The 72,089-nt window shown below is 34.0% G+C and overlaps 1 protein-coding gene across 1 annotated transcript; it reads left to right on the top strand.

Moving 5' to 3' along the window:
* The first annotated feature begins 22,787 nt into the window (after window positions 1-22,787).
* On the top strand, window positions 22,788-24,407 carry LOC132598652 (glyoxylase I 4-like). The gene is made up of 3 exons (XM_060311646.1): window positions 22,788-23,111; window positions 23,218-23,558; window positions 24,234-24,407. The coding sequence occupies exons 1-3, from the start codon at window positions 22,873-22,875 to the stop codon at window positions 24,323-24,325; spliced, it is 672 nt and encodes a 223-aa protein (XP_060167629.1). The 5' UTR covers window positions 22,788-22,872; the 3' UTR covers window positions 24,326-24,407.
* Window positions 24,408-72,089: the final 47,682 nt, after the last annotated feature.

Raw genomic sequence — 72,089 nt, 5'->3', positions numbered from 1 at the left:
GAAGTTGGTGGGCTCGATGATGATGGTGATGCCCAGAATCATGTTCCAGATCAGCATGTTGATGATGATAACGATGCTGCTATTGATGAAGTAGATGCTCCTACTCATGAAGTCGTGGATGAGTCAGATATTCCACTTAGAAGGTCTACTAGACAGCATGTTCCTTCTTCCCGTTATTCACCTAATGAGTATGTATTACTCACTGATGGGGGAGAACCTGAATGTTATGAGGAGGCCATGGAAGATGAGCACAAGGATCAATGGATTGAAGCCATGCAAGATGAGATGAAATCTCTGCGTGAGAACCATACTTATGAGTTGGTGAAATTGCCTAAGGGCATGAGAGCTTTGAAGAACAAGTGGGTGTTCAAAGTTAAAGCCGAAGAACACAGCTTGAAGCCCAGATACAAAGCTAGATTGGTTGTTAAGGGATTTGGTCAAAGGAAAGGTATTGACTTTGACGAAATCTTTTCTCCTGTCGTGAAAATGTCCTCCATTCGAACAGTTCTTGGTTTGACTGCTAGTCTTGATTTGGAGATTGAGCAGATGGATGTGAAGACTGCTTTTCTTCACGGTGACTTAGAAGAGGAGATTTATATGGAACAACCTGAGGGCTTCAAGGCAAAAGGTAAAGAAAATCTTGTATGCAAACTCAAGAAGAGTCTATATGGATTGAAGCAAGCTCCCAGACAGTGGTACAAGAAGTTTGAGTCTGTTATGGAGGAGCAATGCTACAAGAAGACTTCTTCAGATCACTGTGTGTTTGTACAAAGATTTTCTGATGATGACTTTATCATCCTTCTGCTATATGTGGATGATATGTTGATTGTAGGCAAAAATGCTTCCAGGATTGACGAGTTGAAGAAACAATTGAGTAAGTTTTTTGCAATGAAAGACTTGGGTCATGCTAAGCAGATTTTGGGCATGAGAATTACTCGTTACATTGGATCTCACCCGAATCGCCCCATCTATCATATTTCTTTCGGTAAATATGCTCTTCAGGCACTTGAACCTGCTTGGATTACATCTAGACAAATAGAAGCAGGTCGACGAGCAATGACACGAAATGCACGTCGTGGTGGAAAAATATGGGTACGTATATTTCCAGACAAACCAGTTACACTAAGACCCGCAGAAACACGTATGGGTTCAGGAAAAGGATCCCCTGAATATTGGGTAGCTGTTGTTAAACCGGGTCGAATACTTTATGAAATGGGTGGAGTAACAGAAAATATAGCCAGAAGGGCTATTTCACTAGCAGCATCCAAAATGCCTATACGATGAAAAGAAGCTTTATTTGTCGCAGAAAAAGTACATAATACATGTACTAGAGCGCTTCAATATGAAGAGTGCTAAGTGGGTTAGCACACCTCTTCCTGGTCATCTGAAATTGAGCAAAAAGATGTGTCCTACAACAACAGAGGAAAAAGAGAGAATGGCCAAGATTCCTTATTCCTCTGCCGTCGGAAGTTTAATGTATGCAATGGTATGCACTCGACCAGATATTGCTCATGCAGTCGGTGTTGTTAGCAGATTTCTCGAAAATCCAGGGAAAGAGCATTGGGAAGATGTGAAGTGGATACTCAGGTATCTAAGAGGAAGCTCAGATGAATGCTTGTGTTTTGGAGGATTAAATCCAATTTTGAAGGGCTATACAGATTCTGATATGGCAGGTGACCTTGATAACAGAAAATCCACTACTGGATATTTGTTTACTTTTTCAAGGGGAGCTATATCATGGCAGTCGAAGTTGCAGAAGTGTGTCGCACTGTCTACAACGGAAGCGGAGTATATTGCGGCTACTGAAGCTGGCAAAGAGATGATATGGCTCAAGAGATTCCTTCAAGAACTCGGATTGCAGCAAATGGAGTATGTTGTCTATTGTGACAGTCAAAGTGCAATAGACTTGAGCAAGAACTCCATGTACCATGCGAGAACAAAACATATCGATGTCAGATATCATTGGATTCGTGAGCAATTGGAAAGCGAATTGTTCCAAGTCAAGAAGATTCACACAAATGAAAATCCTGCAGATATGCTGACCAAGGCGGTACCGAGAGACAAGTTCGAATCGTGCAAAGAACTTGTCGGCATGCACTCAAATTAGAAGCCAGTGTACCCTCCTTCAGGTGAATGGGACTGGAGGGGGAGATTTGTGGGGTCCAGACCCCTATCCCATATTTTAAGAAAGGAAGATTTTTCTTCCTTTGACAAATTATACATTGGCAACAATTGTGGACTTGGCTAACAAGCCAATTTCTTTGTTCACATTTTCATGATGTAAGCGCTTACCTCATCATAATCGTGATGTAAGCGCTTACCTCACCATAGGAAATTCATTCCTATAAATAGGCAGCTTATGGTTCATTTGTAACACACCAAAATCTCAGACAATACATCTGAGTGAGAGCAAAGTGAGGTATTCCATAGACTGTAAGAAAATAGTCTGTGAAGAAAAATAGAGTGTGAGTGATATTGTAGTGAGGTGGGAAAAATCAAAAGAGTGTTTTTCTTTTTGAGTGTGTAGTGGTCTTTGGAGTATTTATACTCGTGACTACACAGTGTAAAATTCCTTACTATAGTGATATCAGCTGCTCCTCTTGGCCGTGTTTTTTCCCTTATTCAGAAGGGTTTCCACGTAAAATCTTGGTGTCATTATTGCTGCATTTTATTCTTGCTGATTTAACCATAACTTAGTGTTCCGCATTTATCACTAATACCGTGAATATTATTTTTGCGGGTCTATTTTATTCCCAACAACTACTGCTAGCTGTAATATGATTTTCTATTTATTTAGCTTCAGTTCAAAGCTACTTGCAAAATTTCTGTTGTGTTTTGATGTGTAAATTAATATTAGAGATTATTAATGGTACCAAACATTGAATGGGGAAAGAACATCACTGTTGCTGGATATAAGATGTGAAGATTCAACCTTTGGGATTTCTCTACTTAAAAAAGATGCGTTAACACTTACTATGGGCTTAAAGGATGACCTTGCGGACTTAAGCACAAGTTGCACTTAAGCGTAATTTCCAGCAGTGGTTATCCGATTCCGAACTCGGAAGCCTAAAAGATGACCATGTAGGCGTAGAGGTGGAAGTCAATGACAAACATTTAGTTTAGTTGTTAAACACTGGTTGTATGATTTTGTTAATTGGACCATGTATTTTCCAGGTTCAGAGTATTGTCTTTTGGCTTATCAATTTTTGTTACTGTTATCTTCTTGCCGGATTTTTATCCTGTCATTTGGTTTTCCCAGGAAGTTTTTGAAGTAAAGTGAACCTCAGACTGCTAACTTTTTTGCCACCCCTGCACTGTCTTTTTTGAAAGCTGGGTCAAAGAAAAACGAGAATATATTCGACGCTTGATGCTTTAAAAAGGTATTCCTTCCGTCCCATGATAAGTATCACCTTAGCAAAAACAAACATATTAAAAAATCAATAATGCAATGTGAAGTTTATCAAATTACCCCTATATAATAAAAATTAATTACTTTTACCTTTTGATTAGAGCATGCACAGTAAGTAAACCTTTTGACATTGGGAATCCAACAATACCAAGTTATTATGTGGCTTTTCCAATCATCATTTAGATCTTACTTTATTGTCTAAGGGTGGAATTGGAAAAAACTAACCAATTTATATCTTGGTTTCCTAAGATAACACTTATTATGAGATAAAAAAAATTGGCTAAGGTGACACTTATTATGAGACAGAGGGAGTATGTCTCAAGACTAATCCAGCTCTATTGCTACTACTACTCTCTACATCCACCACACTTCTCCTACTTTAACAAGCAACCCATCATTAATAACCTTTACAGGTGTTTTGTCAACCACGGCGTCACACAGGTACAACGGAAACTTCGAAGAACAAGATGAGTGCCAACGGCATAGTAGCAAGCCGCGTTACCATTTTGCATTTTGCCAATGCTAGCTTCTGTCAATATGTAAATAATGTGCATATATGCATATACAGTGCAGTCATGAATGAATGTAAATATATCAACAATTTTAATAATATGCTCCAGCTAGCTTCCTTCTATCAATATATAAATGATGTTTTGTGCACAAATATGAACAGCACCACACAAATATATCTAGGTAAGTTTCAGCAACTTCTATATCTCCATTCCAAGACAATTTCACACAAATATATATAAGAATCCTTGAAACTTACGTTATGCGCATGAATTATCTGGTTGAAAAATTATGATCATATGGGTAGGGGTGCTTATTGGTTGGGTCGGTTCAGTTTTGTGTATTATTGGTTCGGTTTGTCGGTTTTCGATTTTTAAATATGCTAAACCAATAACCAAACCAATAAGATATTTGTTATTGGTTTCGGTTTATCGGTTTTTGGTCCTTAACGGTTTGATTTTCAATTTAACTGATAAGCAAATGCTCCTCTAATTTTCTTTTTTGCTTTCTCTTGTTTTCATTTGTTCATATATATATTATCTTCATACATAAAAGGTTAAAAGTCTACACAAATTACAAGCAGAACTAAATTCAAGTACGTTATTGCTATTTGCTAAAACAAACTTATTTTCTTTCACGTTAAGTAGCAAACTTGGATGTGATATCACTATAGCAATCTGTCAAAAAGAAAAAGAAACTAGCAACTTCAGATTACAGAAAGAAAATAGCAGTACTAAGACGACTATAAAAGTGAGGGAGAGAGGTAGAGAAGCATCGCAAGCGCTAGTTTCGTATGAGAATTAAGAGTCAGGGAATAGGCGTGCCTACGTTAAGAATTTAAAAATAGGAATTGTATTTAAAAATTAAAATTTAAAGTCACTTTTATATATAATTAGGGATTAAAAAAAAAATAATATAAGCTTATTGGGTTATCGGTTTAACCATTAACTAAAGGAAAAATTTCAGAAATATACAAGTTGGTCACTTACATTGCAAAAAAATAGTCCAAAACTTACATTACGAAAAATAGCCCAAAATATACAAACATATACAGACACTTATACCAACATATACAAACATATATACAAAGGCAGAGAGAGCAAGAGAGAGTGAGAGAGAGAAAAGTTTGGGTCATTTTTTGTAAGAAATAAAAAAATTGATCAATTTTGGTAGCATTGTTGCCCCAATGAACATACAGTGTAATTTTCTCTTAACTAAATCCTTAAAACCGAAACCGAACCGATAACCCAATAGAAAAATTTACAAAGCCGTTTATTAACCGTTAACCCAATATATAACCCGATACTGATAAACCAATAGCGTTTTTATTGGTTCGGTATTTCGGTTAAACCGGTTTTTGCACACCCCTATGGCCCCACATATGGGGTCATATGTCGTGTAATATGACATAACAATGAGAAATTAAATGAATGTATTGCTTGATTGATGTAATCGTGAAATATTAGTCCTAATAAAGTTTGGTGTTTCAAGGATACTAATGTGATTGCATGAACACCAATAGCAATTATTCCATCATTAAGAATTTTTAAAATTTTCTTTGTACGATAATATCTTGTTAGTTTGAAACTCGATGGAAAGACTAATTGTAGTAACAAACAACAAATATGTAGTCTTAAACAAACAATAAAAGGTTACCTCATATGTTTGATTCTGAATCAGATAGTGAATCATTGTTTGGTTGGAACCCAGATTTTAGTTACAGATCATTGAATTATTTTTTAAAAGAAAAAACATCAAAAGTATGGATTTTGCTGAAAACTATAGCTCAAATATTCTCCAAAGGTAATCCAAACCAAACACACCCTAAGTAAGAGTTCCTTCTTACCAAACACACCCTTAGTTTGATTGCTTCTAGAATTTGTCGAAATGCATACTAAGGGCTTACTTAGAAATCATGTTGTAATTACTAAATCGATATATTTATTTGTTATAACGTAATTACGGTGTGATTTTCAATGTTTTGTTTGGCAGCATAAGTGCAAATACGAAGTTTAATCTTCCTTTTAAAAAAAATAAAAGCTAATTATAAATGTTAAACAAATTTCCCATATGAACTAGGAAATTAGTTTTAATGTGTGGCAAATAGACATTATGTGTAATTCTAGAGAGAAAGATGCTAGATCTTGACCATGTTTGTTGTAGCAGTTTGATCACAACAATTGATGTTACACTTTAATCTCAATTTAGTTAGAGTCGACTATATATGAATCCTTATTATTCTCGTCGTTTCATTTAAATCCATCTCAATCCCTTTTAGAAGTTTGATCATATTTCAAAATTAAATTAGACAATGAGTATTATAAAATATTGAAATTAAGATTTAGATATACGAAAAACTGTAAAGAAAAGTACTATAAACTGTAAATTTTTCACATAAGATAATTAAGAATGTTAAAAAGTTCACTTAGTTTATATTGTGAGAAGTATAAGTCAAAAAACATCACTTTGATCTCTCTCTCACACACACACAAATAAAAGATACTTTATTTATTTTGACAAGTGTCTAATGAAGTGCAGCATGGTAAAAAAAGATTATGAAAAAAGGAAAACTTCTTGTGGGTTTCAAAAGTTCCATGTGAAAGCATTGATTCAAATGCTAAATTATTTAACCAACACATAACAATTTTGAAACAAAAAAGAAGAGAACAATAATCAAGCTGATTCATTGAAATTGAAACAATTTTAAACTATTTTAGTGCTTGAAGTTTGTAAGGGCACGACAATAATCTATCTTATGGTACAACAACTCATCCGTGTAACTAAGACATAGTGTCAGTTCAAAATTGAACAAATATGTATATAGGTCTTGATGGTGAGAGCTTCATAATTACTCAACATTAATTTTAACACCAATAAAATTCGTTAATAGTGAAACCGATAAACATGAAAAGAGAAAAAAGGGAACAACTTAAAACACTGCACATAGCTAGTCCGCCAAAAACTAAGAGGAGAGGATGCAAAATAGAGACGATATGGCTTTGAAGTATTGGGAATACATGCAATGTATTTAATCAAAACAAGTTGTTTTTTTCATCTAAAACAAAGAGTTATTAGCCCCACTGATAATAACAAATGTTGACTCATAGACACAAAGTCGGACTTGCAGGTTCGATAAAATTCGATGTTGTGAAGTCGAACATTGATTTATATGTTTGTGAAAAAACATATAGATCTATATATTTCAAAATTCAATTTCTCATTTTATAATTTACAATGTTTAAATTATGAATTCGCCCATAATTATAAATTTACAAAGATCAAATTTAAGGTTTGACTTTTCTTGCAATTAGGCGGGACTCGCGAGAATAGCTTCCCATCATCCCATGGATTCCTTATGTATATAGGAGTAGTTTTTTTTGGTAAATCCTTATGTATATAGTCTTCATACATAAATTGTCTTTATGCAAAGACAGTTTTATAGTGTGGAAACAGTGCAAATAAAAATTTGAAAGATGTTAAAAAGATGTGAATCATGGAAAATGAAAAGGCACCAAAAGCCAACATAACTCACATCAATCACTAACTTAATTCTACTCAGATGTTGATCGCGTGGGCTCTTCTTATTTAAATCTTTAAATTTATGTGGAATTGAATATGGTAATAATCAACATTTTAATCATATCGAAATTTTCAATACCATTTTTAAATTTTAAGATTTTACACTTCATTAATATTCAAGAAGCATCTTGCAAATTATGTCACAAAAACTCTTGAAAAGCTAGTGTTTTGAAAGAAAGAAAAAGTTACAATTATTCTAGTTCTTTGTGGACATTAATCTATGAAATCTTCCGAGATATTATATAAACTATAATTTTTACTAGCACACAACTGTTAAAATGCAACAACTTGGATACTTCACTTGCCCTTCTGCATTTTTTTTTTTTAAAAAAAATGTTGGCGAAAAAACTTTTTTTCAAAGTGCAGTTTCTTAATATTGAGGAAACAACGCGGATAAAGATCGAAGACTAATTGCTTTCACATTACAATTGTATATTTTCTCGTTGAGAAAATGATAAAAATAGTCCCTACATTTCCAATATTTTTCCCATGGTCATTAACCATTTTATTTTACGCTCTTTCTTGACCTTAATTTCAGGATTTTGATAATATTTGATTAAGTTTATAAGTTGATCATGGTATTTAACTTTTAGTTTCCATCAAATATTTTAATAAATTTTATATTAGATTTGAAGGGAACTGTAAAAAAAAAAATTATCAGAAAAAAGTCTCATCAAATTTTAGAGATTGCAGCACAAAAAGTTGCACTAGATAAAAAAAATAGTTGCATCTCAAAAAGTTGCACTAGACTTTAGAAAATAGAACAAAAATAGCAAATTTTTGCACTTCCAAGTATGAGTCCCCACTAATTTTACTTTTTGTCAAATCTAACTGACCAAATTTGTTAAATATTTGACGGAGACCAGCAATGCTCACGTTTGAAAAACTTAAAGGACCAAAACAGACCTGAAATATACTTAAGGAACTACTTTGACCTACCCGCAAATGTAAGGGGCTATTTTTATTATTTTCTCTTCTCTGTGAAGAATTAAATAAGGGTATCTACAAGTGAGTACTCATTCATTACACAAATATTTCTTGAATATGAGAGGTAGATTTAAGATTTATGAAGTTTATGGTTCTGATCAGCCCTCTCGCTTGCCACCAAACGGCAACCCATTCATACATTTGAGTTCACAATTTATTATGTGTATATTTAGTAGATTTTTCAAACACTTCTAAATCTACATCAAAACTACATCATTTTGTCGAATATATGGTATATATTATACATCTGCCTATATTCCAAAAGCGTTAATATGGGTCTAATCTTATATATACGTGTGTGAAATTAAGTGTAAACTCATTTTCTTAGTTTAGCACTCATAATATTAAATTTTAAATTAAATTTTGACTTACAGGTTAGATTTTATAAGGTTTTAATTATTCTTGCAGTTAGGCACGAGAATATTTTCCCATGCATTCCTTGATTAAGTGTAGTGTGAATTAACAACCTGCTTTTGACAGGTCTGTAGGGTATAAAAGAGACATAGTGTGGATATTTGAAGCTAATTCGAGAGGTACAACGCTGCTAATACTAATTAAAAAAACATATATGTAAAAATGTGTGACATGCAGTCTCTTGGAAACCACAAAATGATGTGCAGCTGGATTTAAAAAAAAAAATAAAAAATGGACAAATAACAAGAACAAATTGAGCTCTCATCAATCATTCACTCACTTTTATTCAGATGTCCACATATATGGGGTGCTCATATTAATTATTTTATCATGTGATCATTAGCTGGACAATCATCATTTAGACTCATAATCTTTAAATTTATGTGGAATTGGATAATATAATGTAATATATAATCGAATTTTTCAATATCGTTTTTAATATTTTAAGATTCTACAATTCATTTTGAATATCTTAACTTTGTACTCTTGCTTTCTTCTTCTTCCTACAAATTGAACATCAAAGAGCAATGGAAACACCTTTGTTAATTAATGTATTTTGAGAAAAAACGTGGACAAAGATTGAAGACTAATTAATCGCCTGTACAATGCTGACCTGCAATTGTATATAGTACTCTCTGAAGAATTAAAAAGGGTATATGCAAGTAAGTAGCTAGCGGGTAATTCATATTTCAAAATATTTCTTCAAATAAGCTGGCGATTCAATTGCTAACTAACCTAACCGTCCAAACTAATTAGAAGAAATACTGTTATATATATATCAGAGTCGTCATCTCATGTGTGAGAACCAAATAATTGGGCCTTGACCCTTGAGGGACTTTAACTTAGCTAGTTTATTCCCCCACCCTCCTTTTTTTTTTTTTTTTTTTTTAACAAGAGATCAAATATTAAAATAATCCAATTAATCCTGTAGTTTAGTGACATTATCCCACCAGTCAAATGCAAATCAGGCATTAAATAAAAGCCGCTCCATACCAATGCGTTTAAACGAAAATTTTCTATTCAGAAATAATAGACTCCTTGCGCGATGGTTCGGTTATGTATTTTTTCTTCAACTTTAGTTGGCAATTTCTACGGTTCCACCATTCTCTTTATCAAAACCAACCAATTTTCAAGCCCTTAATTCTTAAGGGTTAATTATGACTTAGAATTCATATTAAGAGATTTCTCCACCATTCTGTATTGTTATTGTTTTGTTATTAAGAATTAATCAAGCGAAAATAAAGAATCATCACACAAATAAAAATTAATAAGATTTGGTTAGGTTACGTACTTCCTCAACACCGTTATCTTTTTTTTTTTTTGGTTAATAAAAATTACAACATTTGTGGTTTTAATTAAGTCTCCTTAGATATTACTTTACATATCATAAAATTAATACAGCATTAAATAACTACACAAATATTGACCACAGAAGTAACATTGATTATTAATTTATAACAGCTGCTTGTTGAACTGCTAGAGTTTTAATATATGTAAGTCTTGATTTCTCACTGTCTCTTGTATAAAAAATGAAGAAAGCTTGCCATGCACCTTAGTGGCTTTAATTTAAGTTCTGTTGTAGCATAACAGATTAATAATGTATCACAAAATACAACATAAAATAATTAATCAGAAGATGTATTGACCAAATAAGTACTTCGACGTATAAAATCAAGAATGAACACGTAAAAATGACAGATGGAGTAATTAATTACTCCTGTAACCAGCGAACTACTTACTAGATTATTCTTGATGGAAAATTAACGGTGAGAGTCTGATGAGACAAAAGCAATTTTCAACACCTCGGGATTGCTACACAGATTTACTAATGATCTGCCGACCATGGTCCATGCACAAGAAAAAACCTCAAGTAATTATTGTTCACATATTATCATGTGATAACTTGTGAAGAAACACATGTTAAAGAGTTTGAAGATATTTTTTATCTCATACTTGAAGCTCGATTAATTTAAATTTATTTAGTTAACTTTGTATTTGTGGTGTTCAATACCGGCATTTAATATATATTTTCTCCGTTCACTTTTATCTATTTATTTTTTACTTTGTACGCACCTTAAAAATTAATGAATTAAATATATATTTTACCATTACACCCATATCAATTGGTAAATAATCTACACGTGAAAAATGCTTTGGAAACTAGTTATTAATGTTAAGGATAAAATAACAAAATAGAGTTTTTCTTTCTTTTGATATGTTAAAGTGGACAAGAAAAAGTAAAAATTTATTTTTAGTATAATGGACAAATAAAGTGAACAGAGGGAACAACTATTATATATATATATATATATGCTAAAGTGGACAAAAAAAGTGAAAATTTATTTTTAGTATAGTGAATAAGTAAAAGTGCATCAGAATAAGCATTTATTTGGACCCATCCTTCGATACATCTAACTAATTTTCTAATATAAACTCAAATCAGAAAGAGTCATATTATTGTTGGCAATTTTTAATCTTGCGTCTTCCTTATTCTAATCCATTATAATACTTTAACTTGCGCTTTCTTTTTCAAGAAAAAAAAGACAAAGAAGTACTAATTAAACGAGTAAAGGAAGAAATTGTAAAATGCACGACCCTTCAACCACTCTATCATTTTAATTAATTTTACGCAAAAGGGTCAAACATACCCGGTAATATCGTAAAAGAGTTAAATATACCCCTCGTTATACTTTGAATCTAAATATATATTTTCTGTTATATTTTGGGTTCAAATATACCCTTCTTTTACACTTCGAGTCCAAATATGCCATTCCTTCATTAAAATTATCCAAGGTAGACATAAGATATGATGTGGCACTGACAACTCGGTGAGATGGACACCACATAACATGCAACCTCACTAACCTAACCCATCTCTTCTCCTTCTTCTTCCACCACTATCATTTCCTACTCTCCACAACTTTTACAATCATTAGCACCATCACACCACTACTCTTTTAATGTACGAATTAGGAGAACTGATAAAACGTGATGAGCGTTGGCCTGTTGTATGTTAACCAAAACATTAAAGCCTAACCTTGTGAACAAAAGATTGCCTTTGTCTCTGCTTTTTTCTATTTGATTCTTTTTTCCCTTTTTATTTTTCACTTAAATCTGCAAAAGTTTATCAAGCAAATTCATGGGGCCATTTTATTTATTTCCATAGTCAAAAGTTTTACTGAGAAAATCCATTTGACAGCTTGGTGCAAAGAGAAAATTCACTTGTAATGATGCAACCAATTATCTCCTGCCATCAATAAAATTCTTAAGACAAAAAATTTATTTTGAAAAAAGAACAAGTAAAAGGTAGAAGTTCTATTAAATTTTAAATCATTGAATATGTTAGTAGATTAAACCAAAAAAGTTAAATTCAAGGATTGAGGCACTGCACGTTGGTTACTTTGTCTTATTGAGAAAAATTAATTGTTAATATTACGCTAATCAAAAGTTTTATCCTCCTCGCCACAGGTGGCAATTCATTGGTGGTTATCAAAATCCCACAGGAAGCTCATTAGATTAAGACCTAAACTCCCTCTCGAAGTATAATAAAATCATTTCATTGCTAATGGTTGCAAAAGTTGTAGAGGGAGGAGATGGTAGTGGTGGAAGAAGAAGGGGAAGAGATGGGTAAATGGGTTGAGGTAGTGAGGTGACATGCTATGTGATGTCCATCTCACTGAGTTATCAGTATCACGTCATATTTTATGTCCAGCTTAGACAATTTTAGCGGAGAAAGAATATATTTGGACTCAAAGTATAAAAGAAGAGTATATTTGAACTCAAAATATAACGAAAATGACATATTTGAACTCAAAATATAATGAGGGGGTATATTTAATCTTTTTTTTTATGGTACTGGGGTATATTTGACCTTTTTCCATTAATTTTATCGTTTGCTTCTGAAGGGACCCACACGTACGTAGATATTTCGAATGCAACATAAGATAGTTATTGCACATGCGGAAATAGTATGAAAGTTCCATGTCATCTAAAACTTACGGCAATAATTATGCAAATAATACACATGCCTATTAATTTGAGAGAAGGTCCAATGTTCCCACGCTCATGTACGTACTATATTCCGGAATTATTCGATACTATTAATTTTGTCTATTGTTACATTTTTTTTTTGTGCAATTTGTCGTTAGCAATTTATCTCATATTTGTCATTCTGAACATGAAATAGGTACTGACGTCACATGTCCAAATTCTGCAAGAAAAAAATAGTGTTTCTAAAGACGTTTTTGGGGCAAGCCCGGGACTAGTCGCGGGCCGAGACGTACCAAAAACGTCCAGAGGCGTACATGCGGGGTATAAGTATCATGAGGCGTACGCCCTAACCTGCCGGGCATTCGCCTAAGCGTAAACCCCGAAAACTTTATCAAATTTGAGCCAAAATTGCTTAATAAATATTTTTTTAAAAGTTAAATATCCAAAAGTTAATTAACTCATAGTAAATTCTCAAACTAAAAATCTCAAAAAGTAAAAAAAAAAAAAAAAAAACTAATTTTTATCCTAATTTCATAATCTTTTCTTTTTGTTATTTACGGGTTACAAATACACATTATACATTTGTATGCAAAGTGCAAACTACAAAGTAAAGAATTTTGTCCTTCAATTCTTACTATGCTTCCATGCTTGCATTTTCCTTCTCTATGCTTTATTTTGTTCAAAGCATTTTACCATTCTTCAATTTATCTTTTTCAAAATAGTTTTTAGTTTTAGAATTTCTTTTGGTATGGCTCTAGTTTAGATAATGTTTTGAGGAATCTATTCTGGCTTTTTGTATTATAATGAATATTAATTTGCTATCTAGTTTTAGGTTTTAAAACAATAACTTTAAATTATTGTCATTTTTGTCTCTAAATTATTAGGATAGAGTATCATTTGTACAATCTAATTATGTTTCATCATAGTCATGTTATTGGTGTAATGCATCTTTACGTTATTTACATTTTCAAGATTTTTTTTAATGATTCGTGCACATGTTAGCATATTAAAAATCGATGCATACTTCTTTTTATTAATATTTTTTAAATAATTTTAATGTATTTATTTATTTATATGTTTATTTTATTAATTTATAAAATGTTAAAAATTAAATACCATGAGGCTTACACCTTGCCGAGGCGTAAGTAAAATCGCCTTACGCTCACACCTTTTAGAACATTCCCCTCCAATTAACTTTTGATTAGGGTATAAATTATCTTCATATTGGTATTGCATTAGGAGCAAGGGAAAAATGAGACTTTTTCCGAATGGTAGGAAAAATGTTAGATGAAAAGTTTAATAGATGGCAAAATTACTCAAATCTGAATCGCACATGAACAAATTTGACTATTCTTGATTATATTTTTGTTTTACGACACGCTGTCTTATGTTACACTCAGTATCGGATTCAAAATTTTCACTCAGTGGGTTCGAAAAAAATAATAAAATCTAAATATAAAAAATAATTTTGTTGATGAGAATCGAACCTAGAATGCTAGAGACTATTTTGAACACCCTGGACCACTTAAGCTAACCATTTGCATTTATTCAGAGTGTTCAAAAGTTAATATATGTACATAAATACAAAAAGTCTACCCTACATCTACACTGTCATTTTTTGCCAAGGGTGTTCGGGCGAACACCCTCGGATACCTCTAAATCCGCCCCTTACTTACACTTCACATTGTGACCTTAACTCACTAAGTCATTACTAAACGGGTAAATGCTTTCTAATAATTGACAACCGCGAGACTTTAATTCAGACTTCTATCTATTTTAATATCATTTTAAAATGTGACATGCACCTATATCATTTTTTCTTATTTGCTTATTTTTGGTTCTGTAACAGAATAGTTTTTGGTATCATGGAGCAATATTATAAATTAACGTCACAGTTAGACCCTCAATCCATGGGAGATCACTCCTTAAAAGATTATGAAAAGAGAGGTTCTGAACAATTAACAACTAAAAAAAAAGTAAAAGATTCCTAAGTGAAACCAGTTAGAAAAATAAGTAAACATAATTGAAGAAGGTAATTGCTTTGAGGCGTGAAGAATCGACTTTCCTTAAAGAGATATTGTCTATATATAATTTAAGGAAAATACAAGTAATTCCCTTTAGAATACAACAAAGCCCGTGTTATACCTGCAGATTTTTCTTATGCTACTTCTGAAGTGTCCTTATATTTATAGATTTGAGAGATAGACTTTTCAGAATAGTCATGCCTTTTCATGAACAGATGTGTCTGTGCAATTTAAGACCTCCAAATATTTCAAACTATCTAACAATCCCCCACTAGCTAGTTTATAATATTTCTTATGATATTAGGCATACCGCAGAGTATCTTATAATAGATTTGAACTTTCCATTAGTGTAAATACTTTAAAGTTCTGACGAAGTTAGTGGTATCTTTAAAGATTTGAACCACAACTCCATGTGTCAAAGTCGAAAATATGACATACATAATATTATTTAATAGCATAGAAAACTAGTATTATGCTTTAGCACGTCTATGGCCATGCGCTCATCCTGATTTCATGAATACTTACAAGATCAACCCTTTAAGTCTTGCTTTGAAGTGGAACCACTTCAAAATTCATATAGGTGAAATTTAGCTACTATGTCCGTGTTACTGCAGACATTTACTAATTTCATTAAGAATTAATTCAACCTTTTCTCGTAACAGTTTGCACTATGGAGTTTGTCACTATGCCCCTGTTATTTCAAGCATTTAACATTTTCTTAACTCCTCACATAACAGTATACAGTACATTAGATTTAAGGCTCTAAACGAGGAGATTCGTGCTTTAGCAACACAAAGTAACTTGTTATTACCCGTTGAACTTGTATTGTTAGAGTGTATATTAACTCAAAATTGGGTTTCAATTACTTGTGTTTAGTTTAAGGGTTTTAGCCTTATTCCCTGACAATTTATTTGTACTGCATTTTCTTCTAAATAAATCCTGCAAGCTCAGTATAAATCATTGTCGCAACCGAAAGCAAATCTTTGACATATATATGATTTTCATATACCAACACGTCTAGACTTTTCATTACATATATGATTTTTGGATGATCTTAATGTAGCATCTTATAAAATAATATAAGAGTGATTGCACCATTTGTGGCCACAACTCTTAATAACACATGCATTTCTCAATCATTTCTCTTCTCTTCTAGCATATGTATGCTCAATATTTCATATATTGTGGAATAAAAGTCTGGCTTCACTCCCAAAAGTAACACTTCCATTCAAGGTACAAATCCATCTTCTTCTTTTTTTAATCATTTGATCAAATGACTCTTAAATTTATAGACCAAAAAGGCCTTTGTTCATGAACATCGTATCTCTATATACAAAGGGTTATCTAACAGACATATCTTTTCATGAGAAGTTAATACCTTTTAAGTGACACTATTTCATGAAAGAACACAATATTTATAGGAAGACTCATAACCTAACTATCAAATTAGTAGTTCCATCAACTAATCATCACCAAAATTGTGAAGTTGTAAATTCACTAACTACTATATGAAATATATATAACAAAAATATATTTTATGGGAGTTGAAGAAATAATTTTATATCTTAAACTTCTTCAAATAATATTGGCTATTAATCATAAGCCAAGCACCCCCCACACTTTAAATATTTTAAGTGTCATTTTCAAATAATACTAAACACTTGAAATCTTATTATAAAAGTTAAAACTTCTCAAGTGACATCTTTACACGAGATTCAAGCGACACCCTTTCATAAAAGAACGCATTTTTTCTGAAAAGACGTACGGTCAATCCTATTCGAATTTCTTTGATAACGGGCAATTGCTTCCTGATCACATCGACCATGTGTATGTTGCTCATGTATCATGGTCATTTTCTTCGTTCCGTTGTACGTATGGGACCATGTCAGTACATGAGAGAATATGTGGCGGGACTTGTTCGAAAAATCAAATCACTTCCTCGTCAATATTCATTTCGTATCCACAGACACGCCAACAAAGTCAGTGGGTTTACCGTTTGGTTTCACACCGTTTCACTTCTATCTGATGGATGCTTCCCCTCTCAAATCAGATTTATAGACCATTTTCATTACACGTAGGCTCGTTCATTTAATTTGGTGAATTAAAATTTCCACCAGCAAATTGTTTGTCCATGGATTTTATGAGCAGTAAACAATGACGCTTTCATTTCCAAGTACTGTATCACAGTAGACCATATTGATGTTCAGTACTTTACGTTGAATAATGAAATTGAATCCTGAGAATTCTCTTTTTCCCATAAATAATCCCATCTTCCGTGGAAAAATGAACCAACGTCCGGCAACCCAATTCATCTAGCGTCTGTCTTCTTTATCTATCCGTCAATCACTCGATCAGTTTTTTTTTTCGGAGTCTCCACCCTAGTAGAAATTGTATGTGCTTCTCAATTCAATATCTCTTTAAGATTGTTCGAACGTAATCGAAGAAGATAATTACTTTGAGGCGTGGAGAATCGATATATTACCCGTACACAATTTAGAGAATATCTCTTTAAGATTGTTAGAACATAATCGAAGATAATTACTTTGAGGCATGGAGAATCGATATTGCCCGTATACAGTTTGGAAAAAATACAAGCAATTTCCTTCAGAATACAATAAAGCCCATGTTCTACCTGCAGATTTTTCTTATATATGCTACTTCTGAAGTGTCGTTATATTTATAGATTTGAGAGATAAACTTTTCAGAATAATCATGTCTTTTCATGAACAGGTATCTATTCAATTTAAGAACTCTAAATATTAGAAAATATCTAACAAAACCGAGTAAGAGTGGGAGAAAGAAAATTAAAAAGCAAGTGAAACCGAGTAAGATTATGGGACTGACACGTCACACTGAATTGGATAGTCAAATAGACAACGGAAAAGGGCCAAAATTACCCCTGAATTTTGAGAAATAGTTCATCCATACCCTTTGTTATACTTTAGGATCAATTATACCCTTACCGTTATACTATGGGGTCAATTATACCCTTATGTCTAACAGTTGCCACGTGGCATCATCCTATCCCTTCAAAATTATTTTCCCCTCAAATAATTTTTTACCCACTAAAATAACCCAACCCGACCCGATTTTTTTTTCCAGCCAAGGGGTAATGGGTTGGGTCCGTATCACTTTGGCTGGAAAAAAAAATCGGGTCGGGTCAGGTTGGGTTATTTTAGTGGGTAAAAAATTATTTGAGGGGAAAATAATTTTGAAAGGCTGGGATGATGCCACGTGGCAGTGACAGCTGTTAGACATAAGGGTATAATTGACCCCATAGTATAACGGTAAGGGTATAATTGACCTTAAAGTATAACGAAGGGTATGGATGAACTATTTCCCAAAGTTCAGGGGTAATTTTGGCCCTTTTCCGAATAGACAAATACAAGATCCAACATTGTGCGCTCGTGATTTTGTTATCTGCATTTTACATTAGAAAGTTTAACTTTTTCCTTTTTGTGGTACTTGAATCCATGTTCATTTATTTTGTACACTCGTATACATACATGCATAATATTTAATGAAAATAAAGAATACGAAGATCAAAGAGTAATACAGTAACATTTATGACCGTACGAAGTTGCCAAAATATTCAATTCAACTATAGTTGGCTTGAGCATCTCTTCGATCATGCAAACAATTTTGTCCTCACTTTAGCTGCGGTGAAGATATTAGCACATTTAAAACCAGTTCAAGACACACCAAGATCAACCAAAAAAACAAGGAATCTCTTCTTTTTCTTCTATTGATATTTACCCCGCTGCTGATTGATCAGATTCTTTGTAGAGACATGGTCCAAGCTTCATATGATATTTATTGGCACTGAAGAAGATGTAAGGTTGGTCTCATCAGAAAGTAATACACATGGCTTGCTAATACGAACTGCAAAACACATGGTCAGATTGCCAATGACCCCAACTATTGCAACCCCTATATAGATTCCTATCTGATTATGAAGTTCAAAACACAATCAAGTGCTATCATAATGCTACATGCAACACATAAACGTGGCTTCTGTGTAAAGCAGCACATATTGAATCACCCCGTTTCTTTTTCAAACAAGTGTATGAGGAACTGTTTGCTCTAATTCAAGAAATGAGAAATAGCTCATTAGCCCATTCAATTTATGGGAAGAGGAAAATAGTTCATTCATTATTATTTAAAGCAGCACAAAATATATTGCAGACTAGATTTTTAGAAGAGCTGCAGATTCTAATACGACATACACTCAATAGTATATCTCTTACCTTCCCATCTTATATACTAATCATCTACTCATTCAGTAACCTCTAAATTCTCATAAGCAACTACTTTTCCTAACAGTTTAGAGTCTGTAAAAACATAAACTAAGTCAGTTCTCTCTCTAATTACATTTATCTAGTTTTATCTTTGCATGACCTTTTACTTGTTACTTGCATAGAAAGTCACTTGAATATGAACTTGTTTCCACATCATTAATTGAACAACTACATCATAGTGGTTTCCTGAAAAAGCTGGTCAATTTTTTTCAGAAGAATATCATTACACTTGTGATACAACTTCAACATCACTCTAGGAGAAATCTAGTCAATGGAGCTCTTTTTCTAGTCTTAAGAGGAAACAGTTACAGAATTGCAACTATGAATTAGGATCGAGGTTCATAACGATATGTATTGCTTCTTTCTTAAAGCTGCAAATGACTGAAAGAATAATAGAAAATCAGAGACATCTATTCTACCTATTAACCATAGAAGCAACTCAAGCCCTTCATCTATGGCAGTTCATAATGACAAATAAAGTTCTCAAGAAATAGCCTGCAACCACAGATAGTATCATCTCTGGTGGATGAATCTGAGTAAAATATCTTGGGTTAGTATGAATAAACTAATCACTTCGAAATAAATAAAGCTTCATAATTCCAAAATTAAAATGAGTTCTTCACCCACCCTGATCAAATGAAGAAAAAGAATAATCCGAAGTATCTGGAAGAATAAAGAGATACTTTGGATGATAATCTTACCATGATCAAATAAATCAAGAAAGCATTTGCAGAAGATAAACGACAGTTAAATCAAGAGCTCAGATTTTTCCTGTTCAAAAAAAGTCCATGTTTTTTCCTTGCTGAAGAAAAATTCACAGAAATAGAGCATGTTCATTTTTTAATTGAATAAAGAAAGCGGAGCAGACAAGGTGATTTTACATAAACAAAGAAACATCCAACAAAATTATGAAACGAAAATATTGCAAATCGCTCCGACTCCTCTAGTCTTGTGTTGTTCATAACTCAATCGATCACTCTTTTAAAGTTATTGAGGAAATCCATTTGACAGTCTAAATATTGTATTTTCTCTATTTAAATAATATATATTTGTTAGACTATACATTTTTTTTACGTGGCTCCGTTCAATATTAGTATAAGTAAACTACTATATTTGTTAATTTAATTTGCCTTAAGACAGAGTTTTACCTATCTTAAGCTAGAGTTTTGCAGACAAATAATTCTGCATTGCGAAACACAAATTCTGTCTTGCGATTTTTTAAAATTTTTGAGTAAGCGGAAGTTTGAGTCCAGAATCAAGGGGTTTGTGGCGTTTGTAGCGAAGGTCAAAAATTAAAGATCACCACCGAATAAGGGCAAATTGCCCTTGGTATATTGTATTAAGCCGCATAAATTCTGAGCAACCCTGCAATGCTATAACTCAGTGGTGCACCACATAAATCTGGCCGCATACAGCTTTCGGCAACTTGCAAACAAAGTATGATTAAGAAATGAAAAAACAATAAGATATAAGTATCCTTAAACTAAATTATCAACAGAGCAAAAGGCATGGGACTCTTTATACCATTAACCGTTCCAATCGTCTGAATATAGAAGACGCGTAAATTTTGAGAGAAAAAAAGACTGATGAGAAAGGAAAAATCTACCCAGCACAAAAACAACTGAAGAAAGACTCTCTGACCAGAAGAAGGACCAATTTGGGGCAAACAGAATGCATTAATTTTGCTGAGAGAATACAGTAACAGAGAAGATATTAAACACAAGTAAGAGAAAATTGAGAGACGATGAAAGAAGGAATAGTGTTTGGGAAGTAAAAGTAAAAATGGATGAGGAAACCAGGAGATAAACACGTGTACCCAAAAGAGGAAACGTGTAAGTGCTCATATTATAATGCATGCACGTGTTCGTACATCTTCTTGGTACAGTTCTATTTATATTTAATACAACACTTTACTGCAGTGTTCGTCCCTTAGCTTGTTCACTTCTAAATATGGTAGGTAAAGGTAAATATAAGCTGGGATAAGTCTTGAATCTTGAGTAACATGTGCTTCTTGTGAGAAATGAATTTCTGACAAAAGAATCAGTAGGAAACTTAGCTATTGCAACTTTGCAAGGTACAACTCATGTGTACAGTGTTGGGGGACATCAAACCATACTCGGTGGATTAGAAAAGAAAAAAAAAATCATTTATGGCAAATCAAATAATTTAATTTTAGCTTTCACAAATAAAAGTGAAATACAAGTTAAATAATCACAAATAAGTAGTAATTAATAATTAAAAATTACTAATATTAATAACATGTGTAATTTTATGTGTCTAATTTTATGTATCTTAGTGTCTAACTTGACATGAAGTTAAATATAAAAACAGAGATCTTTCCGCATACATAAAAGTACCCATAGAATTTGTGTTTATTAAAGATATACCATGACATCTTTACAGGAACAAGAGTATATTACGTACTATGGGAAAATAGTAATTAAAGTTAAATATTTTTAAAATAGAGAAATGTTTTATTCTTTATTTAGTTGATGATGTCTTCTACACGTCACCTCATGTGTAGTTCTGTCGTGTCGGGTATGGTTCGTTTTAAAAAAAAATCTCTGTGACTTTAAAAAAATAAGTCTACCCACTTTTTTAAACGAATCAGATCCGACCTACTAGAAAAAAAAAACTATGTCGCCTTAAAAAGTATGTCTGTTCAAAAAAATGGGTAGATTTGTTCTTTTAAAGTCACGTGGCATTTTTTTCAAAAAAAATAAAAATAAAAAACCTAAATGATTTTTTTTTTTAAATCTCGTTAGCGAAAAAGATATATTTGCACCATTTTGTAACAGCAAGGTATATTTGCATCATTTTGTAACGAGGGGTATATATGCTCTAATTAGCAAAGTTGAGGGGTATATTTGCACCTTTGCCCTATTTTTAATAATTGATGGTGGTGAAACTCGAATTCATGACCTCTTGTCTACTTTGATACCATATTAAAATGTTTTACTATCACATCTAAAAGTTTAAGCTGTTAGCTTTTATTAAGTTCTCAATAAGATGTACTCGACACTGATCGTGTAGATGGTATAAATCCTAGATATTAATTAATACTAGTCTACTAGTTACTAGTAAGTACTTTTGAGTGAAATTAAGGCCCCGTTTGTCCATTGATACCAAAAAAAAAAATCATTTTTTTTTGGAATTTTGAAGTTGGAGTTGGAGTTGTGTTTGACTATAGTTTTTGAAATTGTAGTTTTTGGTGAAATGTAGTTATAAAAAAGTGAAAAAAATTTGAAAAACAAGTTTTTTGAGTTTGGTATTCCGGAATACAACTTCAAGTTGTATTAGGAATTCTCATAGCCAAACGCTGATTCCGGAAAAAAGTGAAAAAAAATTCCTGAATAAAGTGAATAATTCTTATGGCCAAACGGGGGCTAAGTAGGGAGAAGATAGGTTATGTTTGGCCTTAGCTGGATAATTAAGGGCACAAATTAAACGCCCATCGTACGTTCTTACCTAACCCCACCCACCCTGACCCGGTCTCAGTACAACTGAAAGAGCTCATTCGTGCTTATATATGTGTGTGCACTTATATGTTAAGTTCCTCACACAACTAAAGGAGTATTCATTCATTTCAATCTACTTTATTATTCCAAATACATTATCTTAGCTATACACTTAAAAGTGTGAAAGAGTGGAGAAAGAAAGAATGGGAAAAGAGATAGTGAGAGCAGAATCAGGTGATGAGTCAACCTTCAACTGGTCATCAGATTCATCATCAATACCATCATCCGCATTTGACCAAGAGGAAAATAGGATGCCTTTGTTGGCATTGAACCATGTTTCCTATGCTTGCAAGTCTGTTCCCAAAAGTGTCCAATTCTATGTGGAAGTTCTTGGCTTTGGTCTCATTCAGAGGCCCTCTTCTTTCGAATTTGAAGGAGCTTGGTATGTTTATTAATTTGCCATTCTCCATGTGTATTCACAGTAAGTTGAGTGCTTACGAAAATATATAATTAATTTCCTTCTTTTTTAAAAAATAATAATTTTACAGGTTGTTCAACCACGGAATTGGAATACATTTGATAGGGGAAAAAAATGCACCGTCAAAGCAGGGGAAAATAAACCCAAAAGACAATCACATTTCATTCCAATGCTCAGATATGAACCTTATTATTCAGAGATTGCATGAGATGAAGATCGAGTATGTTACAGCTATTGTGAAGGATGGTGGAATCACAGTGGATCAACTCTTTTTTCACGACCCAGATGGCAATATGATTGAGATATGCAATTGCCAAAATATCCCAATTCTTCCAATTTCCTCTTGTCCTCTCAAGAAGCTCTCCAATCTTCCAACATTTAACCAAGCAACAATTCCAAATTCTTTCTACGGTATGCACGTCTCTTCTTGTTTCAGTATCCCACGGAGTATATTTTATTAAGAAAAAAAACCTTCAGGCGCACAAAGTAGTACCTCACGTTCACCCAAGATGGTAGGAATGATGAGGGGCCGCACGGCCAAGGGGTGTGACATAGTTGTCTACCCTATGCACGTATTAATGACTGGCTTCTCAACCCGAACCCAAGAGCAGAATTTAAGTTTTTAAATTTTGAATAAAATATTTATACGTATTAAGTAAATTTCTTATATCAATATAGATTTTTGCTAAAACTATCCGTAACTAAATCTAGCGTGGAGCCTACCGAATTATAGGTCACATGGAGTTCAATCCTTCTTATATTTAAAAAAGAAAATAATTAACTTCCATACACTATTAGTGTAAAAAAAATAAAAAAGTATATATACTGTTCGGTCGTCCAAAAAAAAAGTTGCAAGTAGCTGTGCATGATAAATTGGATAGTGTGAAATTTCTTTATATTGTCTATGCATATAAGTTGTGTCCTTTAAAAAAATAGTTTCAAAATGACGACAAGTTTTTTTTTTTCCAAACTATCTATAAGTTTGATTAATTCTCAACGGCGCTGGAAGGGGGAGAATTAGACGTGAACCTTTTATTTAGTACAGTATTATAGTACATGATCTAATTTGCGTGTTTGAAAATGCAGGGAAAGGAACCAGTAAGAAGAATTGCGTTGGAGAAATGGAATATGTTATGATGGAGAGCTTAGCCATGAATATGATGGACATTGCATTTTGAATTAATTATACATAGCTTGTACGAGACGAGTCTTTTTTTTTGTACTGTTGCCACTGCATATATTAATAAAACCACTTTTTTTAGAGGATACGAAGGTTCGAATTTTTTTAGTACTATTATTTATTTCGCAAACTGTTACATACATATATAATTTAAAATATACTATTGGAATGAAATGAAGTTAGTTAAAGAGAGCTGAATGTTATCCTATCAACGATCCCAACTTATTTGTGATGCGTGAAATTTGACAATTTGGAATTTGGAGTCCTGTTTGCCAAAATGAATCTTGACAATCTTTTGATTCCTAAGTTTAGCATTAGCGTTAACTAGAGTTAATACCTAAAAATTCGCCTAAACTATCCACGGTCTATTAGTTTAATACTTAATAAATTATGAGGTGTTACTGTTACCCTAAACTATAACATTTTTTATCTAAAAACCTTCACTGTCAAGTGGAAAGGAGAGTGGTCTCACTATCTTTATAGTGTGATAGGCCAGAAATAGGTCAAAAAGCATCCATATGGCATTTTACATTATTTAAAAAAAAAAAAAAACTTCTGGTAATCTCAATTAAAAAGTCATAACTCATAATGCGCACAACATTTATTTTAATTATGTTTTAATATTTAAAATTTTCAATTAGATTTATTCTTATTAAGTAAATTTTTGTTCTAATTTACAATTAGGTTTATTTTTATTGCTTAATTTTTATATTTTATCGTTATTTAAAATATGAGTTTAATTTTCAACTGAATACATTGTTATAAAAAGAACTATTGAATTTTGAAGAAGAAGCAAAAGAAATCCATAGACGTAAATAAGCCAAGATGAAAGAACAAATAAGAAAAAAAAAATGTTTTATGCTTTAATAATGTACAACGTTTTTTTGTTAATTTTTTAGTATTACTATTATTTTTTGAGTTATTTTTTAAGTTGAGCCTATTGTTATGATAAAATATTAAAATTCAGTCGTAATTGTTAACTAGATTTTTTTTTTTTTCAGACTATTTTATTTTTACGTTACGTACTTTAAGGTAGTGGGCTTCGATTAGTTATTTTAAGTATGGTGTGAATGAATGTAGGGTATAAAAAGAGACAAACTCATTATGCAGATTGTAGAGACAGATTCAAGAGATATCTTTCACTGCCAATAATAATTTTTTTAAAAAAGGAGATATGAAAAAATGTATGATATGTTGTTTGTGGAAACCATAAAATGATGTGCACATTGAATATTCTAAATTGAATAATTTAATAATTAAGTACACACAAAGCAACAAATTCAGCCTTCATCAATAGAGGCGAAATCTGGATATGAAGTTTATGAGTTTAGAATTCTAGTTCTTTTAAATTTATGTGGAATTGGATATGGTAATAATTGATCACATGTTATGTTGAAATTTTCAATATCTTCGTTAAATTGTACACTTCATTTCAAAAGTTTTTGCAAATTATGTCACAAAACTCTTGAAAGTATTAGATAAAGAAAAAATAACAATTATCGAAGTCGTGAATAAACAGCAAATTAAGAGTTGGCAAACCTAATAACATTGTAGTCTTGATTACTTCTTCTTACTCCATATTAAATATCAACGAACAGTGGGAACATCTTTGTTAATGTGTAAAGGAGGATACCTGAAGCTACAGTACTATATATTGAGAAAAAAACGTGGACATAGATTCAAGACGACTCGCTTTCACAGTGCTGACCTATAATTGTATATTCTCTCGAAGATTAACTAAGGGTATCTGCAAGTAATTAAGTACTTATTCACTAATTATACAATTAGAAAATCTTCAAAATGGCTGGCATTGCCAACTAACCTAACCGTCTAAGATAAAAATATAAAAAGGACTATTTCGTTCTCTTATGTGTGAGAACCAAATAATTGGACACTTGACCCCTTGGGAGACATTAACTAGCTAGTCTATTTTTCAAAGAAAAACAGATCAAATATTAAAAAATCCAATTGATTTTGTAGTATAGTGGCACCACTATCGTGCTAGTCAAATGCAAATCCGGCATTAAATATAATCCGCTCTATCTGAATACTTTTGTAAACGAAAATTTTCAAAACGAACCTACGAGTCTTCAACCCCTTGATTCACATGGTTCTTAGGGTTTGTTTATAACTTCGAATTCACATTAGTAGATTTTAGCCATCATTCTATATTGTTATTATTGAAGGGTTCGTTGTTACGAATTAATTATCAAGCGGAAAAAGGAATGAACACACAATGAAATAAGATTTGGTTAGCTTGGTTTGACGTACTATTTCATCACCCTCTATCTCTCTAAATTAATGAAAATGGCCACCTTGGTGGTTTTAATTTAATTAAGTCTTCTTAGACTTAATACTCCTATTACTTAACATATCATAAAATACAGCATTAATTACAAAAGGTCTATTGACCATAAAAATAACATTGATTATTAATTTATGACGGTTGCTTACTTGCTTGTTGAACTACTATAGTTTTTAAAATTAATATATCAGTCTCCATTTCACACTCTTTATCTCTCTCTTGTATTAATAACAAAATAAGCTTGCCACGCACCTTAATTGTTGGCTTTTATTTAACTTTTGCTGTAGACTTTATAATATACATTAAATTAATTTAACCTGCATGACATAATGTCTGATTATAACATGCAGCATGATATACATTAAATTTATAATTTAATGATTATGTCTGATTATAACATGCAGCATGACATAATCAGAAGACGTATATAGACCAAATTAGTAACATTGCTTATTAATTACTCCTGTAACACACCTAACTTGTTAAACTACTACCATAGTAGTCTTGACGGAAATTAAATGGGGGATTTATTAATCGGGATTGCTATACAGATTTGGTCTCGTTCTGTGGACGACCATGACCAAGGAAAAAACTCAAGTGTTTCTTGAGTTTTTCATAAGGTAATCATTGCAAAAAAAAAAAAAAAAATTGTTATTCAGTCATGCAAGAGGTACTTTTTCCCTTGATTATACAGTAATTTGGCTTCATAGGAGTGAAAGCTCTAACATTTACTTGACTCAAACAAAATGTTGAGCGATATCCCTCTTTCAATTTTTCTCTTATATTTGTGAGAACTTGTGAAAGAAACATGATAAAAGATTTACTGGTTTTTTTTTTCATCCTGTGTTGTCAGATATTCATGTTGGAGCCCGATTAATTTAAAATATTTAGTTAACTTTGTAATTTTGATAAAGTTCGAGAACCTGGCATAACACATTTAATATATAAGTTTTTTTTTTTTTTTTACATCCTTGGATATATCTAACTAAGAAATAATGGATTTCTAATATAAACTCAAACCAGAATTTCGTCTTTGGTTGGCAATCTCTAATCTTGCGTCCTTCTTACCCTAATCTATAAATAAAATGCTTTAACTTGCGCTTTCTTTTTCAAGAGAAAAGGACAAAGGAGTAATTAAACGAGTCAAAGAAGAAACTATAAAATGCACGACCGTTCAATTACTTTATCATTTTAATTAATTTTATCATTTGATTCTGAAGAGACGCTAACGTACGTAGAAATTTCGAAAGCAACATAAGATGGTTACTTCCACTGCTCCACAAATGAAAGAAGTAAGAAGCTGCATGTCATCTAAAACTTAAGGTGTTATGCAGAAGGAATACACATGCTTTAATTTGGGGAAAGGTCCAAAATTAATTTCGCGGCCCATGTATTATTATTCAATAGTATTTTCCTTTGTCATATTTTGTGGTCCATTTATACTTTTTGTATCAGCAATTTGTCTCGTTAACCTTGTCACTGACAAACTCCAACATGAAATAAGAGACTTCACACGTTCAAATTTTTTGATAAAAAAAGCTGAAATTCACCCAATAAATTTAACTTGGGTTTAGAATTACCCTCAAGTTGAAACTTCATAATTAGGAGCAAAAGCAAAAACGAGACTTTTTTTCTAACTGCAAGAGTAATATTAGACCAAAAGTCTAATGAAAAATAATATTATCCAGCATAGAATAGTACTTGAGCAAATTTGACCTTTTTCTCGTTAATCTATTTTGGTTTTACGATTTTATTGTCTTAAGTTACACTTTACGCTGTCACCTTAACTCATTACCGATCGTGTAACAATGCTTTCTAATAATTGTCAATATAATAGCGAGACTTTAATTCAGACTTCTCTGTCTATTTTTTTAATACCATTTTAAAATGTGACACCTATCTCTTTCTTTTCTTTTCTTTTCTTTGTTTTATCTTTTGTTCCGCAACAGAGTACGTTTTGGTATCATGTGATATGGAATACTATATAACTTATGTACACGTTGACCCTCAAACCATGGGAGATCACTCCTTTAAAAGATTACAAAAAGAGAATTCCAAAGTCATGAAACCGAATAAGAATGGCGAGAAAAAAATAAAGAGCAAGTGAAACCGAGTAAGATTATGGGACTGACACGTCACTGATTGAATAGACAAATATAAGTACGGATCAGCCTTGAATCTTGAGTCCGTGTGCTTTGAGAAATGAATTTCTGACAAAAAAGAACAAGAAAAACGTGCTATTGATTGCAGGGATAAAGTTGTGTATGGGAGGACATCAAAACACTCTCTGCGGATTAGAAAAAAAAAATAGTGTTCCTTCCTATCGAAATAATTGAGATTTTAATCACTAAAAGTTGTTCGGAATAAATGATGTTCCGCAAAATCAAGAAAATCTTTTTTTTTTTTTTCAAATGGTCCTTGACATATTCTTTTATCCCCACAATAATTGTGTCAACATGAAAAGAAAAGAAAAACATAATTAAGGATATATAAGTCAAACACCCTCTTAATTTTTAGGATTTAGTGAATTCCTTAATCTCTTAAAATCTCAATTATTTTGAACCGTTATAGTACATTATTGCAAATCAAATAATTATTCTTTAGCTTTCACAAGTAAAAGTGAAATTACAAGTCAATTACTCCTATTAATTATAATTAAGAGTAATAAAAATTACTGCTATAAAGACATATTTGTATGTTTTTATGTGTTTTATTTTATGTATCAGTGTTTAACTTGATACGAAGTTAATATAGAAACAAACATCTTTTGTACATATCGGAAGTATTCACATATATAATTTTTGTTACTAAACATATCATTATTTCTATGGAGCATATTATTATGGATAAAATATATAGTAAAATATATAATTTTTTAAATAGAGAAAGGTATCTTTCACTTTGCGCTCTAACCGGGAAACGAATTGGCAACAGTTTCTTCGAAGCCTTTCCCTGGTCATTGACTATCCATCTCAGAATTGGTATGGACGAGGGAAATCTAAACATTTAATTAAAATAAAGCAATGCAATGATTCTTACAGATGTTCACGCAATATAATTTTCTCTCAGTGCTTTGAATATCTAACTTATTTATTATGGTGATGATATGTAGCTCAAAGCAAAAAATGAGGATACATAGTAGTCGATTTCAATTGATTTGGAATTGAGGATGGTGGTTGTTGTTGTTTGGAATGTTAAAGTGAAAAAAATTGAATGTAACCAAGCGAGAAGCAGAATTAAAAGAGGAGAGTATAATATAAAATTGAAGGGATAGAATATGTAATTAATGGTACGGTGCGAATCCAAGCTAGATATATTTTTGAGTGAAATTAAGGAAGGGGGATAGGTTGTGTTTGGCCTTATAAATTTGCCCACTAAATTTAACTTGGGTTTAGAATTACCCTCAAGTTGAAACTTCATAATTAGGAGCAAAAGCAAAAACGAGACTTTTTTTTTTTCTAACTGCAAGAGTAATATTAGACCAAAAGTCTAATGAAAAATAATACTGTATTATCCAACATAGAATAGTACTTGACCAAATTTGACCTTTTCCTCGTTAATCTATTTTGGTTTTACGATTTTGTTGTCTTAAGTTACACTTCACACTGTCACCTTAACTCATTACCAATCGTGTAACAATGCTTTCTAATAATTGTTAACTCATTACCAATCGTGTAACAATGCTTTCTAATAATTGTCAATATAATAGCGAGACTTTAATTCAGACTTCTCTGTCTATTTTTTTAATACCATTTTAAAATGTGACACCAATCTCTTTCTTTTCTTTTCTTTGTTTTATCTTTTGTTCCGCAACAAAGTACGTTTTGGTATCATGTGATATGGAATACTATATAACTTATTGTTGGAAATCTTACGGAAAATACTTCATCATGAGCACGTGTAGGGACTTTTCTTCATCACGAACACTTATAGGAACTTCTTTTTCACTTGAGAAAAATGCTCGATCACGAACAATTGTAGAGAATTCTTCGTAGCTTGAGGCATGCCAATGGCACTGTCCTTAAGGATATTTCACCCGGTATGGGTGTATCCCCCAGGATTCAACAAGCTCTTCTAGTATAAAACTAGGAGCCAGAATCTAACAAAAATTTCACAAAGTAGAAAACTCAACATAGAAGGAAGAATATATCTTTGTATGAATGTGTCTCACTCGTTTCTTTTTTTTTTTTTATCCCCAAAGCAAAAAAGTTGGACTGTTTATTTATAGGTAGAAGAACCACCAAAATAGACCAAATAATGTTAGAAAACGTTCATTCTTAAAGACATTATAGTAAAGGTCATTCAAGTCATAGTAAAGACCCAAACATTAATCTGATAGCTAACGGCTCCAATTGTTAACCAAATAATGATTAGTCAAAACAATTAAGTAGTATATTGAAAACTAATTAATATGATATTAATAGTATGAATGTAGATATAATTTGGACCATTTCTTTTTGAGATACTAAATTCATTTTTTCACAACAATCCCCCACTATCTCAAAAAGAATAATAAGAAATAGAATGAATTAAGAAGTTTTGTTGGGTTTTCACATAAGAGTATAATGCATCGAATCTGGTGTCTCGTAGACTATGAACCAGATCTAGATAAATAAGATTAAACTTACAGAATAATTGGTGAAGTTTAGAACTTCTATGAACCAAAATTTCTTTTGTAAGTCTAGGGTCTTATTCTATCACATTATACTCGCACAATCTTTGTCGTTATCACGATTTTGCGCTAAGAGACCATGCGCGTGTCCTGGTATTCATGAGTGCTCTAGAAATCTATCACAATTTTATAGAAGCGGCACCACTCCACACTCATATAGATCCACCCATCAAGTGTACTCTGCAGAGCAATACACCACCTATAAAGGATATGGTAATGGATTAAGAGTTTATAACTCAGCCTCACTTTACCTTGCAGAATTGCACTATATTCACACACCATAGGAAGGGATATAATTTTATAGTGCACACTTGATCAACTAATGACTTGTTATTACCCATATGAACCTAATTCATGGGATCTCCAATCACATAGGTTGGGTTACCATCATTGTTGATCTTCTCAAATTGACTTAAAAATCCATTCCCCTCGATGTTTCTTATAGTTTGTGAATTGATCAGATTCACCTTCACCTTCACATAATTTACATAATTAATTTCATTTCATAGCAGCTGCTTTAACACATTATGTCTCAAATACATATGTCTATTTTTGCCATTTAAAAATTTATATTTCACTACATTTATTGTCGCTTGACGACCACAATATATAGACACAAAAGATGTTGGCTTTATTCCAATTGGAATACTCACTACGAGGTCTCTTCAACATTTAGCCTCATCACCAACCAACTCCAAAAATTCACTATATTTAGTACCATAATTATAGTACCTCTCAAATATATATTTTTCCAAAACCAAGGAGCATAACATTATAAGACACCCCCACACTCTCAAATATTTCAATCTAAACATAAATATATATAGATGAAAATTTGCGAACATCTTATCATCTCAAAACGTCTGATAATATTTGAATATAATGAAGACCATAAAAACTCATCAAATGGTGATTTAATTTGTCAAAATAAAATTCAACGGTCACCTTTTTTTCCTCATGTTTAATATGAGCCATTAACGCCAATAAAACTAATCATTCAACACAAAAGAGTCAGTATGATGAACATCAAATTCTTATCTTTAAATTCAAATGTAAAACTGTCACAACTATTACATTTAAAAACCATTCAAATGATTGCAGACTAATATAATATCCAAATAACGTATACAATTAGGCATATAACAAATAATGATTTCATCATTAACACCACATAAAGATTATTCAAGGCGATTTAATATATTAAATATTCTGTTATAACTTTGCACAATTTGAATAGAGAGACCATTCAACTGGTTTGATAAGCTTTTAAAGCTACGTTTGAATTGTAAAATAATGTTTCATTAATATAATATTAAAGTAATAAATCTAGACAAAAACTCTGCAATATCAACTTTATCTATTTCAAACAAGAGAAACTTGAACTTGTATTTTCTTATATAAGAAAAACTAATATATCCAAGTCTAACTTACCATAAACTAAATGAAATAATCATGTAAACACAAGTACTAGCATTTTCACCTTGGAAGATATTAGGCACAAACAAATCATGATTACAAAATTCTTTGCCAATAAAAACATTGTTTTTGGTCAACATGATTATCAGGCTCAAAATAAACTTTCACCCCCACTTTTCCTAATAATCTCATAGAAACAAAATTGGTTTAAAAATCTTAGGAACATGCATGTACCACCTCAGTTAGTGTCAATGTTTTTCCAAATATGTGTTCAAGAAGAGAATTTTACATTCCAAGAACTTGAGTAGTTCTAGAATCACCAACATAAATCAGTCATTCTTTTTCTTCAACTTGGGTGTAGAACTCAAAATTATTTTAGCACAAATATGCTTAGTAGCACCAAAGTCTAACACCCAATCTCTCACACTAGCCACAAGACTCGCTTGAGAAATGACCACAACAATTATATCATCTGCTTAGCCACACTTATTTTACTTAGCGGGATTATCATTTCTCCGAATCTTCTTCTATATTGAGAGATATAACGACTTAGTTTACCACACACGTAATTATAGCACTACTAAAAAAACAGTGAAATTTGACCAAAATTTTCGACCACATGAGGTCGAAAAAGGCCAATTTTCGACCAAAATTTCGACCACAAGGCATGGTCGCTAACAGCTAGGGTGAAATTTTTTTCGACCTCACGCGGTCGAAATAAGTTTTCTACCTAAATTACGAAAATAATTTTTTCGACCACCTGAGGTCGAAAAAAGTTATTTTTATTTAAATATTAATAAAAAATTTCGACCGCGCGCGGTCGAAAATATTATTTTTATATAAATATATTTTTAAAGTTTTCGACCTCTTGTGGTCGAAATATGGAAGAATATTAAAAAATAAAAATAAAAAATCATAATTTCCACCACATGAGGTCGAAATTTAGCAATATTGTTGCCAGATTTCGACCTCATGTGGTCGAAATTCAAAATGTTTCCCAATTTTTTGACCTCATGCGGTCGAAATTCTAATTTCTGGGTACAATTTCGACCTCACTAGGTCGAAAATTATCAATATCTGGGTTGATTTTCGACCTAATGCGGTTGAAAATCTGGAAAAAAAAATTCAGCATTCAGCTGCTTTTATAGCATCCCACCAGCCAATCTCATTCATCAACCAAATCAACAATGCAATTCATCAACACATCCAATTCATCAAAATACTTCTACAATCAAATTCAACCTCAAATTCCAATTTAAAATACTTCTAATTCAAATTACAACTACATTGATACACTTAAACATCATAAATTTAAACAACCATAAACTACATTCTACAATCAAATTCACCTTCAAAGTACTTCTAATTCGAATTAATACTACATTCAAACACTTAAATATCATATACATATCCAAGAAAACATAGCAAAATTAGAATCCAAAAGTATACGAATCAAAAAGTCAACGCTGGGTGTTAGAGACATGATCCGAATCCTCCTCACTATCCTCATCCACAAAACCATGATCTACGTTGGCCTGTGACCTACATCGTCTACCATGGGAAGGTCGTCTACGTTACCCCAATTATCACACACCATCTACACAATAAAAAAAAGGTTAGAAAAAAGGGTATTATTCCTAATTCATAGAAGGACATCACATTTAGCAGACCCCAATTGGCTGGACCTAATTCCACTACTAAATACCAAACCTTCCCTGTATCTTGTTTCTTCTTGTTATTTCCTTTCTTGGATTTAATAAATTCTGCAATACACTACACACATTATGGGGACTTTGTGTTTTATGTTTTTATTGTTTCGATTTGATTTGTATTTGGACTTTAGTTGAAAAATATGGAACAGATTTTTTCTACTTTCTTTATCTTAAGCAGAGATTGGCACCCTTCACTCTGCTCTTTGTGGCATGTTGTGGTTGGAACTTTTTAAATGCACTGCAGATCAAGATGTGGAATTTACATTTGTTTTTAAAATAACTACATATATAAAAGGTATTATACTCGAGCATAAGATAATGAGTGCGCTCAAACCTGCTGTCGAAGAAGTAGTCTCCTCAATGTAATTTGGAATTTAGGATTTTGTTGTTAAAGTACCAAATTTATTCTCAAGATAGGAGAAATAGGCTAGACAATTCATGCATCATTTGAGCCTAATATGAAAATAATTGACTAAAAGACCTTAAGAAAATAACACTACTAAAAAAAGGTTAGAAAAACTGAATTTGGGATATAGGAGCAACATGAATTTGAAACAGTCATAAATGTAGATAATGACACAACCAATCCCAAGGGAGAAGGGGACAGGGAGGATCATGCTTGAAATAAAAACCCAATGTTTCTTCAATATTTAGTTATACACATATCTTTTTACAATTTTTAAAATTCCCAGGTTTTAGGTCTTATGTTTCATTATCCTATAGCTAGATCAGGACAGATTTGCATTAGCTTTATAGTCTCATAGGTGGTGTAAAGACCACTTGCTCAGCTATACTAATCTTCCTTGAAGTTTATCAAACACAACTTTCTAACTATGTCCCATAAGTTAAACTAATCAGCACATGAAAGTTTTAAACAAACAGAGTACCAATCCAACATCATGACTTACAAAATCATGCTAAAATAATTTAAATAACTAAGCTGACCAACATAGATTAAGCACACCATACCATAGTTCCTTAACTATGTCATCTTAAAGTTCAGATGCTTTGATGAACAAGATTAATTGGAATTTCAACCTAAATAAAATCCATACAAATTAAAAGAAAACAACATAGTCCCTTCAACATCCATAGACTTATAGCAATCTATGATTATTATTTTTTCACCAAAGCTGGAGCTTTTACAGCACACTTAGTTAGCAAAATAAAATGTCATAAACAAGTCTTTATCACCATGACCAAATTAACCCAATGGCATAAAGTATCCCCTGATAACAATGAGGAATAATACCCTTTAAATCAAATTTCATACAGATCAAAACAAACAAAATATATATCAAGAAATGCAGATCAAACAATGTTGTACTTTAATAACAAGCATAACAAGAAATAATCCAATAGTACCATTTATTAAATAACTCCAATCAGATCAGATATTATCAATCAACTTGTAAATCCTCAATGACAATAAAAAGAACTCAAATTCAAACAGATCAAGAAACCAGTGATTTGCCAACCAATCTCGATTTTTCTCCTAAAAAATAACAAGTATAAAAGCAACACTTCATTTTTCTTCTATTGCTATATTACTTCAACTTGACTAAAAAAAAAAATCAAACTTTTCAACAACCAAGATCTGGTAAGCAAATGAACTGAAAAATCCCTTTATTTTCTGTACTAAATAACCAGTCCAATTTCTCGTGGAAAATTAATGAAAAATCGAAAAGGTTTAAAGATTTCAAGAAATGCTCTAATGAAAGAGCAAAAGAATGTGTTTTTTTCGTTTGAAGTTTTTTTTTCCCTCGTTCTTTGTTTTTTCTTTTCTTTTCTTTTACCAAAAAGCAAACAAAGAAATATTATCTAAATCATCTAATACCTAAAAGAAACATTGAACAATCAATAAAGTTAACAAATCTTCTAATTAAACTACAACTATACAAAGTAATGCAACTAATAATGATAAAATGAGATTGAAAAAAAAAAAAGGACTAACCCAGCTCGCTGTTCAGTCGGCGGCGGCTTGTGGCTACTCCAGTGGTTTAACTAGACGGCGTCGCCTACTTGGACAACGCCGGTGTTGGTGGGGTGGTGGGAAATTTGGGGAAGATGAGTTTAGAGAGGGTAAATGTTTTTGAAAGAGAAGAGAAAGTTTTGGGGGGAGATGAAATATTTTCATCCGCCTGTGTGGGTGTATTATTTATTGAAATTTTTCGACCGCATGTGGTCGAAAAAATTAAGCCAGATTTGACCAGATTTGAATTAAAATTTTCGACCTCATGCGGTCGAAATTTGTTTTTTTTTTTTTAATTTTTTAATTAATTATTTTATATTTATATAATTTACTTTTGTGCAAAATGATTTTTTTTTCATTTATTATTTGTACAAAAAAAAAATCGACCTCATGAGGTCGAAATCATATTTTCCCGTAAAAAAACGACCCCATGTGGTCAAAATCCTACAGAAAATAAAATAAAAAAATTAATTTGGAAATTTCGACCTCATGTGGTCGATTTTTTTTCCACCAAAAAGTGAGGTCGAAATTTTTTGGTGGAAAAATCCCTTTTTTTAGTAGTGTGTTTTCACAGTATTTTTCCTATTGACTTTGTGTTAACGTAACCACGTTTTCTTTTCTCTCCAATATAAACATATAATATTGTCATACCTTATTAGCCTTTCCAAAGCACATATAAAGTTCTCAGCCTTTTCTTCGTACTTCTCAAACACAGGTGCTTGGTTACCCACATTTCCCTTGCCTTAGGAACTTAGCAACAAGAGTCTCGCCAGCGACATACTTGACGTCCCAGCCAAACTCGTCGTGGACCAGCCGATTCCACCAAGTGCATCCCGATTGCCCCCTAAGTGGTCCAACTAATAGTTCTTGCTAGATGCTTGTACAAAATATTATAAACCGTATTCTCCGTAAGAATAGAGTAGGGAAATATCCTTAAGATTGTTGGAAATCTTACGGAAAATACTTCATCATGAGCACGTGTAGGGACTTTTCTTCATCACGAACACTTATAGGAACTTCTTTTTCACTTGAGAAAAATGCTCGATCACGAACAATTGTAGAGAATTCTTCGTAGCTTGAGGCATGCCAATGGCACTGTCCTTAAGGATATTTCACCCGGTATGAGTGTATCCCCCAGGATTCAACAAGCTCTTCTAGTATAAAACTAGGAGCCAGAATCTAATAAAGATTTCACAAAGTAGAAAACCCAACATAGAAGGAAGAATATATCTTTGTATGAATGTGTCTCACTCGTTTCTTTTTTTTTTTTTATCCCCAAAGCAAAAAAGTTGGACTGTTTATTTATAGGTAGAAGAACCACCAAAATAGACCAAATAATGTTAGAAAACGTTCATTCTTAAAGACATTATAGTAAAGGTCATTCAAGTCATAGTAAAGACCCAAACATTAATCTGATAGCTAACGGCTTCAATTGTTAATAAAATAATGATTAGTCAAAACAATTAAGTAGTATATTGAAAACTAATTAATATGATATTAATAGTATGAATGTAGATATAATTTGGACCATTTCTTTTTGAGATACTAAATTCATTTTTTCACAACAATGTACACGTTGACCCTCAAACCATGGGAAATCACTCCTTTAAAAGATTACAAAAAGAGAAGTTATGAAGAATGAACAAATAAAAAATTGAAAGATTCCAAAGTGATGAAACCGAATAAGAATGGCGAGAAAGAAAATAAACAGCAAGTGAAACCGAGTAAGATTATAGGACTGACACGTCACTGATTAAATAGATAAATATAAGTACGGATCAGCCTTGAATCTTGAGTCCATGTGCTTTGAGAAATGAATTTCTGACAAAAAAGAATAAGAAAAACGTTTCCTCATTCGCCCGCCTAATAATGTTCATCTGCAAGTTAAACTTCTTCTCCTGATGCTCTGTTGCAGCCGTCCACATCCAATTGCAAAGTGTTGGGGTTTGATATGCCTTTTGAAAGTTTGCCTTCAAATGCCTTAAACAATAACGATGGTAGGCAAAAGGTGGCTGCCACCCCTGCAAATTGAACATATTGTGCAATATGCCAGTATTTTTGTCAGATATCACACATATTCCCATGCGATCCTTAATAACGTGTTGCCTTAAGTAGTCCAAAAACATACCTCACGTACTAATGCTCTCATTAGATGCAATTGCAAAAGCTAGAGAGAATATAGCTCTATTTGCATCCATTCCAACTGCTATTAGCAGCTTTATGTCATACTTCCCGTACACATGTGTTCCATCTATTGATATTACATGCCGCCAATGAGCAAAACCTTCAATGCATGGTTTGAATGCCCAAAACACAAAATCAAAAATATTACCAGGCACACCAGGTTTTGATTTGAGCTTCCATTCAACAACAGTACCATGATTGAAGTGTTGTAGAGCCGTCATGTATCTCGGCAACTTCTTGAAAGAGCCCTCCCAATTGCCGTAGACTATCTCATGTGCACGCCTACGCCCAAGATATGCCTTCCTCCTAATAACAGTTTTTCTATATACTGAAAATAGGGAACCTGAAAAAGATTGAAATATCAGCATATAACAACGAGGAACATTATATTAACACCAAAAATAAAATAAACTTGAGCGAAGGGGATACCTTGGGTTTTTCCAATGTCGCCAACTAATACACGAGCAATCATATTAGTATCTAGATTGCAATGATCATATGGGAGCTCACCCATATCACAAGTGTGCTTTGTGTAGAACTTTGAAATAGTCACATCTTTTCAGCAGTTTCCTTACCACGGAGCATCCATTCGCAGCCTTGATATTTTCGCTTACAGACCAATCGCCAAAGTTTTCGTGTGGAATTGTCAACTTTAAACTCCCTCATCCCCTGGATGCAATAAATCTTAACAGCCCTTTGCAATGATTTTTTCGAGCTGAAAATCATGTTTTTTTTAATATGAGCCTTTTGTTTTAAAAGATCCACTGACTCTTTCAACAAACTTCGCTGAATATGATCATTATCCCTAGTAAAGACAAAGTCATCTAGGCGATCTTGAAGATGATCGAGATAGGGGATCTCATCGGAATGCCAATGAATCGGGGTCGACTCTTGCTGTTGAAATTGGCTTTGTGGCTGAACCGGAGTCGACTCTTGCTATTCAAATGGTTGCTGTGAATTCAATTCCTCCTGGTGTGCCGGATTATTCATCATGTCTTATAACAGTTCTACTTGATATTGAGGATTAGTTCCAACCTGATTCATCCATCCCGATTGAGGAGACCGTTCGATATGATCCATATCAGGTGTATAACCCCTAAATAATATAATTGACATCATTAGTAGCATTCAAGTGCCAATAATAATAATAATAACAATAACAATAACAATAATAATAATAATAATAATAATAATAATAAAAAACAATATAATAAAATAATAACAATAATAATAATAATAATAATAAGAATAATAATAATAATAATAACAATAACAATAACAATAATAATAATAATAATAATAATAATAATAATAATAATAATAATAATAATAATAATAATAATAATAACAACAACAACAATAATAATAACAATAATAACAATAACAATATAATAACAATAAAAATAATAAGATAAGAATAACAATAATAATAATAATAATAATAATAATAATAATAATAACAATAACAATAATAATAATAATAATAATAATAATAATAATAATAAGAATAAGAATAACAATAGAAATAACAACAACAACAACAACAATAATAATAATAATAATATAAATAATATTAATAATATTGTAAAAAATTAATATTTACCACTGCCCATCAAATTGCTGATTTAGACTATTCAGAGGCATTTGGCTAGTCAAAATGCTTTCATAAGTACTCATGTCAGGGTAATTGTGTTAATAAGTAGGTTCCGCTTGAGTGACTTCGGCCTGAATTATAGACGGGCTTCCCGAGGAGCCCTAGCCATGAATTCAAGTCGATTAATGGGGACCTTCTCTATATACATTTCAAGGACGTTTAAAGTTATGCATTGCCTATAATAATAAGGCGCCTTCAAATAATCAATCAAAAAACCATCGTCTTGAATGTACCACTGTCCATAACTAGTTACACCTTGCGGCGTAAATGACATTAGATATTCTCCAATTATATTTAGATCAAAATCACTTCTACTACTCTATTATATAAGGCTTGGAGTAGTTTTGAGAATTTTAAGTCAAGTGAAAACTTAACATGGTATTTTGGGGGAGAATCATAGTGCAAATTATTTTTCTCGAATATAATTTGTCCGTCCCAGAATAAAGAAACTCTAATTCTTGGAACATCTGCCATATTTTGAATAATTTAGGAGGAATCCAAAATGCAAAAACTGGATGAAACTTAGAATTTTTCCTTTACATGAACTCGGTATTAATAAGATTTGAAGTTTGAATATAGAATCAACGCATGCATGCAATTAGTGTGTCTTGCAGTGTTACATCAAATCAAATTAAGTACGGAGTGTTGCATAACGCATGAATTAACCGCGCTATGTCAGGTCCCGGTAGAATAGCTCGGTAAATTACCGCGTTATTCTGTCACAACGCAGTAAAATACTGCGTTATGACAGTATAACGCAATAATTTACTGTGTTATACTGGCATAACGCAGTATTTTACTGCGCTATACCGCAGCAGTATATTGTCACCTCAACTGTCAAACAGAAAAACGTCATAATTCGAATCAAACTTTAAGTGTTGTTATATAACGTAATTTGACGAATAATTGTTATCAACCACACAAAATTGAGTTACTATATCATTTTTTGACCAATTTAGAGATATTACTTGTGTTATATCGTTCACTTCAGCAAACAAATTTGAAGCAATGGGTAGGACCTGGAAACTAGATGATGATGATTTTCATTACTCAAATAACCCTAACGACAGATTCAATCGAGAATACAATAATAAAATGAGAGAGGAGTGGATTGACGTATTAGGGAGGCTGCAATACTGGAGCACAAGTTAACGTCAGTAGGGCTGAAACGCCAAAAAAAAAAAAAAACGTGTTATGTCAATGCCTCGTGGAACTCCACAAAAGTTTAGTTTTGCTCTTAATTGTTTTCGCGAAGAGAACAATCGGATGCAAATACGTTACCATAGGGTAGAATATGGTATACATGGTAGCACAAGATTTAGATCCAAGTGGGATTCGGACTGTGAATTATCCGATGAAGATTAATATTGTTCTTATAATAAGGTAAGTAGGTAGGGTCATAAAGACCCCCCCCCCCCCCCGGAGGGTACTTGGGGGTTTGGAACTATATAAGTAGGCCTTTCTTTTATTATTAGACTACATCATATTCAACGTCGAGTAGTAGAAACTCAGCTTGGTCTTTACTCCTTCCAAAAGAACCAAATAGCAGTGATGATGAGAGTTTAAATCATAGCAGTTTTTCGAGTGATACCAGTGATTTCAAACTAGATGAGCTAAATCCTCACCTTCTTATGGAGCGTAATGATGATTTATACAGTATGAAATATTCAGATCCGTGGGAATCTTATTACAGTTTATGCCGAGAATGGTCACATCGGCTTGCCGAATCAGAATGTCTTGTTCGTGACTTGAAAAATCTCAACGCTCGAATCCCAATAAGGTACTCCTTAACCATGCCTCAAGTAGGTCCAGAAACTTGCGAGCTTGCCGTGCAAAGGTTAGAAAAGAAAACAATAGAATGCTGGCAAGACGATGTAGATTTTACATGCTAAAGTTGGCCGAAGAACAAGCATCATCAACCGGTAGAGAACTAACTGCTACTGAAAAAAGATGTGTCTTAAGAAACCGCCAATATTTTTCTAAGGACGATATTGAGGACTTGTACACTGATGATGATTAAGAATGTTGTGATTTTAGTTTTAAGTTTAATTTATGATGATGCTATTATTTTGAAGAATATTAGTATGTTAAGTATTTTCATCTACTTAAGGTTATGAATGATGCAATTTAATTAAGTTTTATTTTGTATGAATGCTGCCATTTTAACTAACTTTTGATTAGTTATTAATAAACAAGTTTAAGTAATCGTAAAGAACTTCAAGCTAATGACACCGAGCCTTCAAACGAAAATGGCATTCGAGCACCTTTCAACCACTAAAACGGCCATCCGAACTTTTGTGTATCCTTGATGTATTGGTCCTACCTTATTAATTGTAAAAAATAAGTAGGGTTCTATATAAAATATTGAAGTTTCAGGGTCCCAAAGCATGATTAATCAATGGTCAAAGTACGTTAAAAAGTGTAATGGAAGAAGGGTTAACCAAAAGGGTCAAAAAGGCGCACACTATAGTGCAGTAAATTACTGCACTAAAGGTAGTTTGGTAATATTTTTTTTTTGTTAGGGTATTTTGGTTCAAAATGTTTTTTTTTGGGGTCATTTGGTTCCGACTCTAAAGCTATGTATCGGAGGACATCAAAACACTCTCTGCGGATTAGAAAAAAAAAATAGTGTTCCTTCTGTTATACCCCTTTTTAACCGGGTTAAATTAGAAGTACGACATATTGGTGATTCCTATTTTTGTTTATTTGTTTTAAGGAGTCGCCACCTAATTATTTATGGTGAATTAGGACACCTAAAGTTTAAAGTTATGTTTAAAGTTAGCTCTGTTTAAGGTCTGCGAAAATTAAGATTCTAGGTAAGGGTTCCATTAGTCTATAGGGAAGGTATTAGGCATCCTTTAAGACTCATTAACAATGGTTAACCGACCAAACTTATAATTTGTTAGGCTTAAGTGTAAATATAGTATTTTAGATATTTTAAGAAAATATCTTGAAAGTATTGCTAAGGCCTTAAATGGTAATGTTATTCACAAAATAAGATTTGTAGAAAATAGGATGATTTGTCTATGAATAATAGCCTTTTAAACGATAATTTGACAAAAGTGATCTTTAAGTAAAAACGATATTATATGAATATGATGGTATAGAAATGCCTGGACTTATGTTCTTAAATATGATGAAAAAGGCCATGAATTTCTTTCTATTTTTTTTTATCGGCTAAAATATGTATAATTGGGTAAATCTTAAAAATGTTTATAAAATACAATTGGTTTCATATTTTGTGTGTTAGTGACATTTTGAAATTCCTAAGACGGTAATAATGAGAAATGATTCCTTTAACCCAAAAATATATAGGCATACTATTTGAAAATCAATTATTCAAATAAATATTATAGATACCATAAATAGTTTAGAAAATAGAAGTGAATGTGATTTGTGGAATCAACTACCCATTACTAAACTAAAACCCTTGATGTCACTAAAGTTTATCTAAATTAACAAACAAGAAAAAATGTTAGTCATACAATACACATTAAATGCATACAAAAATAAAAATAGAGGAGTAGGTATGATGTAAATGGCCTCAGCCCATTTTCCAAAGAAAACTGATGTGGTCTGTTGCGGCTGTTCACTGTTGGGCTTCGGCCCAGATTTCTTTTTTGTATTGCTGTGGACAGATCTGGATAGAGGGAGGAGTGATGTTTCGTTGGGCCTTGGCCCAACACCGAATGTGGGAGAAGACGACGAGTCGCCCGGACTCATATGCGAGATGTCATGCAAAAAATAAAAATAAAAGAAAAGGATTAGGACCTGCTCGATGAATAAGATTAAACATGTAAAATATAAGTTCAAAACAAATCAGTAGATTATGTACATGTTTTATAAGGAAAGTATCATGACTTAAAAGCTTTGAACAAAGATCTAAATACTTCTACCCTATGAAAATATATAAATCGGTACAGTAACACATAGAAATATGACCCGAGACAGTAACATTTTCATTAAACCTTCATACATGTGATTTAAAGGATGAATAAAGTTAAACAACCTATCAAAGTAAATATTCTAAGTCATGATAACATTTATACTCATCCACATGATAAATGAAAGGAACAAAGAATAGGATTTCAAGAAAATTTCAGCATGGCAGGTAGTAGAAGAAAAATAAATTAACTTAACTGAAGTAGAATCATAGTCATGCTTAAAACATTCATTATCCGAACACACAAAAATAAAATCATCAACATGGATTTTTCCTAAATAAGCAAAGACGCTAGATACGGAGGGAGTAAATGAACTAAAATAGAGTCGAATTTACCTTTTGTGAGTGCAGTGAACAAAGGCTTTGAGGTCCTCTTCAGATCTACTCCTTTGTTATGAATAAATTTGAAACTTGACTCAAATGAATTCCGAAATCTCTGTCACAGCTAAAGTCTACTGAGACAGAGAGAGTAACTCTAGAAATTAAAGGTTCTTCCCTTTTAAAATGTGCAGAGAATGTATTTGATATGCTAGTGTTTCAAGATGTCCCAAAAAAAATCCCCCCCTGCTAAAACATTTAATAAAAGTATTTATAGATGTCGAAAATTAGGATTTTTGTTAAAGAGAGGAAGAGAGAGCCGTTGAAATGTTAAAATTCTGTCCTGAAATTGGGGGGAGACAGAGAGAGTAGGGAGGACATAGGCGTGGGGGGACAAGAAGAAATGGAAGGCAGCCTGAGTGAAAAGTAGTCAAAAAAGGAAGAAGCATGTGGAGCCTATTAAAGAAAAAGGGAAAAGAAATCAGGGGAGATGTGTGGCGTGGTGAGATGAATGCAAATGCAAAGTTTTTTTTTTTCTTTTTTTTTCTTTTGGGGTAGATAGCTATTATCAAGAATTTACCCCTTATAAAATAATATTTTGATGAAATAAAAATTATAATACGTTGTTTTAAAATACGAGCTTCAAAATGAGTCCAACATTGATATACTTCCGAGCAATTGCTTATGAGGTGAAAATTGTTGATTCTTCCTCCTCTATTTAATTATTCTTGGGTTTCTAATTTAATAACTAGTACAATATATACTATGTGAAGACAATTAATAATTAATATGTAGAAAATAAGGATTTAACAAAGTGTTGTCTTGTAATTAATTTAACGATTCTAAACCCGAAAAAAATGAAACGATGACGAATATTTAAAAATTGGTGATAAAGTAATGCTCGTGATGTTGAAAATAAAAGTAGTGAAAATAATAGTAGTGAAAATAAAGTATTTAGCTCGTCAATAAATTTAGATGCCCGAGTGAATAAAATTAAATAAGGGAGGGACAAAATTGGGTGTCAACACCTTCCTATCAAAATAATTGAGGTTTTAATTGTCACACCCCATTTTCACCCGGAGATTAAATTAGGAGTACGGCATATTGGAGATTCCTGTTTTTTTTTTTTTGTTTGTTTATGTTAAAGAGTCGCCACCTAATTATTTATGGTGAATTAGGACACCTAAAATTTATTAAAGTTATTTTCTAAAGTTAGCTGTGTTTAAGGTCTGCGAAACTTAAGATTCTAGGCAAGGGTTCAATTAATCTAAAGGGAAGGTATTAAGCACCCTTTAAGACCCATTAACAAATGGTTAACCGACCGGACTTATGATTAGTTAGGCTAAATGTAGATGTAATATTTGAATATTTAAGAAAATATTTTGTAAGTATTGCTAAAGTTATTTAAAGTAAAACTTGTAGAAAATAATAGTTGCATAAAGAGTTTAGTTGGAATAAACTAAAAGAAGCAGGATATGTAATGTTTATATATATTTGGAGAGAAGCTAATGTTAGCGTGAAATTTGTGATGTTTACATCTCTAAGATAGTAGGCGTAAATTATGATTCATTTAGCCAAATTATGTAGTCAAGTTATTTCGAAAATCAATTATTCTAAAAAATATATATTATAGATAATGTAAATAGTTTTAACATAAAAGGAAAATTGATTACCCATTACTAAAACTAAAACCCTTAAGGTCACTAAGGTTTATCTTAATTAACAAGCACAAATGTTAGTCATACAATACATGTTAAATGCACACAAAAATAAAAATAGAGGGGTAGATATAATGTAAATGGGCTCAGCCCACTTTCCCCAAAAAAAACTGATGTGATCTGTTGCGGTGGGGCTTCGGCCCAATCATTTTGTGGACTGCTGCGGTCTGATCGCTGTTGGGCTTTGGCCCAGAAATTTGTTTTCTATTTTGGATGCAGACGGACTGGACACGAAGAGGTCATGTTGGGCTTTTAGCCCAACGCCAAATGTGGAAGAAAACAAGTCCCTCGGACTCGTATGCGGTAGTCATGCATAAAAACGAAAGAAAAGGAGTTAGTGCGATGGTATAATTTCTATGATATACAAAAACTGCAGGCCACATTCAGATGAGATGAGTGAAAAAAGAACCAATACCTGGTCAGGGGAATGAACTCAGAACTACATACCACATTCAGTAAAGCAAGAACCAATATCTAGCTATGGAAATGAATTCAATAACATGCCACATTCGAGTAGGATGACTAAAGCAGGAGGCAAACAGAAGCAACCACAAAGAGAAAAAAGTGATAATGCGAACAGTGATGAATAACGAAGGAACACAAGCAAGGAACAACAGACAATTAAAGAAGAAAAGTCATACAGCCCCATAAAGGAAACATATTTTTATCAAAAGCCACTGTCAAACTCTTTAGCTATATTCTAATTTCAAAAGGACATCCTAAACCAAATGAATTCGTTGTTTAAGCCTAACGCTACATTATCCTAAGTTGGACTTAATCACAAGATAAGAATCAAATCTATTCATCATGTATGGGTTTAAAGATGCTTGAACATGCTTCAATGGCAACTTCTTCTCTGATTAAACAAAAAAGGGCATACTTTGAGTGGATCTCGTGGTTGTTCTGTTTAATCAAAAAAGTAAGGGACATCTGGTTTTCAAAGCAGTCGAGTCGCTGATCAGATTAGATTCTTGGTACAAAACCATACATGATTAGAGGGACTGTATATACAATACGTTGTTCAAGCACGTTCGAATTACAGTTCTGTTTGAAAAAGTAATACTAAATGCCTATGCATTTTAATCCCTATTTTGAGAGTAGCTACATCATAAGTGACCAACGAATTCCCCAAACACGTAACCTGCAGGATTAGAAGTACTGCATTGATGGACAAAACCAAACAGACTTCTAACGATATCATGCTAAAATGAAGCTGAATAACTAATGGTGCCTACATGGACACATGATTTCATTCGAATGAAGGGTGCACAATATAGTCAAGCAAGATGTAAACCTAAACATGATTAATAAATTACTGAATTATAGACTAATCACACATATTAACTGAACATGAGCGAAGATCTCGCGTAATCAGACAACACAACAACCAATCACAGGGGAACTAAAAAAATGGAATTAAACTACTAAACTAAGACATAAACGCACAGATGCTATCAACTATTTAACTACAAAGACAACCAAACTAAATTAGAACATGAACCTGTAAATATCATTAGAACTGAAACTACATTAACTAATCACGGGCATGCGTAACACTACTAAATTGCCAACTGAGACTCAATCGATTAAACACCAAATCTGGGTGTACACCTAAACACTTATTGGATTACTAAAACGAAATTAAACTTAATTAAAGAAGGATTGTTTACTTTCTTCGAGTACACTAGCATGCTAGCACACAACATTAAACAAGAACAAAAATTATACTAAATGAACCCATAAATACATAATACCACAGGATAAGCTAAACTAACACACGAACACAAATTAAGTTAAACACGCAAAATACTAAAAATAAAGAGAAGGAGAAAGATTTACTGACCTTTTGTGGGTACAGTGAACGGGGCGTCGAGGTCTCCGATTTATGCTCGAACTCGAACTCGAACGAACCCGAACCCGATTAAAATAACTAAAGTTTCAAACCCCCAAAATGAAAATAGAGTAATATGTTGGCTGTTCGTTTTGAGCGAGGCTATCGCTGTTCTTTCCCAGATATAGTGACTGGAAAAAAATGTAAATATTTAGAAGGAGTTAAGGCGGCTGAGAGAACCCAGTAATGATTCCCCAAAAAGAAAGGATCTCCGAGTTTTTTTATGTCTTCGAATTCGGAAAGAGAATGGAGCCAACGACACCAAATTTGGTATTTCCGATGATGTCCAGCCCACCTCCCCTTTTTCTGAAAAATGCTCCCCTAAAACCATTCAAACCCCGCTCCATTTATAGGGTTTTGTTTGTATTAAAGTAAAGATAGGAGCGTATGAGAGAGACGGGAGCGGGGGGACAGGCGTGGTGGAAGTGGCAGAGAACGTGGGGGACAGGGGTGAGTGGGAGAGAGCGTAGGAGAGAGGAAAGGGAAGGGGGGGCGGCGGTGAGGAGATGAAGAAGAGAAAGAGAGGGCTGAAGAGAAAGGAGAAAGGGGTTAGGTTTTAGGGTAAAAGAAAAGGTGGGTTGGACCGGGTCGGGTATGACACGGGTATGGGCTGAATTATTTTGGGTAGGGGAGTGATTTGGGCTAGGTGAATTAAATATATGGGCTGGTCTGAAATGTTGGGGTGAATTAATTAGAGTATGGGCTGATAAGTAGTGGACTTAAAAGGTGGGTTGGGTATTAAAATTGTGGGCTGATTATTTGGGTAGGGGATAATATTGTATTTGTATTAATGGGCCATTAATTTGGCTGAAAATTGTTGATACTTCCTCCGCTATTTAATTATTTTTGGGCTTCTAATTTAATAACTGGTATAATATATATTATGTAAAGATGATAAATAATTCATAAGTAAAAAAATAAATATTTCGTAAAGTGTTGTCTTGTAATTTATTTAGCGATTCCACACTCGAAAATGAAAATGACGAACATTTAAAATTTGTGATAAAGTAATACTTGTAATGTTAAAAAATAAAAGTAGCAAAAATAATAGTAGTGAAAATAAAGTATTTAGCTCGTCAATAAATTTAGACGCCCGAGTGAATAAAATTAAATAAAGGAGGGACAAAATTGGGTGTCAACAGATGCCCCTCTTCGACCGGAGGTGATGTAAGAATCTTTGGGCGAAGAAGTTGACGTAGTAGCCAATTTTGTTTGGACCGACGAATATGAGTTTGTAAGGAAGTACGGTTTAGGAAAATTGATGGAAAATATTACGAGGACCGAAGGAATTATGGAAAATTATGGCCGAATCCCAATTTCGAGTTGCCTACATATCTCAGGCTGCACGAGAATCAGGCCATGTGTAGTTCGAAAGTTTTTGTGGATTCATAATCTAGCGGGGGGTTGTAGACAGGTGACGAGAACGTTCAAGAATGGAACACATGCTTATAGCCTCCTAATTATAAATGTGGCGCGCAACACACCTTTAAGTAGGACTCTACTAGGCACGATGTAAATTCTTCAAAGATGCCCCAGTGTTGAGTTATGGAGACACTGGGGTGTAGAAAGGAATATGAGATTGTGAAAAGAGTAGATTTAGTAGAGTTTTAGCGGAGGATGTGAAAGAGAAATTAACCTATGTATCACGTGTTTGTGGACATAGGCAGAATTGAGTTCGAGAGTAGATCCGTGACCTTCGCTGGTGAGTTTGGTATTCCTCTTCAGCTAATATGCCCCAGTTCACTGCGTAAGATAAAGTTCCACGTTGTGTTGCGTCTCTGCAGGTTGTATTTTCTGCCAAAACTGAAATTCATGTCAAAATTAGTAATAAAGTTAAAAAATGTAAAACTAAAGAGTGTAAAATGATAGTAAATATGATTGGGGAAATGAAAAATGAAGCTGTGTGGCTAATGTTGTCTCTGGTTGTCTTCAGGGACTTGAATGAATGCGCGATGCGTATGCTGAGGATGTGATAATGTCTCTAGTTGCATTTGAAGATGATAGTGATAAGTTCTCCGGCTGTCTTCCGGGACTCGATGATAAATGATATCTGCGAATTTTAAGGTAAATTCATTAAAGTGGTAAGGCAGATGATGAAATAAAGGAATGAAGTAAGGAGTAAAATAAATGTATAGTCGTCCGGCTTATGCAGGTGAGGCCGTGTAGCCATGCTATGTCTCCGGTTGTTTTCGGGGACTTGATGATGCGTCTCCGGTTGTCTTCGGGGACTTGATGCTATGTCTCCGGTTGTCTTCGGGGACTTGATGCTATGTCTCCGGTTGTCTTCGGGGACTCGATGCTATGTCTCCGGTTATTTTCGGGGACTTGATGCTATGTCTCCGGTTGTTTTCGGGGACTTGATGCTATGTCTCCGGTTGTCTTCGGGGACTTGATGCTAATTCCTGTAAAGTTCAGGATAAAGTTGTTAAAAGTGGGTAAAATAAATGATAAAGTAGAGGGTAATGTCATAGTGTAGCCGTTTGGCTTATGCATGTGAGGTTGTATAGCCGAATGATGCCTCCGGTTGTCTTCAGAGACTCGACGCCAATCCTGTAAAATTCAAGATAAATATGTGAATTTTTATTTTAGGGTAGAATGACCCAATATGTCCTATTTTAGGGTGGACGAACCCGAGTATCCTATTTTAGGGTAGAAAAACCCGATATGTCCTATTTTAGGGTGGACGAACCCAATATGTCCTATTTTAGGGTGGACGAACCCAGGTATCCTATTTTAGGGTGGAAGAACCCGATATGTCCTATTTTAGGGTGGACGAACCCAAGTATCCTATTTTAGGGTGGAAGATCCCGATATGTCCTATTTTAGGGTGGACGAACCCAAGTATGTCTCCGGTTGTTTTTGAGGACATGACGCATATGCCGTGTGAGGCATTTAAAGAAATGATATCCTATTAAAGGCGGACGAGCCTAAAATGTCCTATTTTAGGGTGGACGAACCCAAGTATGTCTCCGGTTGTTTTCGAGGACATGATGCATATGCCGTGTGAGGCATTTTAAAAAAAAAATGATGTCCTATTAAAGGCGGACGAGCCTAAAGTGTCCTATTTTAGGGTGGACGAACCCAAGCATGTCTCCGGTTGTTTTCGAGGACATGATGCATATGCCGTGTGAGGCATTTAAAAAAATGATGTCCTATTAAAGACGGACGAGCCTAAAGTGTCCTATTAAAGGCGGACAATCCTAAAGTGTCCTATTAAAGGCGGACGAACCCAAGCATGTCTCCGGTTGTTTTCGAGGACATGATGCATATGCCGTGTGAGGCATTTAAAAAAATGATGTCCTATTAAAGGCGGACGAGCCTAAAGTGTCCTATTAAAGGCGGACAATCCTAAAGTGTCCTATTAAAGGCGGACGAGCCGAAATGTATCCTATTAAAGGCGGACGATCCTAAATGTTGTGCGTTTGCGAACAATAATGTTGTCCCTTTGTCGGGCATTTGAAAGTAATAATGCAATGCCGGTGTAGTGCATATGCAGTGCGGGCATTTGAAAGCAGTAGTGCATATGCAGTGCGATGCTTTTGAAGAAATGATGTCCTATTAAAGGCGGACGAGCCTAAAATGTATAGTTATCCTCGGGGTATGATATTGATGCCTCCAGCGGTCTTGGGAGACTTAACAATGATTCCTGCAAAGTTCAGAGTAAAATGGTTAAAGCTGGTAAAGTATATGATAAAGTAATTGATAAAGTATGAATTAGAGCGATAGAATAGCCGTTTGGCTGATGATGTTTGACGGTATCGTGACAGGCTGAATTGATGACATGTAATCCTGATTTGATTCGTTTTTAACCTGCAAATAGGTATATTTGTTAATGAAGTCATAAAGTTGTTGTGATAAAAATAAGATAGAGTTAGAAATAAAGTCGTTTGGCTTTTAAGGCGAGGCCATAATGAGCCAAATGATGCTTTTTGGCCCTGATTGATAGACTTGATTGTTGATCTCGCGATTTTAGGTTCCTGCACTCAAAGAAAAATTCTTAGTTTGGGAGGGGGAAGTTGATTCGTGTTGACTCGAAGCTCGACGTTGTTGGCGCTCCATTCGTCTTGTTTGTTTGGATCTTGTGATCTCCGTTCAAACCTCGGTAGATGAACAGTAGTGAAAAAAAATATTTCATTTGTAAGTGTATGTATAAGGAAAGATATATACGTGTAAATATATATATATATGTAAGTTGTAAAATATTCTGCCAACTTTTAGATTGTGACACTTCCAAAGTAAATGGTCTATAATACTTCCTGTCTGGTAGCCTTAATCTTGTCGATGTCCAACCGTTCTTTTGTCTGTATCTTTTCAAAATATGCCCCAGTTTTTGGTTTAGAAGGGTATGCTAAATTTATGTTGTGGTGTGACCGAACCTTGTATAGGTTGCCTACGTATCCGCCAAGGAATTAGGTCAGAACGTAGTTCGTGAGGTTCATAAAAATGATTTGAAATTTTCTAATAAAGGGACCGAACCCGATATGGATTGCCTACGTATCCCACCAAAGGAATCAGGTCAGCGTAGTTCTATTATACAAATGGTAAAAGATTTGTTGGATTTTTATCTAAGCGTGACGGACCTGTATGTTGATAGTCTACGAATCCCGCCGAGGGAATCAGGCTATATGTCGTTCTCCTTGTATAAGGATTTTTGGATTTTCTATTATAATACAACCGAACCCTATATGGGCTGCCTACGTATCCCACCTCGGGAATCAGGTCGGAACGTAGTTCGTAAGTGGTTGTTAAAGGAAAGGTTGCAAGCTAGGTTGTCTTACCTAATGTCGTCCTTTGATCTCTTCTTGGATTGCTAGCTTTCAAGCTTATGTTATCACCTATCGGCTATTTCATTTCTTTTGAGTGGAATCTTGTCTTGTCCCCTAGTTTTTTTTTTTTTTTTTTGTTACTCTCTCTGGACGTATGTTATCTTATTCGTACATTTCATGTCACAATCGTAGAGTTGACAGTTTTGATAAATAAAATAGATGATTAAAGAAAATCAGAAATGCATTCATAGTTTTGTAATTCAAGCTTCCACAAGATGAAACAAAACAAACAAAATTTTGGGTACGGTTCAGGCATCAAGAAAACAAATTCACTACATGTGCATGTTACCAAGGCTCCCGACGAATCGGGGACGGGGTACAAGTCCAATTCTTCAGAGTCTCCCCTGGTTCGGCACTTCGTGTGATAGGTGTCTCGATGTTGTGAGTGGTTGTAGCAGTAATCTTCATGTGTGTTTGTCTTTGGATTGTTCACGGGAACGACAAAGTTGATGACATGTCCCTTTCCGCACTGGATTCCTTCAAATCTTGGCATCTTCGTGAGTAGGCAAAGGATTGTTGACCACATTGGGCTTAGCTTCAGCGAGCTGGATTACTCCTTCCTTAATCAGGGCTTCGATTTTGTTTTTAAGCCCATAGCAATCTTCAATGGCATGCCCCGCAACTCCAGAATGGTAGGCACAGCGCTTGGAACCATCAAACCATTTTGGGATAGGATCGGGGATTTTCCCTTCAATCGGTTGTATTACGCCCGCTGCTTTCATTCTTTCAAACAATTGAGCCAAGGGTTCAGCGAACCGAGTGTAGTTACGGGTGTTTCTGGTATCAAGGTTTGGACGAGCTCTAGGTACAGCATATGGTCTATTTTGGTAAGTTGGAGTTTGGATGGGTTGATACGGACGTGGTTTTTGATGTGGAGGTGCTCGGGGTTGGTAGTAGTTAGCTTGGGCATTGTAGACATGGTAAGGAGATAGTGGAGCTTGGTAGGGTTCAGGGTAATGGTAAGGGTAGAAAGGTTGTTATGAGTGGTTAAAGTATGGAATGGCTTGGCTCGGCTCCTGCCCTTGGACGTTCATGACTGCAGTGACATCTTCCTTCTTCTTTTTAACCCCGTTGATAGAACCAGATTGAATAGCTTTGTTTATTTCTTGCAAAGCAATAAGATCCTGAATTTTCCCCGATTTGATTCCTTCTTCTAAGGCTTCTCCCATTCGAACAACTTCTGTGAATTTTTGTCCCATCATACCTATCATTTTCTCGTAAAATATGCCAGCCTGGCATTCAATAAACGTAGCAGTCATTTCTCTATCATTCATCGGAGGTTGAACCCTGGCCGCTTCTGACCTCCAACGTAACGCATACTCGCGGAATGTCTCAGCTGATTTCTTGGTTAACTTAGTCATGTAAACTCTATTTGGCGTGATATCGGTGTTAAAACTGAATCTGTCCATAAAGTCTTGCGCCATGTCACTCCAACCACGCCATTTACGGACATCTTGTTGTGCATACCAAGTAAGTGCTTCGCCAGATAAGCTTCTTATGAAGAGCTTCATCCTTATGTTCTGATCTCTACCTACTCCAACCAGTTTATCACAATAGGCCCTTAAATGCGTATGAGGGTCGCCTGTCCCATTAAATGTATCAAATTTCGGCGGCTTGTATCCTGCGGGAAAGTCGACGTCAGGCTGAACACAGAGATCCTCGTATTCTACACTCTTAGTTCCCCTAGCAACTTGAAGGTTTCTCATCGCTTCTTTGAGACTGTGGATCTCTTTTAGCAATATGTTGTCTGCCCCTGCTTTTGCATCCTTTTCCATTTCCTCGTATTGATCTACCTCGGGTTGGAACCTGACCGTTACTGGGTTGGTAAAGGCTTGTGTTTCCGCTGCATATACCGGAGGCACATACTGTGTATTTGGAGGGACAAAATGTGCCCCTTGTATATGCTGGGTTGGGTAAGTCTGGACAGTGGGAGTGTTTTGGACTGGAGGTGGTGTGTTATAAGTGGTGTTTGTAGGTGGTTGATTTGGTGGGTTTAGAGGAGTAGTTGTATGTGGTGGATTAATGTTGGTGGGCAAAGGAACATAGGGAGTGTGAACTAGCGATTGACTTGGTGGGTTGACGAGTGGTGGATTAGGAGTAGCATAGGTAGTGTAGGTGGGTGGTTGACTCTGTGGAGGGGTATAGACGAATGATGGATTTGGTGGGTTTGCAGGGGTGATCGGAGGTAAGTTGTTGTTGGTAGGTGCATTGTTTTTTGTAGGAAAATGTTCAGGAACTGGAGATTTGAGTGATGGGAAACGAGGTGGGTCTGGTGCAGTATTTCTAGGTTCAGGAGGTGAATTTTGGAGTGTGATGGATAAATTGGTCAAGTCCCTAACCCGATTTAGTTCTCCGCGTAGATTCTCAATTTCTTGAGTCAGGCGGGCGATATGTTTATCCCGTTGAATAACAGTTCCGTGTTCGGAAGTCTCGGGCGGATCGCTAGAGATCACGATGTTTTCCACACCAGTCGAAATAGATGCGGCCGGATCAGACATAGTAATTTCATTTCCTTGAACAACCCAACTACGTTCAGGTAACGATGACATCTTTGACCTTGTGATGTAAGGATGGTCGGTCATCGAGTGTCAACACGAATCAACTCTCTTTTGGGCATAAGATAAAAGAAACATACAGTACAAACGATGTTAGTCTCATGAACATATCTAGGTAAAGTCATGATCACGTAAAGTCGAGTAAGGCATGTAGCAAATAATTCATCGAATAGAGCCAAACAAGTTGTCAAACAGATGTAAACGATTATATCAGAAAATAATAATGCGTCCTAATATGCATTTGACCTCTTTGTGCCAGAGGTAGGCCTAACGTTTGTTTGAAGGGTAAAGTGTGCCATAATACGTCATCCTGTTGCTTTTGATTAATTAAACCAATTCTATTTCTCAAAAAATAAAGTACAAAATAATGTAATATTTATTACATGTCAAATGAATACAACATAATGTGTTTTCCTAATCTAAATAAAGTAAATAAAATTTCTATGCCTAACTTCTAGCTCCATTTGTGATGTCCTTGATATTCGTCATTTGTTGTACTCCAATGCAAATACATACTTGTCATAGAAACGTTAGTCATTCCCTCCCTCCTAAAGTTTAATTAATTAGAGCAAGTAGTCAATATTTAGGCACAATTATCCTTCAATCATGCACATAAAGTATGATTAATGTCACTTGGGGTCGTGAACCCGCTTGGACGTTTGGGTAAAGTCATCTAATGGGCTTAATACACCAAGGGTATTAAACCTCCTAGGTTATGACATGTATGCTCTTAATAAAGGGTGTTGGTTTTAGCTCTATCTTAGGCTGACTAAGAGTTGGTTTACTGGACGCAAGGTTCCCGAGTGGACTACTCGAGTGAGAAGGCTACGCGATCCCCGTTACTCGGGCACCCCGCGCATACGCCAACTCTCCTAAAATTTAGAATTTTGAAAGAAATTTGCGGGTGCGCAAAACACACCTCGCGTGTACGTGTGATAGTGTGAGTTTCCATAAGTGGAAGAAATATGAACGGAATGACAATTTATCAAAGCAGCAACACATAAACAGTTTATATCGAACAAACAGTTTATATCAAACAAACAATTAATAGCATGTAACAACAGTTAACAAATAAAGTAATTTCCAATAAGCACACAAAGCCTATTTAAACTAAGTCCGTTATGGTTAGAACCTAGGTGATTCCCCAGCGGAGTCGCCAAGCTGTCACACCTCATTTTCACCCGGAGATTAAATTAGGAGTACGACATATTGGAGATTCCTGTTTTTTTTTTTTTTGTTTATGTTAAGGAGTCGCCACCTAATTATTTATGGTGAATTAGGACACCTAAAATTTATTAAAGTTATTTTCTAAAGTTAGCTGTGTTTAAGGTCTGCGAAACTTAAGATTCTAGGCAAGGGTTCAATTAATCTAAAGGGAAGGTATTAAGCACCCTTTAAGACCCATTAACAAATGGTTAACTGACCGGACTTATGATTAGTTAGGCTAAATGTAGATGTAATATTTGAATATTTAAGAAAATATTTTGTAAGTATTGCTAAAGTTATTTAAAGTAAAACTTGTAGAAAATAATAGTTGCATAAAGAGTTTAGTTGAATAAACTAAAAGAAGCAGGATATGTAATGTTTATATATATTTGGAGAGAAGCTAATGTTAGCGTGAAATTTGTGATGTTTACATCTCTAAGATAGTAGGCGTAAATTATGATTCATTTAGCCAAAATATGTAGTCATGTTATTTCGAAAATCAATTATTCTAAAAAATATATATTATAGATACTGTAAATAGTTTTAACATAAAAGGAAAATTGATTACCCATTACTAAAACTAAAACCCTTAAGGTCACTAAGGTTTATCTTAATTAACAAGCACAAATGTTAGTCATACAATACATGTTAAATGCACACAAAAATAAAAATAGAGGGGTAGATATAATGTAAATGGGCTCAGCCCACTTTCCCCAAAAAAAACTGATGTGATCTGTTGCGGTGGGGCTTCGGCCCAATCATTTTGTGGACTGCTGCGGTCTGATCGCTGTTGGGCTTTGACCCAGAAATTTGTTTTCTATTTTGGATGCAGACGGACTGGACACGAAGAGGTCATGTTGGGCTTTTAGCCCAACGCCAAATGTGGAAGAAAACAAGTCCCTCGGACTCGTATGCGGTAGTCATGCATAAAAACGAAAGAAAAGGAGTTAGTGCGATGGTATAATTTCTATGATATACAAAAACTGCAGGCCACATTCAGATGAGATGAGTGAAAAAAGAACCAATACCTGGTCAGGGGAATGAACTCAGAACTACATACCACATTCAGTAAAGCAAGAACCAATATCTAGCTATGGAAATGAATTCAATAACATGCCACATTCGAGTAGGATGACTAAAGCAGGAGGCAAACAGAAGCAACCACAAAGAGAAAAAAGTGATAATGCGAACAGTGATGAATAACGAAGGAACACAAGCAAGGAACAACAGACAATTAAAGAAGAAAAGTCATACAGCCCCATAAAGGAAACATATTTTTATCAAAAGCCACTGTCAAACTCTTTAGCTATATTCTAATTTCAAAAGGACATCCTAAACCAAATGAATTCGTTGTTTAAGCCTAACGCTACATTATCCTAAGTTGGACTTAATCACAAGATAAGAATCAAATCTATTCATCATGTATGGGTTTAAAGATGCTTGAACATGCTTCAATGGCAACTTCTTCTCTGATTAAACAAAAAAGGGCATACTTTGAGTGGATCTCGTGGTTGTTCTGTTTAATCAAAAAAGTAAGGGACATCTGGTTTTCAAAGCAGTCGAGTCGCTGATCAGATTAGATTCTTGGTACAAAACCATACATGATTAGAGGGACTGTATATACAATACGCTGTTCAAGCACGTTCGAATTACAGTTCTGTTTGAAAAAGTAATACTAAATGCCTATGCATTTTAATCCCTATTTTGAGAGTAGCTACATCATAAGTGACCAACGAATTCCCCAAACACGTAACCTGCAGGATTAGAAGTACTGCATTGATGGACAAAACCAAACAGACTTCTAACGATATCATGCTAAAATGAAGCTGAATAACTAATGGTGCCTACATGGACACATGATTTCATTCGAATGAAGGGTGCACAATATAGTCAAGCAAGATGTAAACCTAAACATGATTAATAAATTACTGAATTATAGACTAATCACACATATTAACTGAACATGAGCGAAGATCTCGCGTAATCAGACAACACAACAACCAATCACAGGGGAACTAAAAAAAATGGAATTAAACTACTAAACTAAGACATAAACGCACAGATGCTATCAACTATTTAACTACAAAGACAACCAAACTAAATTAGAACATGAACTTGTAAATATCATTAGAACTGAAACTACATTAACTAATCACGGGCATGCGTAACACTACTAAATTGCCAACTGAGACTCAATCGATTAAACACCAAATCTGGGTGTACACCTAAACACTTATTGGATTACTAAAACGAAATTAAACTTAATTAAAGAAGGATTGTTTACTTTCTTCGAGTACACTAGCATGCTAGCACACAACATTAAACAAGAACAAAAATTATACTAAATGAACCCATGAATACATAATACCACAGGATAAGCTAAACTAACACACGAACACAAATTAAGTTAAACACGCAAAATACTAAAAATAAAGAGAAGGAGAAAGATTTACTGACCTTTTGTGGGTACAGTGAACGGGGCGTCGAGGTCTCCGATTTATGCTCGAACTCGAACGAACCCGAACCCGATTAAAATAACTAAAGTTTCAAACCCCCAAAATGAAAATAGAGTAATATGTTGGCTGTTCGTTTTGAGCGAGGCTATCGCTGTTCTTTCCTAGATATAGTGACTGGAAAAAAATGTAAATATTTAGAAGGAGTTAAGGCGGCTGAGAGAACCCAGTAATGATTCCTCAAAAAGAAAGGATCTCCGAGTTTTTTTATGTCTTCGAATTCGGAAAGAGAATGGAGCCAACGACACCAAATGTTTGGTATTTCCGATGATGTCCAGCCCACCTCCCCTTTTTCTGAAAAATGCTCCCCTAAAACCATTCAAACCCCTCTCCATTTATAGGGTTTTGTTTGTATTAAAGTAAAGATAGGAGCGTATGAGAGAGACGGGAGCGGGGGGACAGGCGTGGTGGAAGTGGCAGAGAACGTGGGGGACAGGGGTGAGTGGGAGAGAGCGTAGGAGAGAGGAAAGGGAAGGGGGGGCGGCGGTGAGGAGATGAAGAAGAGAAAGAGAGGGCTGAAGAGAAAGGAGAAAGGGGTTAGGTTTTAGGGTAAAAGAAAAGGTGGGTTGGACCGGGTCGGGTATGACACGGGTATGGGCTGAATTATTTTGGGTAGGGGAGTGATTTGGGCTAGGTGAATTAAATATATGGGCTGGTCTGAAATGTTGGGGTGAATTAATTAGAGTATGGGCTGATAAGTAGTGGACTTAAAAGGTGGGTTGGGTATTAAAATTGTGGGCTGATTATTTGGGTAGGGGATAATATTGTATTTGTATTAATGGGCCATTAATTTGGCTGAAAATTGTTGATCCTTCCTCCGCTATTTAATTATTTTTGGGCTTCTAATTTAATAACTGGTATAATATATATTATGTAAAGATGATAAATAATTCATAAGTAAAAAAATAAATATTTCGTAAAGTGTTGTCTTGTAATTTATTTAGCGATTCCACACTCGAAAATGAAAATGACGAACATTTAAAATTTGTGATAAAGTAATACTTGTAATGTTAAAAAATAAAAGTAGCGAAAATAATAGTAGTGAAAATAAAGTATTTAGCTCGTCAATAAATTTAGACGCCCGAGTGAATAAAATTAAATAAAGGAGGGACAAAATTGGGTGTCAACATTAATCACTAAAAGTTCTTCGGAATAAATGATGTTTCACAAAATCAAGAAAATTTTTAATTTTCTTTTTTCAAATTTGCCCTTGACATATTCTTATATCCTCTCAATAATTATGTCAACCTAAGAAGAAAAGAAAAACATAATTAAGGATATATAAGTCAAACACCCTCTTAATTTTTAGGAATTAATGAATTCCTTAATCTCTTAAAATCTCAATTATTTTGAACCGTTGTAGTACATTATTGCAAATCAAATAATTCTTCTTTAGCTTTCACAAGTAAAAGCGAAATTACAAGTTAATTACTCCTATTAATTATAATTAAGAGTAATAAACTGTAGAAAATAGAATAGCTGTTATGCTTGTACATCTAGTCAACAGTGCATTAGAGGGTTGTACATGATTTGTTATGTTGATTAATTACGTAGTTAGTGAGTTAATTGTTATTAAAGATAAGTGTCTATATATAGACGATGTAATACTCATTACGGATGGTTATATATAATACCCCACAAATATTTCTCTCTCTATTACTCACCATCGTCTCTCTCTCTCTCTCTCTCTCTCTCTCTAACCGATATTCACCATTGTTGCCCAAGCTCGAGCTCTCAATTTTAACATAGTATCAGAGCAGTTCATTATCGATCCGTAACAAGGAGCGAGATAGGGTTAGAGAAGTGAAATCGGTGAAGAAAGATATATCAAAGTCAACCAAATTCAATTTCCCAATTTTCTGTCATTCTTTTTATTTAAAAAGGGCGATATATGATATTCTGATTGAAAATCGAAATCGAAACCCTAGAATCGAGTCGATTTATCTTAAATTTGCACTTATACAATATCCTGATTGAAAATCGATATCGAAACCCTAGAATCGAGTCGGTTCATCTTAAATTTGTCCTCATTGTACAAATTTACACTCAATTACACTCAATTTTGTAAGAGACTGGTAATTTCTTGATAGCTAATATGACGAATCTCGAACAATTTGAAGCGGCGATTGTGGACAAGCCAACAGAGATACATCCTCGACATCCACTCTATCTGCACCCAGCTGATACTCCAAGTAGCATTTTAATTACTCAACAATTAACGAGTATTGATGACTACTTGACATGCAGCAAGTTTATGATTAATGCGTTATTAGCTAAGAATAAAATAGGTTTTATCTCTGGAAAATGTGTAAAAACTCGATTCAAAGTTGATTTAGAATATGAGTGGGAAAGGTGTAATGCTTTCGTATTAGCATGGATTATGAACACCATGTCCAAGTAATTGGCATGTGGGATGGTTCATTCATCAAACGAGGCTGCAGTTTGGAAGGATTTAAGAGAAAGATATGAAAAGAAAGATTTGACTAGGATATATCAAGTTCATCAGGAAATTAGTCACACTGTTCAGGGGAACATGTCTATATCTGAATATTTTGCAAAATTGAAAACTGCTTGGGAAAACTATTCAGCCTTGTTACCTATTCCACAATATTGTGACATGGGAAAAGACTATGCTGACCACATGGAACAGCAAAGGTTGGTACAATTTTTGATGGGATTAAGTGAGACTTATAGTCAGGCTAGAAGTCAAATCCTAATGACAGTACCACCACCATCCCTGAATCAAGCATATGGGTTATTGATACAAGATGAGAGTCAGTGGATGCAATCAAACATGGCTTCTAATGCTTTATAGGATATGGGGAAGATGAACATGAATGACACTGTAGCCTTAGCAGCAGGACAATATGGAAAGTTTAAGAAATATGGAAATGGTGAGGGGTACTGCAACCATTGTTACAGGTTGGTTGGTTACTCACGTGGACAAAAATTGTACAATCCTAAAGGAGATGATAAGAATTCCAAGCAAAGAGGGAATGGTAATTACAGAGGTCAACCAGGAGACCAGCAACATGGAAGGACTAATAATGGGAGAAACTATCTGGACAGTGGTAGACTTCACAATGGTTCTGCATATAATCCTAGACCTTATAATGCCAATTATGGGAATGCCTTTACCAACCACAAAGCACAAAATAACTCTGGGGTAAACAATGGTGCAAATCTTGAATTTAATCAATTTGAGCATGGACAGGGTCATAGTCACACATAGACAGGAACCAGTTATGAATGTCAGCAGCCATCGTTTCCACAGAGCCACTACAATGCTCCTATGTTATCCCCTAAAAAATATCAAGAGATTTTGCAAAGACTTGAAAGGGATGCCAAGCAGCCTGAGATGGCATCAAACATGACAGGTATACATGCTCATTCTCCTACTTGCACTTATAGTTTTTTTACTGCAGTTAATACCACTCAGTACTGGATAGTTGATGCACGGGCCACGAATTATATGGCTTGTAGTTTGGATCTGATTGACCATCCAACACTTGTTCCTCCTTCTAATTCCACTAAAGTCCATCTTCCGAATATTAACTATACACACATTAGCCATACTGGCTCTTTAATTATATCTAAGTTTTTTAAACTTGATAATGTTCTGTATATTCTAAACTTTCAGTATAACCTCTTTTCCATCTCAAAGTTGACTAGAGAATTGAATTGTTGTGCCTCCTTTTACCCTGATCTATGTATATTCCAGGACCTTTGCAATGGCAAGGTAAGGGGGATTGGTAGGGTACAAGGTGGTCTCTACATCCTTGACACCAGTACCACATCATCACCACTATTTGCCAGGGCACTATCTTCTCAAGCTACAGTTCCATATGACTACACCATTCTAAATTCTATTTCTCCTGCAAATGCAAACTGCCATCAATCAGAGATTGATATATGGCACCAAAGAATGGGTCATGCCCCACTTCAAGTTCTGAAACAAGTTCCTTCAATGAAGAATCTGTTGATAAATAAAAGGCGTTCTACTTGTACATTCTGTCCTTTATCAAGGCATACTATATTTCCTTTTCCAGTTAATGTCAAAAGGTATGTACTTCCCTTTGAAATTGTGCACATGGATGTATGGGGGCTATATAGATAATGTGTCACGACCCGACTAGGGGCCATGACGGGTACCCGGAGCTAACCACCGAGCACCAATCATACCATTATCCATCGTACACATCAAGCGTTCAATCATTATCTTATACTCAAATCATAGGAAAACCATTTTTCACTTGAAACATAATATATAAGCCCTTCGGCTATCAAAATAATGTACATACATTAAGGAAATCGTGAGACCATACTACCCACACATACGTATCTACGAGTCTCTACTAGAGTTCTAGACATAGGGACGGGACAGGAACCCGTCATGCCCAAAACATATATATATATATATATATATATATATATATATATATATATATACACACACACACACACAAAAGGATAAATCAATGGCGCATCCGGAATAATGAGGTGCTCTCAAAGTCTGCTAGTAGCTCCTACGAGTCTGGATGACCTCTCAGCCTACCTGTGAGCATGAACACAGCGTCCAAAGAAAACGAACGTCAGTACGAACATTGTACTGAGTATGTAAGGGAAGAATGAAATAAACATGGCAGAGAAATCAGATGACATAAGATGAAGATATAACCTGCGTAACTATTAAGGGTGGATACATTACATACATATATCATATATAATCATAGTACATGTATCATCATAGCGTATACATCATCGTATCATATAAATCATCATCGTTAACCAGCGTCCGGGTAACCATCATATGCCGCCCACTAGTGGTGTCATGCCCGACCCTCTAGGATCGGTGTAAACATAGCAGCCCACCTTAGCAGTGACGTGCCCGGCCATTTAGGCATAGTGGAATCGTATGCAGCCCGCCTTCGTAGTGACATGCCCGACAAACTAGGCACGGTGGAATCGTATCGTCATATAGTCAACATAAACTTATCATTATTATACATCTCATAGGCATATCATAAGCTTAGCGTCATTATACATTTATCATCAAACATACATTAGAACTTGAAGGCAACTATGGCTATGTCGGGGTGACAAAAGGTCGTGAACCCCCGATTACATTATGGAATGATCATAATCATTATGTCTCACCTTGAGGGGACTAACATTTTAAGGTGAGTGTACACAAGAAGAAGCATCGATGGAACCATACTTAGGATCATTAACCTCATGGACATCGTATGCTACTCTAGGATTCTTTAGACTTAAGCTCATTATTATCATGCTTGTATCGTATCTCTTTTCTTTATCATATGTGTATGTAGCTCTTTATAGTCATGGACTCATAATTTCCATTATTTAGGAAGATTATGAAAAATTAGGAAGATTCATGCCATAGGAGTCATGCCTTAGAAGGAAAGGATTAGCCTTACACACCTCTTTCGTTTAGCTATTCTATCGTTTGATTGTTCTCCTTCGATGCTCGTGTTTCTACCTTCAAGAAAGTTCGTATTAACATTAGCTAATCGATTATAAGAACATGCTTACTAAGGCTAGAGAAAATTGGGCAGCATTTCCTTTGTTTATACAACTTTCCTCATATCACATATCGACTCCCAAGCATCCATAACAACATTCACAATATTATAGGCAACAATCATCATTCATCTACATTATCCACATTTCACAATTTCACTTCAATTCCTCCATAATCATAGTCATAGTTCACTATTGTATTTTCTCACAAATAATACTTATCCCATATTATAAATGTCACTTATAGCATACTTACATTCACAACATATCAATATTCATTACTCATCCCAAACTACTACTCAAAATCTCATTATTCCTATCTTTATGACCCATTTTCTATCTCCTTCCATAATCTAAGTCTTTCAACCTCTCATTACCTTAAACAACATGAAAAGATCATAAAACTTACCTTAGACAGTGTAGGAATAAGCCTTGAGTGGAAATACTTCTCTTGCACCAAAACCCTAGTTCACTTCCATTGGAATTCCTTGGCTTGGATGAACTTTAATGTGTTTCTTACACTTAATTTTGTTGGTTTGATGAAGTTGAGCACCAATCTCTCTTGGGTTCTTGTGGATGAAGAGTGGAGAGCTTTCTAGAGGGTTCTTGAGGTGTGGAGTGAAAAATAAAATGAAATAATGAACTTGGCCCCCTTTTTAATAACTTAAAAATGTGATCCGTCGGGAAAATATACGGACACTTATACGGTCCGTATAAGTGACCGTGAAATCGTCGCTTCAACATCTCGCTTCTGTGACCATTATACGGTCCGTATAAGTGACCGTATAATCCCATCAGTGAGGGACATTCACTGTGACGATTCTGCGGACCATTATATGGACCGTATAAAATTATACGGACCGTATAATCGGCCGTGTAACCCATCTTTTCTCTGATCTTGTTCTCGTCACTTCGTTTGATCTCCAATCCTTATGGAACCTTCTTGATACTTGTTTAACACCTCATTAACGATCTAAGGGACGTTATAATTCTTCTCCAAGACACTATTAAATCATCATTAACTTATTACTCGTAAATCCTTTCCGATACACATCGTATGCCTTGCCCTCTCTTGGCAAAATTTCTCCTCTTACTCCGAATGTCTTTGAAAATCTCAATTAGGGTCATCAAATGTCATTTCTCACTTATTGCGATACCGTATACTTCGTGTCTTTCGTTAGTCTATTCACTGTGCATCAACGGGAAATTTTCCGGGATGTAACACAATGTACCTATCATGGTTTTAGATATTTTCTCACAGTAGTGGATGACTTGTCTAGAATAACCTGGATTTTCTGTGTAAGATAAATTGAATTAGTCACTTGAAAAGTACAGCAATTAGACAAGTATTTATATGTTGCAACAGGTTAAATTATATTGATATACATGCTGAAATTTCTTTACATTGTCCATGCATCTAAGTTGAGTCCTAAGAAAAAAAATTGTTTCAAAATGAGGACAAGTTTTTTTTCTTTTCAAACGACCTATTAAGTTTGATTAATTCTCAATGGCACTGGAAGGAGGAGAATTAGACGTTAACCTTTTATTTGGTACAACACTGTATTACATATTCTAATTTTGCGTGTTTGAAAATGTAGGGAAATGGAATATCTTATGATGGAGAGCTTAGCCATGAATACGATGGACATTGCATTTTGAATTAATTATATATAGCTTGTCCGGGACGAGTCTTTTTTTCTTTTCTTTTTCTTTTAAACCTAATTATTCAATTAAAGAAATACAAAAATTTCATTTGTTTAGATCATAGAGGTTCATTTGTACTATTGCCACTGCATAGATTAATATAACCAATTTTTCTAGAGGATACAAATGTTATATTTTTTTTAGCACTATAATTTATTTTGCAAACTATATACATGATTACATACGTATACAATTTAAAACATACTATTGGAATGAAATGAAGCTAGTTAAGTGGAGCTGAAAGAAAAAAAAAAAATTTTAAAAATTATATCAGCTTCCCCAACTTATTTGTGATGCCGGAAAGTTTGACAATATATTGGAATTTGGAGTTCTGTTTGCCAAAATGGATCATTGACAATCTTTTGATTCATAAGTTTAGCATTCGCGTTAACTAAGGTCAATATTTCAAAATCCCCTTAAATTATTCACTTTTTATTAGTTTAATACTTAAAAAATTATGGGTGCTACTGTTATCCTTGAACTATAACATTTCTTGTCTAAAAAACCATGCAATGCCAAGTGGCCAAGAGAGTGATTTCACTATCTTTATAGTATAAATTATGGGTGCTACGGTTATCCTTGAACTATAACATTTCTTGTCTAAAAAACCATGCAATGCCAAGTGGCCAAGAGAGTGATTTCACTATCTTTATAGTATGTGAGAGACAGAAAATAGGCAAAACAAAATCCATATAGCATTTTATATTTTCAAAAGAAAAGAATCTGATTAACTCAGTTAAAGAGACATAACTCATCACGCACAATATTTTTTAAGTATGTTTTTAATACTCAAACTCTTCAATTAGGTTTTATTATTATTAAGTAAATTTTTGTTCTAATTTACAATTAGGTTTACTATTATTGTTTGATTTTGATTTGACACGAAATTTCTAAAATAAAGAAGACTTTTGAGTCTTATAATCATACAAATGTCATGTGAAAAGTTAAAAGTTAAAGTTGCAAAAGAAGGAAAGAGACATTTTTTAATGGACTAAAATGGAAAGATTATGGACTAAAATGAAAAGTAAGATGAACAAACTGAACGAAAGGAGTATCAAATAAGAAATACAAAAATGATGTAAAATGCCACATGACTTTTTTTGGGGGGTGGGGGTGGGGGGGGGGGGGGGCTATTTTCTAGATTTTCACATTAAAAAAAAAAAAGTGAGACCACTCTCAATGCCATTTGGTGCTGGGGGTATAGATAGGAAATGTTATAGTTGAGGAATACCAACAACATCTCCTAATTCAAAGTATTAGAGTAATAAAATGTAGATAATTTAGGGAGATTTTGATGTATTAACTCCGTTAACTTTCAATTTTAACACAAATGGTATAAATATTTAATTTGGCGCAAGAATATTTCCCCCCTGCATTCCTCAAGTATGGTGTGAATGACCTACTACTGTAGGGGATAATAAGAGAAACTCATCATGTAGAGACAACTTTAGTGTGCATATACATGACCGTCGGAAAAAAGAAGCTTTAGTGTGCATACGTGAAGCTAACTCGAGAGATATATCTTTCACTGCTAATAATAGTTTCTAAAAGGAGATATGAAAAAATGTGTGATATGCTTTACTCTGGAAACCACAAAATGATGTGCACCTTGAATATTTTAAATTGGATAGTTTAATAATTAAGTACGTACGCACAACTCAACAAATTAAGCTTTCATCAATTGAGGGGGAATCCAGATATAAAATTTATGAGTTTAGGATTCCAATTCTTTTAAATTTATGTGGAATTGATATGGTAATAATTGACCTGCTATATTGAAATTTTCAATATCTTCGTTAATATTTTAAGATTAGATTAATTGTACGTACACTTCATTTCAAAAGCTTTTGCAAATTACATCACAAAACTCTTGAAAATATATAGTAGATAAAGACAAAATAACAATTATCGAAGTCGTGATAAACAACGTAAAAGTTGGCAAACCTAATAACAATAATTTAGTCTTTATTTCTTCTTCTTACTCCAAATCAAACATCAAAGAGCAGTGGGAACATCTTTATTACTAATAAATTAAAGAAGGATGATTGAGGCTCTTATATATTGAGAAAAAAACGTGGACAAAGGTTGAAGACTACTCGGTTTCACAATGTTCTTATTCATTAACTATACAAAATAAAAAATCTTCAATCACTACTGGCATTGCCAACTAACCTAACCGTCTAAGATAAAAATATAAAAAGGACTATTCTATATATCACAGTCGTCATTCTCTCATGTGTGAGAACCAAATAATTGGAGACTTTACCCCTTGGGAGACATTAACTAGCTAGTCTATTTTTCAAAGAAAAAACAGATCAAATATTAAAAGAACCCAATTGATCTTGGCACCAGTATCCTACTAGTCAAATGCAAATCCAGCATTTAAAATAATCCGCTCTATCTGAATACGTTTGTAAACGAAAATTTTCTATTCGAACCTACCAGTCTTCAACGGTTCAACCCCTTGATTCATATGGTTCTAGGTGATCGTTATAACTTAGAATTCACATTAGGAGATTTTAGCCATCATGCTATATTGTTATTATTGAAGGCTTTGTTATTAGGAATTAATCAAGCGAAAAAAAGAATGAACGCACAAATAAAATAAAATAACATTTGGTTAGCTTGGTTTGAACGTACTAAATCATCACCCTCTATCTCGTTTCTCTAAATTAATGGAAATGGCCACCTTGGTGGTTTCAATTTAATTAAGTCTAATTTAATTTAATTTAATTTAATTAAGTCTTCTTAGACTTAATATTACTTAACACATCATAAAATACAGCATTAAATTAAATAATTACAAAAGGTATATTGACCATAGAAATAACATTGATTATTAATTTATGACAGTCGCTTACTTTCAACTACTATAGTTTTTAAAATTTATATATAAGTCTTCATTTCACACTCTTTTTCTCTCTCTTGTATTAATAACAAAATAAGCTTGCCATGCACCTTAAATGTTGGGTTTTTATTTAAGTTTTGCTGTAGACTTTATAATATAGATTTGATAAAAAAAAATTAAAAAAATAATATAGATCAATATATCACAACATGCAGCATGACATAATCAGAAGACGTATATAGACCAGATAAGTAACATTGCTTATTAATTACTCCTATAACACACCTAACCTGTTAAACTACGTACTATAGTATTCTTGATGGAAATTAAATGCCGGATTTGTTAATCGGGGTTGCTATACAGATTTGGTCTCGATCTGTGGACGACCATTAACATGGAAAAAATTCAAGTGTTTCTTGAGTTTTTCATAGGGTAATCATTGCAAAAAAAAAATGTTAATTCAGTGATGCAAGAGGTACTTTTTCCCCAGATTATGCAGTAATTTGGCCTCATAAGAGTGAAAGCTCTGACATTTACTTGACTCAAACAAAATGTTAGGGATATCCATCTTTCGATTTTTCTCTTATTTTTGTGAGAACTTGTGAAAGAAACATGATAAAAGATTTGCTGGGATTTTTTTTTTTTTTAATCCTGTGTTGTCAGATATTCATGTTAGAGCCCGATTAATTTGAAATATTTAGTTAACTTTGTAATTTTGATAAGGTTCAAGATCCCGCATAACACATATAATATACAAGTATTTATTTTTTTCTACATCCTTGGATATATCTAACTAAGAAATTATGGATTTCTAATATAAACTCAAACCAGAATTAGTCTTTGGTTGGCTATCTCTAATCTTGCGTCCTTCTTACCCTAATCCATAATAATGCTTTAACTTGCGCTTTCTTTTTCCAGAGAAGTAATTAAACAAGTCAAAGAAGAAACTATAAAATGCACGACCGTTCAATTACTTTATCATTTTAATTAATTTTATCAATTGCTTCTGACGGGATCCACACGTACATAGAGATTTCGATGGTTACTTCCACTTTTCCACATATGGAAGGGGTAAGAAGCTGCATCTCATCTAAAACTTAAGGTGTTATGCAGGAAATGCACATCCTTTAATTTGAGGAAAGGTCCAAATTTAATTTCGCGGCCCATGTTCTATTATTCAATAGTATTAATTTTGGAAAAATGACATACGCTACCTACTTAAGACTTCAAAAACAACAACAACAACCCAGTGAAATCCCACAACGTGGGGTCTGGGGATGGTAGAGCGTACGCAGACCTTACTCCTACTGAGATAGGACAGCTGTTTTCGGAAGGCCCTCGGCTCAATAGAAAGCATAAAAAGAGGTCAGATAAAGTCAAGAAATTCAAAGCGATATGGAAATGAAAATAACGAAAGCGACTACGCCATGATGAAGCAGTTTGCAAAGGGACAATAGCTACCACAGATAAAACAAGATAATCAAAGTACAGGAAACAACAGATAGTAGCAAAAATCAAAGCACAAGAAACTATAGTGCGATGATGCGACTATTAATATGAAAGGATAAACGAGACTATCTACTAGCCTTCTACCCTATTCTGAGTCCTCCATACCCTCCTATCTAAGGTCATGTCCTCGATAAGCTGTAACTGCACCATGTTATGTCTAATCACCTTTCCTCAATACTTCTTAGGCCTACCCCTTCTTTTTCTGAAACCATCCATGGCCAACCTCTCACACCTCCGCAATAGGGCATCTGTATCTCTCCTCTTCATATACACAAGCCATATCAGTCTCGTTTTCCGCATCTTGTCTTCCACCTAAGCCACTCCCACCTTGTCCCGGATAGCCTCATTCTTAATCATGTCCCTCCTAGTGTGCCCATATATCCATCTCAACATTCTCATCTCGGCAACTTTCATCTTTGAACGTGAGAGATCTTAGCTGGCCAACACTCCGCCCCATACAACATAGTCGGTCTAACCACCCCTTTGTAGAACTTGCCCTTAAGTTCCAGTGGCACCTTCTTATCACATAGTACTCCGGAAGCGAGCCTCCATTTCATCCACCCTACCCCAATACAATGTGAACACATCGTCAATCTCCTTGTTGCCTTGAATAATAGACCCAAGATACTTGAAACTACTTTTCTTCTGGATGGCCGGGGTACCAAGCCTCACTTCCATGCCAGCCTCATGAGGTGCTTCACTCAACTTGCACTCCAAGTACTATGTCTTGGTCCTACTGTCACGCCCCAAAACCCACCCTAGATATGACCGACATCCGACATCATGAACAACATCGGAAGAACCTAAACAACACAATAATAATACTTGAACCCACCAGGTTCAACATTCGCCTCCAACAGTTTATAAATTAAATGTAACAAATCATGAATACATGAACTAAATTAGCAGAAGTCTTTAATATCATAAAATTTAATCAAAACGTGACAACGCCCAAGAGTTAACAAAACTCAACAACTACCCACAAGAATGTATACTATGGAGCTTCTAAGATAAAGAGGTAATAGTTTGACTCATCGGGACGCAGCCCAAAAACTAATAATAAATGAACAAAATAATAGGGTGTCCCACGAATGAACGTGTGGGCTCACCAAATCAGCAGCAACAGCAAGTCCTTCCTAAGCGCCTGAAGTATCAAGAACCTGCTCTCTTCCATTACTTAACATACCATCAAAAACAACAAGGTATGCCTGAGTACTTCGTACTCAGTGAGTGCCTCGGGGACGATAAGTAATATAAAAATAAAATATAATAATA

Source organism: Lycium barbarum, chromosome 6, assembly GCF_019175385.1.
Source record: "Lycium barbarum isolate Lr01 chromosome 6, ASM1917538v2, whole genome shotgun sequence".
NCBI classification, from domain to species: domain Eukaryota; kingdom Viridiplantae; phylum Streptophyta; class Magnoliopsida; order Solanales; family Solanaceae; genus Lycium; species Lycium barbarum.
Note: the sequence above shows the minus strand (reverse complement) of the source record. Positions and strands in the feature narration are given on the sequence as shown.

Coding starts and splice junctions, on each gene's coding strand:
- LOC132598652 (XM_060311646.1), top strand. CDS start 22,873: ATGGGAAAAGAGATAGTGAGAGCAGAATCAGGTGATGAGTCAACCTTC. Junction 23,112..23,217: donor TTCGAATTTGAAGGAGCTTG/GTATGTTTATTA, acceptor ATAATTTTACAG/GTTGTTCAACCACGGAATTG. Junction 23,559..24,233: donor AATTCCAAATTCTTTCTACG/GTATGCACGTCT, acceptor TTGAAAATGCAG/GGAAAGGAACCAGTAAGAAG.